The sequence below is a fragment of the Quercus lobata genome, chromosome 9, assembly GCF_001633185.2.
Source record: "Quercus lobata isolate SW786 chromosome 9, ValleyOak3.0 Primary Assembly, whole genome shotgun sequence".
NCBI lineage: Eukaryota > Viridiplantae > Streptophyta > Magnoliopsida > Fagales > Fagaceae > Quercus > Quercus lobata.
Window position 1 is genome coordinate 1,347,593 of NC_044912.1, and position 54,650 is coordinate 1,402,242.

Below are 54,650 nucleotides of genomic sequence, written 5' to 3' on the forward strand. Positions count from 1 at the left end.
TAGGGTTGAAACCCCTATTAAGAAGAAAAAGAAAGGAACATTATGGTGAACTTATTAAGGCGGCCTGGTACAATACCGCCGGCCTTAGAGCACAATACTTAGGGCCGAAATCCCTTATCAAAGAAAAATGCGCTATTATGAACTTACGAGTGCTGCTCGGCACAATAATACAGACTTGAACTAATGACACTTAGGGTCAAAATTCTTGCTAAGGAAAAGATATTATCACGACTTTAATAGAATTGTTTGGCACAACAATGCCGACCTGCGAAAACAACACTTACCCCAAAATAGCCGAGACGACAATGGAATGCTCGGTGCGGTGTAGGAAGTAATCATCCGAAAACATACAACCCCCAAAATGAACAGCCCCTTCAGGTTGCTGAGTAGTAGTAGGGCGTTTCACCATCTTCTTAACAACTTTAATAGCTTTAACCTTTTATGGTATTTGAGCCGAGGATTGAATAACTTAAGATTTTTGTTAAGTAGCCGACCTTACGAAACTCAGTTTTTCTTCCAAAACTCAGTTTTTCATCTAAGTAGTTGGTTTCCCCATAGGTTTGAGTCCGAGGACCATACAATACCTTGGTTCTGCCCAAAACTCAGTTTTCTCATCTAAGTAGTTGGTTTCCCCATAGGTTTGAGTCCGAGGACCATACAATACCTTGGTTCTGTCCAAAACTCAGTTTTCTCATCTAAGTAGTTGGTTTCCCCATAGGTTTGAGTCCGAGGACCATACAATACCTTGGTTCTGTCCAAAACTCAGTTTTCTCATCTAAGTAGTTGGTTTCCCCATAGGTTTGAGTCCGAGGACCATACAATACCTTGGTTCTGTCCAAAACTCAGTTTTCTCATCTAAGTAGTTGGTTTCCCCATAGGTTTGAGTCCGAGGACCATACAATACCTTGGTTCTGTCCAAAACTCAGTTTTCTCATCTAAGTAGTTGGTTTCCCCATAGGTTTGAGTCCCCCAATAGGTTTGAGTCCGAGGACCATATCAATACCTTGGGTCTGTCCAAAACTCAGTTTTCTCATCTAAGTAGTTGGTTTCCCCATAGGTTTGAGTCCGAGGACCATACAATACCTTGGTTCTGTCCAAAACTCAGTTTTCTCATCTAAGTAGTTGGTTTCCCCATAGGTTTGAGTCCGAGGACCATACAATACCTTGGTTCTGTCCAAAACTCAGTTTTCTCATCTAAGTAGTTGGTTTCCCCATAGGTTTGAGTCCGAGGACCATACAATACCTTGGTTCTGTCCAAAACTCAGTTTTCTCATCCAAGTAGTTGGTTTCCCCATAGGTTTGAGTCCGAGGACCATACAATACCTTGGTTCTGTCCAAAACTCAGGTAGTTGGTTTCCCCATAAGTTCACCTTGGTTTTCCAAAACTCCTCAAAGTAGTTGGTTTCCCCATAGGTTTGAGTCCGAGGAGACCATACCCCTGAGTCCGGTTCTGTCCAAAACTCTCTCATCTAAGTAGTTGGTTTCCCCATAAGTTTGAGTCCGAGGACCATACAATACCTTGGTTCTGTCCAAAACTCAGTTTTCTCATCTAAGTAGTTGGTTTCCCCATAGGTTTGAGTCCGAGGACCATACAACACCTTGGGTCTGTCCAAAACTCATTTTTCTCATCCAAGTAGTTGGTTTCCCCATAAGTTTGAGTCCGAGGACCATACAATACCTTGGGTCTGTCCAAAACTCAAATCTCCTTATCTGTCCAAAACTCAGTTTTCTCATCCCCATAGGTTTGAGTCCGAGGACCATACAATACCTTGGGTCTGTCCAAAACTCAGTTTTCTCATCCAAGTAGTTGGTTTCCCCATAGGTTTGAGTCCGAGGACCATACAATACCTTGAGTCTGTCCAAAACTCAGTTTTCTCATCTAAGTAGTTGGTTTCCCCATAGGTTTGAGTCCGAGGACCATACAATACCTTGGGTCTGTCCAAAACTCAGTTTTCTCATCCAAGTAATTGGTTTCCCCATAGGTTTGAGTCCGAGGACCATACAATACCTTGAGTCTGTCCAAAACTCAGTTTTCTCATCTAAGTAGTTGGTTTCCCCATAGATTTGAGTCCGAAGACCATACAATACCTTGGGTCTGTCCAAAACTCAGTTTTTGGCGTGGGACCTTGGCTTTAGGGGAATTAGCTCCTCGGCCAAGCCCCTAGAGCCATCCATGCGATTGACGCTACCAAGCGTAGCCCCTAGTTAATAATCGTAGCCCCTAGCGGAACTTTACACTAGAACTCTATAACCAGCTGTTAGAAATGACAAAGGAACTCTCTCGACCTACTGCCTATGCCAACACACAAGCCTTCCCCACAGATGGCGCCAATTGTAAGGACTCGATTTTGTAACGAACCGTAACAATGTTGGGTTCGCACGTAAAAAGGCCCAAACAATATCACTTGTAGAGCATGGGTTTGAAAGGTTAGGCCTCGGTCACCAGGCGGTGGGTTTTTCGTGATATCCGTACGTGGTCAAGTCGTCTTCGTCCCTGGAGTCTTTCTCCTGGAGGCGGGCTGGGAGGCTCTGGTTTTTGGCCATTTTTCCCAGCCCCTGCTATGAATTACTTACTTTTCCTTTTATACTAGCCTGTGTTTTTTTATCCTTTGTCCACGTGTAAGATCGACATTCCAAGACTGATACTTGTCCCATCAACCCATACCCGGAGTGGTTGGGGGTGGTTGAAAAAGCTAGAGAGTATGGCTCTGTCAGGTGTAGAGTATTGAATGGCAGTAAGGGCACCTTTCCCTGGTCGTTACACTTTCCAACATACCCTTTTCTATTGGCACAGATATTTTAGATTTTTTCCCAAGTTGTTTCTATACCATTTTTTGCCTTTCTTCTTGTGAGATCTCGGACATGCCGAGGACTAAATCGTCCTCGGCTGTGTCCCAAGGCTATTTCGTATTTGTATTGCTGAGCCCGGGCCATCACCTTCCTCGGCTTGGGCCTTTGGACCCCAACGAGTAAATGGGCCTGGCCCACGAATTATTGGGCCCCACAATATAAATTTAAGTTCTTCTAACAATTGTGAAAATTTCAAGCAGTAATTCAAAAGGTAATTCATGTTATTGTTCATTTATTGATTGTGTAGTTGTATGATGGATTTGGCCAATATAGGTTGTAATTTATAAGTTTCTTAGGATATTAAATGTAGTGTAGTGTATGATTTAAGTTAATAAATACGTTACATATACATTTTTATTTCTTTTTTAAAAATACCTTAGTCCAAACTGAAAAATAAAATAAATGAAAAAAAAAAAAGAAAAAGAAGAAGAAAGAGACCACCATAAAAATATTATCAAGCGCAATACATCAGTTCGCGACTGGTTTAAGTAAAATAGTAGAAGTCTTTTAGAAGAAAAGTTAACTTCAAATTTTTACTAACAATTTCTTCTAAGAAATTTCATATACCCTTAGAGAATTAGTAATTCAGGAAAAACTAATTTGCAAATTCACCCAAAAAAGCAAGATTTAGGGAATGTCCAATGGCTCAAAATGTCTGGGCACTTATCCGTGGTAAACTGCAAAAATGCAGGGCAGTGGTTCAGGATTTTTATCACCTAGCTAGCTAGACAAATAATTGGGAAGCTCACCAGTAAAGAGCTGGAGATGTGGGTGATGGTATCGTGGTCCATCTGGAATGCCAAGAATCGGTTCCACTTTGAAGCAACGCAAACTCACCCATGTGATATCCTTAAGGGTGCAACGACTCTTCTGGAGGATTACCAAAGACTGAGTCGTAATATTTCAAGTTTTTGAGCACTTCTGCACTTGAGTGTGCTCCTCTGTGTTTTTTTTTTTTTCATTGTACTCACTTTTGCAGGGTCATAGTTATAGTTGTTTGTTTTTCATACTTGAAACTTTCTTTTTTCCTTTTGTTAACTGGAGCCTGGCTAACAACAGGCTGTTTTTTGTGCCATGGCCCAATTTTTTTGGTTTTGTTTTCCTCTTTTATCATTATACATCATTGGTACGATGGTCACTACATAAATATAAGTGCTTATGGGGTGTGGGAAGTAAGAGTTAGGGTTCAAGTCTCTAGGAGGGAGTTTCATATATGTATACACTTTAGATTATTCTAAAGTCAAGTTTTTTAGGCTCAACTAGATTTATAACCTTGGGCTTCCAAGCATCATGGGCTTTGTGCCTTGACCCGTTTTTGTTTGACATCTAAAATTTAAATCTGTGACTCCTTTTTTCTACTGGGCTTAAGAAGAATTGGGCCCACCTCATGAACCTTAAAAAAGAGGACGCCCCACCTCCCTTCATTCCCATGTTCAATTTTTTTTTTTTTTTTTTTCATTTTTGTGTTCTTAGATATACTAAATAAATAAACTTATAATTATAACAATAAATAGCAATTAATTGTTGTGATTAACCTATAACAAGGATTTAATAATAATGTGAATTCAAGAAAATAATGATTTATAAAAAGTAATGGGCCGAGTGATGTAATTTTTATCAAAGTTACATTAAATGCACCAAGAACTAAACTCATTTAGCAATATTATATTTCAAAAAAATATATTATAAATACTTTTAGCAAGAAGAATCCAATTTTGGCTTGAAAACATACCTAGGGAATTTTCCAAGTTAGCCTTAATTTTAGTTTTATTAAAACTAAGTTCATGTAGAGCTCATCTATAAGTTCTACTCTATCTAGAATTATTATGTCCTTATGCCAAAAAAGAAAAATCTTCTCCAACTCAAAAGAAAGTGAAACAAACAAAGAGCATGAGAAATAAGCACAGGAAAGCATTTATGTTTGCTTGTTTAGATTTATATACCTCTCTTTCTCTTTTCTTTTATCTTTTTTTATTTATTATTATTATTGCTTATATCTAGACTTCATACTAACATTCTCCCCCCCCCCCCACCTTCTTTGTCCCTTTCTTTTCCTAAACATGTCCAAATCAACCCACTGTTTACAAAAGGTAAAAGAAAAACATACATGCATTAAATAGATTTGCAAAAGCAACCATCAATAATTACAATAATAGGAATTCAATTTTGGTTTCTAACACACCTAAGATATATAGGATTATTATGTCATTGTGCCAAAACATAAAAACCTTCTCCAACACAAAAGAAAGTGAATCTAAGAAAAATCATGAGAACAAGCAAGTAGATAATGAAATGAATTTATACTTACTTGCTTAGATTTATATACCTATCTTTCTCTCTCTTTTTTTCTTTTCTTTTTCTTTTTATTTTTTATATATCAGTGTCTAGAATTCATACTAACATTTTCCCTTCTTTTTTTTTTTTTCTTGAAGTCACAGCTACTAGGGTTGTCAAGAGCGAAAGCTAAAGTTCTATTGTGATATATCCTTGATTGCTTATGAAACACTTGTGGCTAAAACGTAAATTTTTATTATTGCCAATGGACAGCCCGTATTTTATTACTTGGATATGGCCCATATGAGTCAACTTTGTAAACCATGCTAATCCATATCTAGGCCCGCTTGTTTTAATAAGTCCGCAGATAATCCAACTTTGTTGGGTTTTAGGCCTAACCAAGTTATAATTAAGCCTATATGACTTGAAAGTGGGGTTTCTTAGAAAAATAATATTATTATGTATAACTTTTAAAATAGAAATGCTATGTACACAATATTTTCACAACAAATACTAAGTAGCAGGTTGTTATTAGTTGTTATTGTTGGGGCAAAAAAGTAATTTCAGTGGTAAGTTCAAATTTGAACTAATAACAACTAACCACCTATGATTTGTTATAAAAATGTTTTGAAAATGTTGTGGATGTAACACTTCTTTTTTTTTAAAAAACGTTGGGAAGAAACTATTCTCAAGTGATAGGCCAAGAATGTATTGACCCCTTGTGATAAATTAACCAATTAATTAGTCAAGTTAATTAATTAATTCAATTAGCATGCAATACGCGTGATAGTACAAACAAATCACCAACTAAGTTAAAGTGCAACGGAAAATAAATTGACACGGTGATTTGTTTACGAATGGGGAAAACCTACACGGGAAAAACCCCATCGGGTGATTTTAAGGTCACCACTCCTGAAAATTCACTATTATCACAACAAGCGGTTACAAGCAAAGGAATCTCAATACCTTATACGAACCTATAGTTGAACCCTTACCCCAATACCCAATTGGACTTGTTCTGTAGTGACAATCTCTCCTTTCAATGCGCAGCTCCCAGTATGTGACTAACCAATTCGATGCGCGGATCCTAGTACGCGGCTTACTCACCAACTTGAGAAAGATGTTGGCTGCAAAGTTCTTCAGTTCATCAACACGATGAAGATCATGAAACTCCTTAGTTACAAAACCCTACGATGTACAAACACAGCAGTTTCTTGAAGAGAAAGATGAACTAAGGCATATGTCTCCGGTTCACAATATGCTTATGAAAAACTTTTGCATTGAGTTGCATCAGCTGTGATGGCCCTTAAAACAATCCTTATATATGTTTAGGGCTATGAGAAAAGAAAGCCCAAACATCTATTCATGAATTGGAGTGAAATCAGATCTGAAAAACTGATTTTCTTAAACCCCAATAGATACCCTATCTGTCGAGCATCGGGCTGAAATAGTTTTTTAAACCTCGATAGATACTAGCTGCCGAGCTAGCTGTCGAGTTTTAAAATCCAGCACTACTTCACTTGATTCTTGGACAGACTTGCATGACTTTAACACTTGAACTTGAAACCTTATTCCTTGAAGCATTAAACACATCCTAGATTTATCAAATTACAAGTAAATTGCGTTTTGTCAAAGGATTAGCCAATTCTATATTGACATATGTTCCTAACATGATTCACATATGTCCTAACAATCTCCCCATTTGGCAATCCGTTACAAAACCATAACAAACAAATGAACATATGAGAGAAGTCATAAATCACTTAACTCATACTCACTTGTTGAATACAATAAAATCGATCCTAACATAAACTCTTGAAAAACTTTGCAAGAAGAGAGTTTATAGCAAGAAAAACTTTGACAACCTGTATTTCTGAAACACTTTAAACAAAACTCATCACGGCATCTTAATGTGAAACAGAAATAAAAAATTGCATACAAGATAAAAGAAGCATGTGCATAAAGAAAGAAAAGAAACAACACATGTAAAGATAGGTGAAAGAACTGTAATAACAACCTCATCATATATATAACATCATAAGTACAAGGTTTGCTATCACAATGTAAGAACAATGTATCTCTAAAAGAAGAAAAGAAAAAAATACATAAGTCCTCACTACATCCCTAAAAGTATAAACACTCTCCCTATCACAAAAATCTCCTATACTAACTCTCCCCCTATGTATATGACTACTCTTATATCAAAACTACTTCCCCTTTTTGTCACGAGTGACAAAGGGTAAGTAAATCAAGTAGACATCTCATCATCACTAGGCGAGCTAGCACCATCATCCTTATCAGCATCATTACTGCCGGAGCCATCATCACTCTCATCCTTTGAAGCCGGTGGAGATGGAGAAGTATAAGTGGTGAAACCACCCATGGCAGCCTGTCGTCGTGCAATACGACCAACACAGGTGTTCACCTGACACAACTCATCACTGAGAGTGTCAAGGCGAGCATCCATGCGCACAAGCTGTGCCATGATGGCCTCGAGAGTCACTCCACCCGTAGAAAACGAAGGAATGGAGGTGGAAGGAGCGGAAGAAGCTAGAGGAGTCGCCGTCTCAGTTTGTGACCACCTCAGTTGAAGCTGGGCCTCGCTCCGTCAAACGGTAGCAGCGTCTATGGTACACATAACAGAAAAGTGTGTAGACTCTAGATAAGAGACAGAAAAATGGCGAAGGATCTGCGTGATAGCCGAAGGAAAAATGAACTTATCACGGGTTGCCGTATCCCTATAGACATCTATAAGGGATAGAATGAAGTGAGAAGGGAAGTCAATAGAAATGTCCTCTAAGAGGGATAACAAAAATCGAGCACGAGGCTCTGTGATAGAGTTATAGTGAGACAAAGGATGGAGAATGAATTTCATCACCATGTTAAGGAATCTCGGACCTTTTGCTAAGCCCGAGTAAGGGATGTTTTGACGGTCACCCCAAGATGAAGGTGTCTCACAAAAAAGATACGAGAGTTCGTCTTTGGACACAGTCCTCAGACGATCACAACCGGGGTAGTCAGGATGCGCTACCATCGATACTTGTAGTACCTCGAATATAAGATCCGAAGTAATTACAATGCGTGTACCTTGAACTCGAGTGACAAAATGAGGTACTGAAGTATCGAATCTGTGCATGTTGGAGTAAAACTCCTGTATGATCACAGAGGGACAAGTGACCGGGATGCCATACAGTGACTCCCAACCCGATTATAGATGACAGTGGGAAGGTCAAAATTGGAAAAGTCCGATAGAACAACTTGGCATTCCGAATGAATGCCTCGTCGTGAGAAGTTCTCCGAAAAGTCCTTACGGGCTTTATCATCACGAAACCGTACATGAGAAGGAGTGGTGTCAGAAGAAGAAGATGCCCCAGAACGAAGAGGGTTCTGGGACGGAGTGGATTTTCATTTAGGTGCCATAGAGCAACTAACCAAAAGAGAGAAAGAGAGAGAGAGAGAGAGAAAGAAACACGTAGAAAAGCACCAACACAAATCAATATCAAAATAAAGATAAATGAAGGTACGTATGCATGGAAAATGCATGAACATGTGACATGCAAACTTAAAAACATCATGGGCTCAGCCTAATCCAAACCTATCAGCACACAACAATTTAACATAGTAATCGCACATCTAAAATGCATGAACATTGTTAAAAATGCAAATGTGATGCAATGCAAGATGATTTAAACTCATTTAAGCAAAACCCAACCCAAAAATTTTGCAAAAACCTCATTGATTTTGAAAAATCCCAAAATCTTTCAAAACCCCCAAAAGTTAGGTCAAAAAGAGATGAATTCATGATAAATGAAAAAGAAAGAATCATACCAAAGAAAGAAAAAGATCTCTAGGCCGAAAAACCTCTGGGATGTGGTTTAGAGAGAGAGAAATGAGTTTGGGAAGGAGAGGAGACAAGATCTACCGAGAGAGATCGGGGAGAAATGAGAGAAAATCGCGTTGAAGCATATATATAGACAATCATAAAGCTCGATGGATCAAGAGGTGTCGAGCCTTAAAAGGCGAGAAATAGCTATCGAAGAGCTATCGAGGATCTATCAAGAGGTGTCCACAGCAAAAGGAGCTCGATGGATCGAGAAGCTATCGAGCATCTATCGAGCATACAAAAACTTCCTCGATGGATCAAGTAGCTGTCGAGAAGCTATCGAGAATGTGATAAAAAGAAGCCAAAAGGGCTCGATAGATAGCCTAGCTGTCGAGAGGTGTCCTACAGCTGTCGAGATGGCTTAAAAATAGTTTTTCAAGAAGAGAAAAACACATATATGAATGCAATCAAGCATGGTACACAACCAAAGCTCCAAACAACATTTTAAGCTCTCAAAATCATCTCTCAACAAGAAAAATGTCAAGCACATAGATCCAAAACACACACACACACTAAACAAATCTAACCAATTTTATATTTCAAAAAAAAGTTAAGACAGTTTAGTGAGCATACATTAACACATGTGTTCCTTGTGATGGTCAAATCACATTGTACCTGCACATGTATCAAGAGTAGCAAAGAATATTGCGTGTTGTGTGTGAAAAACATCGCAAGATTGCATAAGTGTCTTCATGTTATGACGATTTGAGATATGAGAAAATCACTTTAACTCACACACAATCATAACTGTTTGATGGAGACTATTACCTTCGAGGTACATCCTATAACTCCCACATCTCCTAAAAGATACGCTTGCAATCATATATAAAACATTTTATTCTTTTTGCTTTTATTTTTCTTTGCATATTTTTCTTTTAAGAAAACCATGCATGGGCATATAAGAAAGAGAAAAGAAATATCCAATGATGTTAAGCTTTTTGAAATTACACTTTTGCTATGTCGAAGCATACAGATGTCATTTCATGATTGGCGGGCAACAGTGGTGAGATGGTTATTTATGCCTTTCTCTTAGGATTTTCTAATCCTTCCCGTCAAAAAGAGTGATACGAGTGTTAAGTACAAGAGATTACTTAATCTTACTCATCATAAACACGAGCCACAAAGCTCACTTGCTTAGTTATGCATAAAGATGCTCATCTAAGTTACAAAAGATACAAAGTTTAGAAAATTTTGTTTCAATGGCCATCCAAGGTACACAAGTACCAATGTACACAAACACACATTGTTTTTGTATTTTTCTAATTTTTCAATTTTTTTATATTTTTATGAAAACCAAAATAAATCAAAACTGAAAACAAACAAACAAAAACATGTTAAATAAGGCAATGCATAAAACTAAACTGACTCAAAACATGAAAGCAAAACACACAAGTAATGCAAAAACAAAAACAAGAAGGGGAGAGAGAGAAAAAGTGATTAAATCACTTAGAGCCTTTTTTCCTTCCACACCTTGGAAGAACCTTTTCGTTTTGCAAACTCTTGATCCGGCGGTAAGGGGGAAGAATTGAAACCGTTCAAGTTCGAAAAGAACATGAAAGTTTTGAGTAGATCTCCAAGAGGAGCAAAGGAGGATGGAAACTGATTCTGGTTTCCCGATGAGATCATATTGTTGCTCTGTTGAGTGGCTAACCACTTATAGCAATTAGGTTGAGTATGTCCAGCTACTTCACAATGATGACAGAGATGCTGCTTCTTCTATTTAGACTTTTAAGAGTTTCCCTTCTTAGCCCTAGGGTTTTTAGTCTCCTTCTTATCCTGCTTAGGAGGTGCTCCTAAGATAGATTTACCCTTATCTATGTTCTCACTAGCTAACACATTTTTCACATCATTGTTCTCAGATTCAACATTATTAGCAGGAGAAACAAAAATAGTAGTACTAGGAGAAGCAATACTAGGAGAAGAGAAATCATACCCTAAACCGGTTCGATCAGAAGCAGATTTCTGAAGACTGAGCATCTCATCAAGCTTTGCACTTGAAGTCCTTTCCAACTGAGCTCTGACTTGGAACAATTTTGCCTCAAGCTTCTTGGTCTTCTCAACCAAGAAATTATTCTCAAATCTCAGTGCTCCAATGGTCTGATTGGCTTCATCAAGCTTCGTGGAAAGCTCTACTTGATCAAGTTCCACTTCACTGAGCTTCTTGGTGGCCAACCTATTGCTCGACGGCAGGCTCGCCTTGGTGGCTTCATAGAGTCTCCCTCTCCTTCTCCAGAGGCATCTGAGGACGAGGAAGATGATGGTGACTTCGATGACGATGATAATGATGAGGATGAGGATGCTAACTCTTCTAGTGACGACACGATGACTGCTTGAGTTACTTACCCTTTGTCATTCGTGATAAAAAGGGGAGTAGTTTTGGATGAGAGTAGTCATGTATTTAGGGGAAGAGTTAGCATAGGACATTTTTGTGATAGGGGGAGTGTTTATATTTTGAGGGATGTAGTGAGGTTATTATGTATTTTTCTTTTCTTTCTTCTACATTTACCTCATGTATACTGGTCTTGTGACCATTTTACATACATTGTACTTATCTTTTAAGAGAGAGAGAGAGAGAGAGAGAGAGAGAGAGAGAGAGAGAGATATGTTGATGTATGTTATTCACCTATCTTTTCATATGTTGTTTATTTTCTCTCTTTATGCACATGCTTCTTATTATTTGTATGCAATCCTTTATTTTTGTTTCACACTAAGATGTCGTGATGAGTTTTGTTTAAAGTGTTTCGAAAATACAGGTTGTCAAAGTCTTTCTTGCCATGAACTCTCTTCTTGCAAAGTTTTTCAAGAGTTTGTGTTAGGATAGATTTTATTGTATTCAACAAGTAAATAGAGTTAAGTGATTTATGACTTCTCTCATATGTTCATTTGTTTGTTGTGGTTTTGTCACAGAGTGCCAAATGGGAGATTGTTAAGACATATGTGAATCATGTTAGGAACATATGTCAATATATAATTGGCTAATCCTTTGACAAAACACACTTTACTTGTAATTGGGTAGATCTAGGATGTGTTTAATACTTCAAGGAACAAGGTTTCAAGTCCAAGTGTTAAAGCCATACAAATCTGTCCAAGAATCAAGTGAAGAAGTGCTGGATTTTAAAACTCGACAGCTAGCTCCATAGATAGCATCTATCGAGGTTTAAAAGGCAGCTTTTGCCCAATGCTCGACAGTTACTTGATAGATACTCTATCTATCGAGATTTATGAAAATTAGATTTTCAGTTCTGATTTTCATCCAATCTGTGTATACATGTTTGGGCTTTCTTTTCTCACAACCCTAAACATATATAAGGATTATTTTAAGGGCCATCACAGTTGATGCAAGTGAGTGCAACTTGATGCAAAGGTTTTTCACAAGCATATTGTGACCAGAGACAATTTGCCCTAGTTCATCTTTCTCTTCAGGAAGCTACTGCGTTTGTACGCCATAGGGTTTTGTAACCAAGGAGCTTCGTGATCTTCATCATGTTGATGAACTGAAGAATTTTGCAGCCAACATCCTTCTCAAGTTGGTGGTTAGTCACGTACTTGGATCCGTGCATTAATTGGTTAGTCACGTACTGGGAGCTATGCATTGAAATGAGAGATTATCACTACAGAACAAGTCCAATTAGGTATTGAGATAATGGTTCAACTGTAGGTTGGTATAAGGTACTGGGATTCCTTTACTTGTAACTGCTTGTTGTGATAATAGTGGATTCTCGGGAGTGGTGACCTTAAAATCACCCGATGAGGTTTTTGCCTTGGAGGTTTTTCCCATTCGTAAACAAATCACCGTGTCAACTTTATTTTCCGCTGCATATTAACTTAGTTGGTAATTTGTTTGTGCTACCACGCGTATTGCATGTTAATTGAATTAATTAATTAACTTGGCTAATTAATTGATTAATTTATCACAAGGGGTCAATACATTCTAGGCCTATCATGTAAGATGCAATCTCCAGATCAACTCGACACCCAACAAAGCCAATTAATACAACCACCTCAAGCCATTTATGTCGACGTTTAGACTTTTTTACCTCCATTTTCTCTTTCATAGGCTTGCCTAAGTCTTCGAACTGCACAAGGAAAAGGTTAACGGCACATGGTTGTTCAAAGATAAGAAGTCAGAGAGAATATAAACAATAAATGCTAATAAAAAGTATAAAAAGCAATGGTATCATCACCCAAAATATGAACCTAACACTAGGCAATATGCAATCTAGTTGTCCCATGAAAAATAAGTTAAATCGTTGTATCACTTACAGCATGGATTAAATAATCTAACAATCATAATAAATTTGTAAGGATTTCAAATTGAAACTTCCTTAAGGGACTTTAGAAACTAAATGAGCCATTTAAATGAGCTGCAAAGGCCTAATCCCAACATACCACATTCTGTGCAAATGGGATACCAGATTCCCACAATAATCCAAATTCTATGCAAGATGGATTTAAGTAAAGAAATTTACTACTTTAACTAGTAGTTAAACCTAAAAAAAGCTTTCCACTATTCTTTCCTAATGGAAAGCTCTTTAGTTAAAAAAAGAAAAAAAAAAAAAAAAAAGCATGCAGCTTTAGCTAGCAGGTAGAAGCAAAACTCATATTGCCATGAATAAAGAGATCATAGGCCTACTTTCTTCATAGATCATATATCCTGTCATTCTACATAAAAATAAATAACCACCTAATTCAGAGTAAAACCATCAAAGTGGCGAAAATAAGTCTATCCTACGCACTGTAAGACAAAATAAAATCATCAGCACTCAACAGGTTCGGAAGCCCTCAATATCCCCAACATAGTAGCTTGTTTTTGGATTATGCAATGCCAAAAGATAAATTCAAAAAAAAAAAAAACCCCGCTAAGGAGCAAGGTTCCATCTTTTCCGATAAAAAAAGAAACAAGAAATCAATTTATCTTACAAGTTTACAAACAGGGAAACACAACTCTTAGGCAAAATTAAAGTTTTATTGTGCCTAAGCATTAATTACATGCTAGCCTAAATGCTTTTAATTCACAAGTTCATTGTTACATCTACCAGAACAAATGTGGCAATTTAATAGGGGAAACTGGCATCTGAGTCATATCTTGATATGGACAAAAGGTGTTGGCTATGACAACTTCCTAAAATTTAGACATAAGAATATAACAATTTCATTTAGGGGTTGAAACCAAATGTAGATAGAGCATATCCCCATCCCACAACTTTTTTTGGAGAGAGAGAGAGAGAGAGAGAGAGAGAGAGAGAGAGAGAGAGAGAGAGAGAGAATAGTTCATATGGTTTTATACAACTAACATTCAAAAAGACAAGACAGGTCCTGGATGGGTTTCTAAGAACTATGGGTTAGAGAGGGGCTAGCTAATCCAAGGGTTCACAAGTCAGTGTGCAATAATAAAATGAACCAAATCCAAATTATCAATCCAGATGTTATTGCAATAATAAAATGAACCAAATGAACCAAATCCAAATTATCAATCCAGATGTTATTGCAATAATAAAATGACCCAAATCCAAATTATCAATCCAAATGTTATTGCATGTATGCTGTATACATCATAGCACAAGCCTAACGGAAAGTAAATAGGCCTACCTTCCAAGAGTTCACAAGTCAGTGTGTAATAATAAAATGACCCAAATCCAAATTATCAATCCAGATGTTATTGCATGTATGCTGTATACATCATAGCACAAGCCTAACAAAAAGTAAATAGGCCTACCTTTTTCAGCATTCAATAGGGTTTGATATCAGCCCCTTAAGGGAGATCCCCAGGATAATAGATTGCTTGTGGAATATGTGGTGCAAAAAGATAAATGCAAATTGCAAAAAAGAAATAAATCAGAATAGGGTTTCATCTTTTCTATAATAAAAGGGGGAAAAATCAATCTCTCTTAAAAGTCAAAAGAAAAAGTTAGGAACACAATTTTCATGCAAGATTATGGTTTCATTGTGTCCTTGCACTAATTACACGCTAGCCTAAATGAATTCAACTCATAAGTTCATTTTTTTTTTTGGTTAAATTGGGTGATCCAGAAGACAGTGGCAGAGTTATTGAGCATGTTGGAAGTAACAGTTCAGCAAAAAAGATGGCATTGAAGTATGGAAGGCAGTTCCTCTAAGATTGATGAAGTGCATTCGTAGGAAAAGGATGTGCCTTATTTTCAGGGGAGAGAGATATCTATATATATATATATACTGAAACCTTTATTTCTAGGGACACTACATCTGTGGATGAAGCCCATGGTCACTTTTCATATACATATTTCTTGCCGATTTTACTTTTTTTATTTTATTATTATTATAGAAAAAACATATTTCTTGCCGATTTTAGATCTTTTTAACTTTTAGATTTTTTTTTCCAGGGTTCTCCTCTTGCATATGCCTTGTGTACAAGGGTCACGCGCCCGTTATGCACTTCTTTTACTGAAATTAATTATTACTCATTAAGCAAATTAAAACAAGTTCATTGCTAATTTTAAAAGAACAAAACATGTCATTTAAATATAAAAATATATAGCTTCACTAAAGCCTTCACACAACATTCAAGAGTTACCGGCTTTTGTATGTTGTGAGTTGTGTGATATTAAACTCGGTCTTTCCACTCCCCAGTGTGTGCGTGTGTGTGTTTGGTTGTCTTGTGTCTTTCTCAAAAAAAAAAAAATATATATATATATATATATATAGCTTCACTAACTCTTATGCAATGATGGTTGAAACTGGCATGTGAGTCGTGTTTATTTGTTTTTTATTGGTAAGTTATACGCACTCTATGAGTCTTGAACCCACAATCTCACCCTCCATATCATAAAAATGAAAAAATAAAGTACCGGTTGAGATATAGCTCATGGACACAAAGTGATAGACATAGAAACTTCAAAACATTTATGGATAAATCTACAAAAATTCCATTCAGGGGATCAACCAAGTGCAAAAACTATCAATATCCTTTTTTTTTTTTTTATTATAAAAAAATGGAGTTCCTATTTCATAAGTCTAAAAGCCAAAAAAGAAAAGAAAGAAGGTAGACCTAAATAACCCATTGAATGCAGCCCAACAAAACAGGGTGTGGTCAAGATTCTAAGGGGCATCTAAAGCACAGAATAAAAAAGTCCAGCAAGAGCATGGAAATTGTAATTCAACAACTATTCACGATTCAATAGTCAAACTTTAAACCACACACTTCTTGTTTATTATAAGTTACTAGCCGTAGACCCGCGCATTGCGCGTGATAATTTTTTAGATAAAATACTATTTTAGTCCCTAGACTTTATAAAGAGTTTTAAAAAAAAAAATAGTTTTATCATATTTTTCATAATCTTGTCTATAACATTTTTTACTATTATCATATATTTATTGGTTGATGATTTGTATAATATAGACATTTGTAGGGACACAATTTTTAACGACCCAAGGATGACGTTGGGCTCGTATGTAAAGAGCCCGAACAATACGATTTGTAGAGAGTGGGTTTGAAAAGGCTGGACCTTGGTCGTTGGGCAACGGTTTAGTCAGGATTTTCATGGAAGCCCATACGAAGGTGGATTTGGCCTGTATAGCTGAGCCTTACACGGATGTGGTTTGAAAGGTCTGACTCCTCAGAATTAATCCGAGGAGCAGTATCTTCTCACCATTCTTCATCCTTTTTCTCCTTCCTTTTCCGGGGCCTCCACTCTTTTTAGCTCTCTTTTCCCTTTTATACTAGTATTCAATTCCCCTTCTTCACCTACGTGTCAGTTTCTCCTTGTTTGGGGCAATTACTCGTCCTATCAATCCTCACGTCAGAGTGGTTGGGAAAAGCTGGATAGCATGGTATGGGGTATGGGCTTGTCAGGTGCTGGGCTCCACGTTATGGTGTTGGCAGCTTTCTCGCTTGTACTGCTCTTGTACTGAATTTGTCCTTTTCTTCAGGCGTTTTGTGAGGCGTTGAGCGTGAGGTTGTCCTCGGCTACATTCTTGGGCCATTAAGGGCTTCTCATCATACCTCCTCGGCAGTAGGGCTCCTCGGCTTGGGCTTTGGGCCCTTAATGTAAAGTGGGCCGGGATTTCAAATTTCAGGCCCCACAACATTAAATAAGAGGTAGAACTATTCATTAAAATTTTTAAAGTCATAGTGTATGAAGATTATGCTTTTATATATATATATATATATATAATTTCCCTAGTTAGAGTTTGATTAGTTTTAAGTTTAAATTTTGTATTATTATATTTAATTGTTGATTTTATTGCACTATAAAGTTTTCAATGTCCTCTGTATAGCCATCTCTATTTTATTTCTTACTCATCTTGACCACCTTTTTATTTTCCAAATAACGGTTATTAATTGACGTTTGATTTCATTTCTTTTTTTTCTTCCTTCAATTATTCTTTATTACTTTGTATGTTCCGCAATGGGGAAGTACTCCTCCCTTACAACAATGAGGAAGTACTCCTCCCTTAAATCTTAAGCAATTTCCCTGTTGGGTGGCTTTGCTTCCCACATATCCCATATTGCCTCGTCGCCTTGCCATATCCAACTCAATTTCCAACCAGGCATCTCCAGATTCTCCACATGTCGGAATAGTTGGAAGTTGTAGAGTGATATCCTTACCTGCAATTCAATAAGTTGACATCTGATCCGCAAGCCAAAAAAATGATTTTGTTCATGCAATCTATATACTAGGATTAAGTTTTGGTTTATCAGAATAACAGCTTAAATTGTCCTCATAGAAATACATCTAACAAAAGATTGTAGAAACTTGAAACACTTGACTCTGGTACTCTAACCATTCATAATGTGACACCTTAAGGGTGTACAAGCTATATTGCCAAGAATGAGGACCCTTTACCTTTTTAGGGTAAGGGATCCTCCAAGTTATTTAAGAACTCAAGAGGATGCTAACCATCCTATAGAACGCATTACATATTACATTAAGTTTAAATCATTATATAAGTTTAGAATTGTATCATATTTTTTTCTTTTCAAATGTGAATATAATGTCTATATTATTAAAACTTGAATTTTAAGTTAATATTTTGAATATTTATTCCTTGTTGATTTTCTATATAAACCCCAAAATTCCAGTTTGTCCAAGTGTCAACAAGCTATGGACACTCTGCATTTCTGTCCTTACTCCTGAATGTCTCATTAGTGTGATATGATTTTTTTTTAATTTTATAAAAATTCTTTTTATTTAATATGTATTTTTAAAATTTTGGATGGTTATTATTCATTTCGAAGATTAAAATAAAGATAAAATACTCTATAAAAAAATAAGAAGGTAAAGTTTCAAAAAAAAAAAAAAAAAGAAGGTAAAATATGCCTAAAGAGATACATACTAATCTATATAATATATTAATATCTAAAAGATTAAGCCACATTTTGGTCCACTTAGGTCTGTATGGTCTAGTTTAGTCCACTTTGGTCTATTTTGGTTCATTTTTGATTAATTAGGCCTTAAATTGATTTTTTTTGCAGATTATCTTTTTTAGTTTTGGACTAAAAAAAAAAAAAAAAATCTTAATTTTTGGGTTAAAAAATCTGAAATTTTATTCAATTTAGACCAAACTTTTTAGTTTTGGGCTAACAAATACAAACAAAATAGACATTAGAAATTATAAATATGAACCTAAAATAGTAAACTGGATATTTGGATTAGAAAATCAACAGGGAAGAGCACTATATTGAACTTATGCACAGATGATCGTTTGCAAGCAGCCTATTCTCAAGAACCAGTCTCATTCTCCTTCTTTGGGGGAAAAATAAAATCTGAAACTCATGAAAGCCGAGTCGCTAACAGAGTTGACATTAAAAAGAAAATCATAGTATTCAATTTATTTTTATTAATTAGAAGGACAACATTGGTATTGGAGTGGGACAACTTAATTCTTATGAATGGGCTTCCAGCCAAGTAATTGAAAAAACATCTAACCTTTCAGCTGCCTGACCTAATTAAAATAAAACATATGATCAAATCATAAATATATATATATATTTAAAAAAAATGAAGAACTTACATCATACTTTGCTTCATTATCATTATCAACCATGAGATCCCATGTAATTGTCATATTGGCATTAGGATCCAATGAATCATATCCATCTGCATTTCAATCAAATTTGACCCCAAAAAATTTAAAAAAACAAAACTTAATTTATTAGTAAAACAATTAAAATTTGGGGGGCAAAGAAAAAAAAGAGAGAAGCTAGCTGCTTACAAGAAGGTGAGATGGAACAAGCGAGAAAGAAGAAGATCAAAATCAAGACCGTACTCAATTGACCTTTGTTCACCCAAACAAAAACGGGTTTACTTCCAAAACCCAATATATAAATTGTATTTCTCCCTCTTCAAATCTGTGCCAAATCATAAATGGCGGTGTTCCACACATATAAGACAGGTGATATGTGTGGAAAATTGTCACTCTTTTTATCAATGAATGTTGCCAATTTTGGGTGCTTAGAATTAAGTCTATGAATTGACTTTATGAGTGTGTACGCATTCAAAGCTAACACATATCAGTGATCCGAGGGATTTTGACCGTTTTGAATCTCTCCCCAATGAGTATATTATGAATTTATGATCGTAAAGATAAAGGAAAAGAATGAGGAAGACCCAAACCATTTTTTTTAGAAGATACTCAAACCAAATTAATCTGCCTAAATAGTTTTAGTCATTTAGAGAACAAAACCAAAAATATAATAGTTTCCCTCTCTCCTGTATGTTGGAAATTTATTTTGGTATCTCGTATTCCCAATAGTTTATTTGCTAAACATAAGAGAAAAGATAAACATTAATTTATTTAAAAATAAAAACACTGATTCTATTGTCTTTTTGAAAAAATGTTTGACAAAAAACAGACTAATTTTCCAATCATAACTTGTTATGCTAAGCATTTTACACCATATTTTATATGTATGTTAGCATTTTATACCAATGCCCATTCCAAATTCCTTGTTGGATGGGTCCTTAAAACACCAAGGTAAGGTTGATTGGGAGACTTATTAAGGGGCTGCACCAAGCTGAGGTGGACATTATTGACGAAGCAATGTTATAAACAAAACTATTTTACTTTTTTTTTTTTAAGTTACAAACCACCGCACACTCTTGGTGCGATGATCACTTCACAAGTATAAATATTTGTTGGGTGTGGGAGGCAAGAGTCGGGGTTCAAGTTTCTAGGAGGGAACTTCACACATATATACACTTAAATTATGTTATAATAGAATTTTTATTTTGTTAAAAAAAAAAAAAAAAAAAAGTTGCACTAAGCCAGTGGACATTATTGATGAAGCAATGTTAGAAACAAAACTATTTTACGTTCTTTTAAGTTGGCAATTGGTGACTAGTACCTCACTTTCATAAGATGTTAAGTTGTGACCAGTGCAACATCATTATCATAAAAATTTATTATTGACATCTTTATTATTTTGTAAGGGTTAAAGTTTGGCTACAAATTTAGTTGTAATTTAAAACTACAACTTTCTTTAAAAAAATTAATATTGCTACATATTTTGAAAATCTAACTATTGGATTGCATGTTCTTTACACTCGTAACATACGTGTCAAATTTTGTGCAAATTAGATCTTATTTACTATATGATCCATAAGCTTATTTTTTATATATAATTTTAGACTACAAAAACTTACAATTTAAATAATTGATTGATGACATAGTTATTGATTTTTGATCTTCTGGAAATTTTACAAGCATGGAGGATATAGGAAGAAAATGTAATCTAATGGTGGATTTGTCAAAATTCATATCCAATAAAAATATGTTAAGTGAAGTTATAGTTTAAACTACAAACAACTTTGTAACCAAACTTTATCCCTTTGTAAGTAAGCTTTGTAACAACTCTTTTACCATGGATTTCCTCTAATTATGGTATTATTCTTAATATTGGTTTTTGGTTTTGTGTTTTTTTTAAAAGGATATTTTCATTCATTTGAAATCTGGGCTTTTCTTTTATTTGAAGAGATTCATGAGCTTTCCATTTGGTTACCAAAATCTATATCGCTTTTGCAAACATAGAATGGGAGGTTTGAGAAAAAGGAAAAATTTTAGATCCAAATCAGTTTGGAGGAATCTTACTTAGACATTAAACCCACTATGTAATAGTTGAAAAAATCATGAATAGTTTTAGTTCTATTTACTTTTTAATGAGTCACGTAATTTGTTAAAATCTTAAAATAAAGACAAAGTTTAGCTCCAAATATATTTGGAGTTATCTTTCCCAACATTTTACTGGACAAATTATAAAATTATCTATGTTTATTATTTAAACAAGTCATATAACTAATTAAAAAAATCATGTGACTAAAATTACATATAAATGGTCTCTTCAATTACCACATAGTTCCTTCTCAAAAAAAAAAAAAAAAATCCGGCATAGTTAGTTGGAAGTGGGAACAAGATGGCATAACTTTTCCCTTATTTTAATAGATATAGATAGTTTTACAATTCATCATGTAGTGAGTTGGAGAAGAATCTTCCAAACCAGTTTATAATTAAGCTTTTGAATCAAGAATAAACTATAATACAAGAGAAAAGTTTAGTTATCTTCTTTTAACTTATTTTATAGCGATTGAAGAGATCATTCATGTATAGTTTTACTCATGTGATTTTTTTAATGAGTCATGTGACTTGTATTGTGGGTTAAAGGAGATAGCTCCAAACTGATTTAGACTTAAAACTTAGACAAAATTTAGTTACAAACTTGATTGTAGTTGTACGGTATATGACCAGAAGCCCCTATCATTGGGCCCTAATTAAGGAAGGCCCAAGAAGGATATCGTTCTTGGGCTTGTCCCATCATGTTCAGCCCATGAGGCCCAAACACTGTAGCTCATTGATCATGGTCTCGGTGTCCAAATACACCTCGAGGACCCCATGATCGGCTAGTCCTCCAATGACGTTCGGCTACATCCCAGCAGGTTGGAAGTGCCCTGGGAAAGTGTGCTGCCGACCAAGTTTCGGTGGCTAACACCAGTTCCAATGTAGCAACTCCTATTCCCAACAAAATTTATTCATTGTCAGGAATAATTAGTTTAGGCCCCACGTGCACGAGTGGGGTCAGAACATAATCATAATTCCACCGCTTGCCTCAAGCTATAAATAGGGGAAGTAACATTGAATAGGGGTTGGGCAGTTCAAGGGCAAAGAGGGAGAGAGAGAGAAAGTAACTGAGCAAGCAACAGAGTGGAGAAAAGGAAAAAGGGAGTTAGGATTTAAGTGTACCTTGTTCTTAAGCCCACCCCAGAATTACCCATAGTAGGATACACTAAACCCACTGAACAAATAAATCGTGAGCCCAAAACTTAAGGCCTACTAATTGAGGGGTAGCTGGGCTGTATTGTAGCCAATAGCACTTAATGTTCTTTTATTGAATGTGAATTTTGAGAAATCCAACATTGAATTATACTTTATTCTTATATACAGTATGCTTGATTTTCAGAAGATCAAAAATTAATAACTATATCATCAATCAAATATTTAAATTTCAAATTTTTGTAATCTAAAATCATGAATAAAAAATATGTTAATAGATCAAATAGTAAATAACGTCTATTTGGCACGAAATTTGACGTGTGTGTTATAAATATAAAGAACATATAATTTAACGGCTATATTTTCAAAATAAATAGCTATATTAATTTTTTTTTTTTTGTTTGTGAAAGTTATAGACAAAGTTTGTTCTCAAAACTTAATTCAAAATGCAAGGGTGTTAGTTATAAAAATAAAAAATAAAAAATAAAAAAATTGCAAGGGCGTTCGGTTGTAAAAGCGACGACTACATTTTTATTAAGGCGAAAACGTTGCGTCGCTGTGAATTATCGATAGATAAAACTGAAAATGAATCTGCGCCCCTTGGACTTCATTCATTCTTGCTTTCCCTCCAAAATCTGCTCCCTTTTTCTAATTCCCATTTTCAAAACCTACACACTGAAAAACTCGCTCTCGCTCTCTCTCTCTCTCTCTCTCTCTGGAGCTATTACAATTCTCAAGGTTGATTTGATCGATTGTTAGTTCAATGAAATCTTTGCTCATCTCTCTCTCTCTGTCTCTCGGTAAAACCAAATTTGGTTCACATTCAGTTGAACTGAATTTCAATCTGAATCGCATTTCTTTGTGAATTATCTCAGGAGCTACAAAATGGAGGATTACTTGCTGTGCATGAAGACCTTGCGCTCTCAGATGAACGGTACGCTACCTCTCTCTCTCTCTCTCTCTCTCTCTCTCTCATTTTTTATATCTAAAATCGAAGAACTAGTGTGTGTGTGTGTATTTCAAATTACAGCGAATTAAGATCTGTGAGTAACAAATTAAGTGAAATAAAAAAAAATAGATGTGGAGGATCAAACTGCAAAGATCACTGTCGAAGAGCAAATGCAGTTAACCACCATTCAAACCTTGGAAATCGATCTCAATTCTGGTATGTATCATGAATGTAATCTATGTATATGCATGTGTTTTATGGTGTTTTTCTCAACAGTAGTAGTGCATATTATTAATCAGAATGTATGTATGTATGAATTTACGTGTATGTAGTTGTAAGTTTATCATGTTGATTTTTCTGAATAATGGTGGTGCATACCATGTATATAAGTATTGTAAGTGTGTATGTCACAGTGATTTTTCTGAATGCGTGTTAGGCTGAGCATTTCATATTATGTGCTATGGTTAAATGAAATAATTAACTATGAATGAAACCTTGTAAGGAACTGTTATTATAAATTTTGAAAAATTCAAATGAATTTTCGGTTGGCCTATATGGCTTCGTTTGGTTTGTTTAGTCTTAAGGTATTTTACAGTGCACACTATTTCTCAGTTGAAGTTTTCAAGCCATGATTATTCTTAGAATGATTTTGATTTAATACTATTTTTGCATTTTATAATTTTGCAATACTTTTTGTTTCAAGCTTTTCTGTAATCCTTGTTTCAGCATTATGAGTTATATAAATTTATTGAGCTGTGTAATGGAAAGCATATGAAAGGCATCTCTCATTTTTCATCCTTGTTTGTTTGCTAACATTTTAAAGCTGTTTATCGTTATTTTGCAGCAAAATCTGAAACAAAGCAACTCAAAGAAGATACTGAGCAGATGATGAAGGCGAAGGGTCAGATTTGCTCACAGATTTTGGAAAGACAGAGAAAGATTGTATCCTTGGAGTCTGATTCGTCCACTCTTGCACAGGTACAGTTCACCCCTTCTGCTGGTGCGTACATGTGTGTTCAAGCCCTCGGTTGTGAAACCTTATTTTGCACAAAATTGCTAGAAAGATACACAAAGAAGTAGTTGATACTTGAAAGAACAAAATTAATAGAGCTATAGAAAAAGAGGACCCTCATTATCTTGTGAAGATTTGTCTTTCTCTATTTGTGGAAAAAGTGGTGTTTAGAATTCTTGGGACGTTGTACCTGTAGTGTGTCCACTAACTTGTTTATAAAGCAAAGATAGTGTGCCTTGCTTTTGCACAGAGCTCATACGTGTAGCAATGTAGGCACCTGCCCAACTAGCTGTCCTTTCACTTTACGACCAGTACAATAGCATGCTCATAGATTAGTAGTCAGAAAATGACTGAGTAGTATTATAATAATACTTCCTTCTGTATGTGATTCTAATATTCATCTTCATCATGTCACTATTTCAGTATTTGCTTCTTCTGCGGTACATAATTATATTCCTTATAATATAAACTTGTAGACGTTGGGGATCTTTTTGTATCATTTCACAACAAAAGATCATGAATGGTTAATGTGAAGTGGAAGATATTACAGTCATAGGAGTTTTGCATAGTCATTGATTAGCTGTTAACAGTACAATCAGAACAACAAAAAATGGTTTGTCTGAGTTCCGTAGAATTTAACAATTGTACAAAAGAAGATATGAAGCTTCTGATTATGAGATCCTGTAATTTCTTTTATGATGAGGACAACCCCTCAAGGCATTCTAAAGTCTCAAATAACTTCAAAACAAACATGTTTCATAGAAAGTCACTTCGATACTTTTCAGTAGACTACCTAGAGAAGGGTAAACCTGGGCTGTTAAACAGCAGAAGCTGATTTGAGAATCATGATCCTAAAGAACAGCCTATAACTTATACCGGGCCTTAAAAAGTAGTGATGGGTTGCATATAAGGGGATTTACAAACAGTCTAATTTTTCTTTTGAGATAGAAATGCCACATGCTTGATTATTCAATGATAAACAGTTTCGCACCTATGTGCTATTTTCTCTGTTTAAACCCTGATTCTTCAACAAACAGACATTGGAGCTTATTCAACAAGAAAAGGCCAGTTTATCTTCCAAACTTTTAGAGATGAGGTAGTTCAAAGCACACCCTACAACAATTGTGGAAAAAAAATATTGTTTAATGATTAAAACTGCAATTTGTTTTTCAATAACAGGACTTACTTTACCAAGGTTGGAGAGGAAATCAATGCCAAATTACAGGAACAGCAGGTTTGATACAAAATTTTTTCTTCTTGTAAATTTTAAAGTTCTATGTTTAACATTCAACATTTAGTTGATAGTCTCCTTCATTTTTGGCAGGATTGGGTCAATTCTCACAAAATTAGCGGAAAACTAGGAGAGCATGTTTTGGTACTCTCCTCTTGATCAGATTTTACATTTTAGTTCCTTTTCTTTTTCCGTTGTACTTGTGATAGCTTTCAGCTAGCCTTTATGAGCTCAAGTGGACTCAACTGGAGGAATTAAAGAAATGAAATATGTTTGTTGGATTTCCTTCTAGATTTATTTTGTTAGTGTTTTGTACAAACTGTCTCACTTGGGAATGCTTGAAAATTAGGAACAGCTTTGAGTAATTATTTTCCACCATTGAAATATTTTTACCAAACAGACATCCTCTAGATGATGCTCAGCTGTATCTGATGCGTGTCTCTGTATGTGCTTTTGTATCCACAAGCCCACAAAGTCATTCAAGTCTGTATTTGCTGAATGTGCTGCCTTGATTCCTCAGAATCTTGTCTTAAATTGTTCCTTTTACTAAGTCCTCTCCTGGATACGCCTTTTTAGAATGTGGATGTTGATTTTCCTATGTATTTAGATCTTGCATCTCTCTTTCTTTGCTATACCATATTTAGTTTATACTTTAGATTCAAATCATGTAATTGCAGCTACATATGTTTGAACTAAATTACTTTTAGTGCTTTTTAGTAAAAGATAATTTTTTAGGATTTTTGCTCTCTTCATATATATTTTGGACACTACTTATTAAATTTTATACAGGTCAAGGATAGAATCAGTGAGCAAACAGGTGAAACAGAGGGTATGTCTCTTAGAATTCTTAATTTAGTTGAGGTAGTCATTAACTTCTTTCTCTTTGATAAGTAGGTAGTTTTTAACTTCTTATCTAATCCCGACCTCTTTCAGAGCCTGCAGCATAATTCGATTATGTTGTGGCCTCTGAAGTTCTTGTCAATGTATAATGGCCATCAGGCAACATGATCGTAATCTGTTAGCAAATATGAACACTGTCATTGAAATTTTTCTAAAATATTAGTTATTAATATTTTGTATATTGCACTTAGATTCAAGAAATGCAAGCTGTTGATTTCTTTTTCCATGAAACAAGGGAAGAGTAAAGAAGTATCGTGCCCTTTTTGCAATATAGCTGGAGCTCCAAACCTAACCGCCAAAATTAGCAGACCGTATATAGCTGCAGCGTAGCTGCCAAATGCAAGCATGCCTCAATATACCTTTTGATTACTGGATTAGGGGTAAAGGATGCTAGATAATCTATAAATAGATCACAGAAAGCATTTAATTGCAAAGGTATGTGAAAGGGGCTCTGAACCAGCCGAAGCTCACCTTGATATAACTGGGCAGCTTGCCATTTTTTGAGTTATTGTAAAACGATAGTGGCTAGAAAATATGTCCATAAGTTTCAAGCATAGAATTATATATTCTGAAATCAAGTTTCTGAAGTACATATTCTTTTTTTTTACTTAAAATATGGCACCTGCATCTTCCTCTTATATTTTTATTTTCTTGCAGGGAAGTCTAGCATTGATGGGGACCTCATTATGGACAATCTGGTAGAGCTATTACTCTGTTGATCATAAATTTTTGGGGATGCAATGTTTTAATTTATCTTTGGACTAATAGGGGAGTGAAGCAAAGAACAACCTGATAGCAAAATTAGACGCTGCTAAAGCCAAGCTGGATGAAATTTCACGAATGAAATCCAAACTTGTTATGGAGAACAGCAAGGTTACCTGTTCAGATACCTATCAGTCTTCCAAATTTAGATCTATACTGATTTTTCAATTTGTTAAATACATATACTGAATGTATAACTTCACTAACTCTAATTAATTATAACACATGCAAAGATTTCATTAATCCCCACGGGGGTACCTAGGTGGTGGGCTCATTGGTCTTTGGGGTGATATAAATCCAAAGCACCCAAGTTCAATCCACCACATTATTGGATCATGAAGTTTCCGCATTATCTCATGGGTAGGGAGTGGAATAGTCTAGCCAAAGGCTGGGATACCACTTCCTTATATCTCTCCCAAAAAAGATTTCATTTATTTCTGCTACAAGGGAATGAGCTGTCTGTCAGTTTAAATTAGTTGACTCAAGTTTATTGGAATGTGCTCTAATTTATCTTCGTTTCTCACATCTGGTTAATTGCTTAGCAAAAAAGTAAAATCTACTCCCAATAATTTTTTTAAAGGAAAGCTGATTCCCTATTTTGCAGAATTTAGAGACAGTTAATTAGTCCAGGTGTAGCACATGGGAGGTTTGAAGCCCATCAAGTGAATTTGATTTGAATTTTGTAATGAGTATCTTGTGCAGTATGTTCATTAAATTTGAATTGAAATAAGTGGGGATCAAATTTTGTTAGTTGAACTGTCCTTTACTTCTAACATTCAAAGAGAACTTAGATGAGTGTAAGTAATTTCTGCCTTCTAGTGGAATAAAATACGTATAATGTCCATAAATAGATAGAGTTTCCAGTAAAATTTTAGCATTGTGCATTTTCTCTCTTGCCCTTCAACTCTCCCTGAGCCCCCTAAAAAAAACAAAAGAAAAAAAAGAAAAGAATAGCAGGAAGAAAAAAAACATTTCAGAGGCAAGCTAAACACATGCAATTTTTTGTGTTTCAGATGAAGCAGCTTCTTGAGCAAGTGAAGTTCAAGGCAAATGATTTTGAGGTCAGTTGTTTACTTGGGAAAAATGGGTGTGTGTGTGTGTACATGCACGCTTTTGTTCATGGTCTCAGAAATGTTTGTGGAATTTGCCTATTCAATGCCAAAATTTTAGCTCTCTGAGCAGTGGCATTTCACCTGTTGTATGCTCATATTTTCTTATTGTATGGATGGATACAGCCAGAGCTAAGAACAATGGATATAAAGACTTTGGAAGAGGAACACAATGCCCTTTTATTGGACAAAGCTGGAGTAATTGAGTACTTGCAAACTCTGCCAAGCCAAATTGAAACACTGAAGGTGCTTTATTACTCACTGAAAATAGTCAAATATTTGTTATAACTTGATCATTTTTTTTTTTAAATGGCCAATAAATATTGCCAAAGCTAGGTCCAAAGATGGAAGGATTCTATTTTGATTTGATAGGTAAAGATAGGACTCATCTAGCAGATAGTGTGTGCTTATACTTCCTATGGGGGTGCACCTTTTTTGTTTTCTGAATAAATTTAGAGTTTGTGTTTGCTTGGTAATGCCAAGGCTCTGGAAATCAATGAATAATATCAAAAGAAAGGAATGTTGAGATTGACAGTCAGTTTAGTCACCATCACTTGAGGGTTTTTTTTTTTTTTTTTTTTTTTTTTTTTAAATTACGTTTTCCTGATGATGATTCCTTTTCTACACCATTAATAGACTCAAGTTTGCATCTTCAATATGGAATTGTCCCCTTTCTTTCATTGAAGCCTTTGCCTTTCGCAGGGAATTTCTCATGTCATTACATGTGCATGTGGAAAGGAATACAAGGTGGGTGTAGACTGTTGTGTATGACAAAAGTGCTTGAACATTGGAGAACTGTAAAGGCTAAGAAAAGAAATCAGTAGACAACTAGAATACGTGACTTGCTGTATAGGTAATTCTGTAAACAGAAAAGAATTTGATTCTCTACCAATATTGCAACTTGACTGTGATAAACCTGTTATAGTTGCTGAAGAGTGAGTTTAAGTAGTTTGAGTAGTTTCTTTGTGAAATAAACAAGGGAATGCCTTCTTTGAAATGGTACATATTGCTGATTAAAACATCATCAATAATTCAATACATTAAAATGCTTTCATATCAAAAGGTTGCATATTTTTTTAACCTATGGGAAGCGAAATATGATTTCTACTAAGTATACCGATACATGACCAGGAACAGTTTTGATCTCTCTTTTGTGGAATGCAGAACATTGCCAACACTACACATTATTTATCCAATTATTATGATTCTGGATTATAAAAGATGATACATAATACATCTTACATTCAAGCCCAAAATGGGCACAAACCTTTACATGCAAAGGTGCATCCAGAATTCATTTAAATGTCTTAAGGATAATATTTGATTTACAAGTGCCTTTTTTGTTGCGTCTATGAATCAAATAATGATCATGTCAAATGAACAAGATGATGAAATTTCTGAAAAGCTTAGATGCTTATTCTTAATACAAATTTGGAATTTTCACAAGAAGTTGATATTTATATTCTTCTTGCATACTATATCTACATTCTTGCCTTTGGGTTATCTATATAACTGTATGCTTCAAAAGGCCCTAAAGCCGATAGTAGTAACAATAATCCTTTGAGAAGGGAGATACAAAGGGAAAATTTATTCACTTGATCCCCACAGCTTCTAAGGATGCTGAGATGTCATGGGCTTCATAACTCTCCTCTATAAAGGTGATATTAGGGCTATCTTGTGGAACTGCATCTTCTCTTTTAAAACTGTCTTCACTGCGAAGAAGCTTCTCACTGCCATGCTCCACAGAGCCTCTTAGAATAATGGTCTTGTGGAGGCCAGCAAGCAGGTCTTCATAATCTGTATCCCCCTTTTCCCCCACAAACACTGCCACTTTGGAAAGGTCAATTCCCCATATAATTGAAAGGTACCTGAATATCACACAAACATGACAGGAAATTTTTCTCTTTTAATTTTTCTTTGGTACTGCAATTTTTTTGTTATGTGGATTTTTGTATATAATACATAAAAAGCTATCACATTGCATGCATGCATAAATTTATTGTCTACATTATATAGTAAGCAAAGAGGACCTGACCTTAGTGCTTGAATTCTTGATGCAAACAATGGCACCACATTTAACCTTGATGCGGCACGTGTGTAGACAAGGTTGCATCGGAAGCCTCTCATCCGTAGCCTCTGGTGGAGGTCATCTATCTTACGGGTCTGCCATTTATAATTAGAATCATAGTTAGAAATGTTATGGGTTAACAAAATGCATCATTTAGGGGACCACCTTCTATACATTAGTTTTCTGTTTTCTATTATCTCAAGTTTCTCACCTTGGCTCCTGGTTTCACACTATAAGAGTAGCACCTAGAGCTCCCTGCACTCACATACTCCATGATGTCATCCTCAGCCTCACCTTCTATCCTGGCAAGCCTTGTCACCATAGACCTAACATTGTCACCAGGCCATCTGTACTCCACGTGGGATTCATAGTCCACATCAGCAACCATATCTCTCCATGGGTAATACATTTCACTTCCACTTTTACACACCAATGCATCAAAGTCTTCTATATTTACTTGGCAGCATTTCAAGGCTTCTATGGTCTCTTGTAAATTCAAACTGGTTGATAATACAAAGCCTATCCGACCCAAGCCTATACCTGAGCTTGCAGCTTTCATAACATTCTTGATAGTTGCCGACAAGGTTTCAGTGCAATCCCCAGTGCTATTATAACAATCTGTGGCTATTACAAATAGCCACTGCCGTCTACCAGGGTAGTAATTGGCACTGGGATTATTACCCTTAGAGGAAGCCATTCTGGTTATGGCTTCAATGAGTTCCTTTTGCCTGGTTGCAGCATCAAGTTCTCCATTGATCTTTGTGTCTCCTTCTATGGAGAATCTCAAAGAAAGGTCCTCCACTTCCTTCAAAGAGTCACTCATCGGTTCTTCAGGAATTGGCATTATCTCAAGACGAGCAGTGGGGTGGTGATTCCGACAGTGATCAACATGTGAGAGGTAGTTACGGCAATGTTCTGGCCATGAAAAATGGTGGATATTCTTTAGGCCATTCTTCCGGCATTCAAGCCAAAGGTTTTTGTCTGCAACAAGCTTTAGTAGCGCATCTGATAGGGCTTTCTGATCATGTGGGTCAACTAGGAGGCCATTATTTAATACCTGGCAGAACAAAGCCTTCTATTAGTTTCATGAAATGATCATAATTCATAAGTTAAGGACCTAAGCAAATACATTCCATAGTGTCATGGAATTCTAATTATAAATAGGAACTTCAGAGAAATAACTAGATTAGGTTTGACCGCATGCTACCTGATTGAGACAGATGAAGATGCTTGTAATCTGCATCCCACATTTTGTTTTTGATTACCATTTTTGGGCAACCTTGGGGTACTCTTCTTCTCCCACGTTTTGTAAAGGTTTTCGTTAAAAATGAAGTATTCTAGTTTCAAGTTTAGGGTGTAAAATTGTACAGTAATAATGAAGAATTTTATAAGCCAACTTGGAATAAGAAACACAATTGTGTATCTATAGAGTTCCAGTAGGTTGGGAAATAGGCCATATGGTGGTTCATTACCTTCAGAATATCAACAGGCCCTCCGTTTTTGGTGGCGACCACTGGTAAACCATAAGCAGTTGCCTGCAGGATAGTGTATAGCAGAAAACATAAGCAATATATTTATGTAATTAATGTGTTTTAGGATCAAAATCTTGCAGCATATAATTTATGTTTACTGCAGTTTGTGAAAGCTTGCTATAACTCAAGTATATAGACCAAGGCTTACCTCAATGAGTGTGAGACCAAAAGGTTCCACGAGAGCTGGGTTGATGAAAACTCCCTTCAAGAGACAAATCCGCCAAGTCTTACTGTTAGCAAATTTAATGTTGCAACTTGCAAGAAGAAAATGAGAGGTTAAGGTGTGGCAGATTTTAAACAGTAGTTTAGGCTCTATCTATGCCATTTAATGGCCTTTGCCATAAGGTTTGGTAGGCCATCTTTAATGTATAAACTGTAAAAGCCGTATTATAGGCTATTTGAGGTGGAAAACCATTTAAGTGTAAACAAATTCCTTGTTCATGACCATCCCAGGTGTTCATTAGATATTTCTATAACACACAATGTACCTTTGTTTTTGCAGCCAGACGATAAATATCAGGAACTTCTGATTGCTTGTGATGCTTGGGATAGGCAACCTGGCCGTACATATCATACTTGTCAATGAGCTTGAGTACTGTTGTGAGAACAACTGAGCTGCTATTAGGCATTTCTTCAATGTCGTCTCTGTTGCCGAGTATCAGCGTCTGGAAGAGTAATATGCAACCAGAAAGAACTATTAGCTCAAATTATTATGCTGATAGTAATGAAGCCGTGTTTAAATCACTACAAAATTAGCTGAAATGAAAAGGAGAATTTACCAAGTTAGCTAGCTCTCGGAGTTGTTGGCATTCCCCAAAAGCCTTGAGCAATGTGGTGACATTTTTCTTGGGGTCAGGACGTGACAATGCAAGTATCATGGGTTTGTGAGGGTTTGTGAAAAATCTCATGACCTGCATTGTAAAATTCAGTTCAACGAAATGCCCCAACCCATGCATAAAAATGGTTATTTGCATTCTGTACTCTAGTCTAGACTGTAACATCCAGAACTAAAGGAAGGCATTCAAATATTTGAATACTAGTAAGGAAGATTAGGAGAAGAATCACCTCTGACCATATTGGAGGTAGATTCCTTTTGCTTTGATTGGATCTGTCAGGGCCAAGCAATGACTTTAGATCACCATCACCTTCCAATGAATCTTGAGTTGTGACATAGCTGAAGTCCATTCCCGGTGGTATAACCTAATGCCACATTGACATTAGTAGTATGGATGTGAAGACCCATTTTTAAGTATGTTATAACCATATTTCACTATCATTCTTGAAAGAAGCAGGCACATAGACATTTTCCAGTACTTGGTTTATGATATGACTATAAATGAGTTGCAAATGAAGTCAATTCCTTCAATTGTGGGAGAAACACAAGCAATAAGAGAATGTGCATACCACCATCCTTGGCATGTTTCGTCCATGGCAACTCACTCCACGCCGTCTCCTAACCCTAAGCTTCCTCTCGAGCTTGAGATCGAAGCCGTCGTACAATCCCCATTGCTCTTCAATCTCTTGCCTTGTGCTAGTCACCACCATTTCAGCCGCATCCAGACTCAGTTCCTCAGCTTCAATCCTCCTCATAATTTTATAGGTTGAATTTATGTCCTCCCTAGAAAGCCTCCCTTGTTTAAGCAATTGCTCAAACTTGTTCCGACCCAATGAGTGACCTGTTAGCACCATCGGCACGTTCAAGGCCCCGGATAAATGAGTTGCCACCTCTCCAGCATCAGCATAGTGGCCATGAATCACATAAGGCCATGTTGGCTTTCCCCCACCCACTTGTTCACCTAGAGCTCTTGCCATGTTCACTACATGGTTTAGAGCCCCATCGACAAATTCAGGTATATAAGGCCAAAGTGACTCTTTTGGTATGTACCTGCCACATAAAAATGTTCCAACAATTACCATTCTTTTTTCTTTTGTATGTGTTGGAGTAGTATATTCCAAAAATTGAGGACCTGTTTGGTAATTATTTGTATTTTTTAGAAATACGTGTAAGTAAAAAAATGTGTAAAAATACATACGTTATTTAAAAACTGAAAACTGTTGTTTAAAATGTCATATCAAACAGCCCCTAACTCACTAGGAATGATGGCCTTAGCCCAAAAATAATTGTAATTACTTACTTATCACGAGGCCCACAAGGTAGGCGAATAATGTAGGCTCCACAGCTACCACTTCCATCAGATGGGCATGATATCATCTCGATGGGCTCACCATAGCTAAAGTCTACATCTGGTGAGGTGATTTGTCTAGTTAAGAGATCAACACGATGGACCCCTTTTGTGTTGGCCAGTGCTCGAGCAAGTTCAACAACATATTTCACCTAAATTTAACATGTAAAAACATAAACCGATGTTAGACTTAGAGCCCCTCAGGAATAAAATAAAATTGCTAAAGGTTTTTTTTTACCCTTTTTGAGTTTAGAGTTAAGATTACCTGACCACCAGTATCAGAATCTCTTCCAAGTTCCATATTTTCTCCCCGTATCAACCCATGAATACTACAAGAGCAACAAATACAATATGAAAATTTGAAAAAGTTATTCCCTACAACCAAATTATACAATCTTTTCTATATATTATTCTCCTCAAATCAACTTGCTTTTTATTTTTATTTTGAAGATCATTGATGGAAATAACTTATTGGCACCAAATTGACTGCATGTGTGCAACTACAATCTTATTTAGAATTAAACAAGCTTAACTGAGATTGCTAGATACCTGATGAGGACAATGTAAAGTCTCCTAGACTTATCATCCTCTGACCAAAGATGCATAACAGAGTTGATCCTGGAAAAATCCTTGGTCGATTCTGAGACATTGGTATCACTCTTCTCCTTCTCACCTTCTGAGAGCTCAGAAAGGTCATCTGCAGCATCATTACGGCCTTGTTCTCGTTCTATACGCCGTTTTGCTAGCTTTTTTGCATCGTCCCATGCTATCTGCACATGTAAAATACATTACTTCAAATTCATAGAATTCTTAATATTTTATTTTTGGAAGAGGCACTCCTCCCATTTAAAATCTTTCAATTCTATTTACTTTTTAACTAGATATGAGATTCGTGACATTTCTAGTATTTAATGGACTTAAAAAGTCTATGTAAACTACATAAAGTCAAATAAATATTTTTTGTCTTATGTCTGATTAAAAATTGAAGAAATTGAGGAAATGTGTAGTATGGAGAAATTAACATGTTTAACAATTTCATTAAGATATACTATGGATATGATCACCCAAAACCCTTGCTCTTTTGTTGCCAATTCCTTCACAAGTGGATGCAGTTTGTAGTTGGGTAGTAGGGTAATGTTTAAAGTAGTTATTTTGTACAAAAAGGGTAAAATTTTAATATTCAAGTAGAATTAGAGACATAGTACTTTCTTCTCCTATATAGATGGTGATCCCACCATAAATTGACTTAATATAACTTATTGTTTATGTGAAAGGAGTAAATACCATTTTTTGTTAAGTACTAAATAATTACTTAAATTTCTTTTTTTGAGAATAAAATAATTACTTAGATAGCAATTAGCCATCAATCATCGTTATTACTTGCAATTAATAGTAGACCCATTTTATAAATGTGAAATTATTTGGCACATTCAAATATATACTACGTGTCTTCTTCTCATGTAAGTCTTGAACATTTGATCCACCTTATGTAAGAGAGTCGTAATACCAGAGTCATTTTCCCATTAAATACCACCTCTCTTCTTTTAACAAAAGTAACGTGAAGATGAGGCAATACTCAAAAGTGCTCAACTCGACAAGATTAGTGATAAATTGGCGTGATAATCCTTATGAACTTTATAAAACCAGACTTGGAATTTCATTTATTCTCTCTCACCTGTTTCTTTTTGCGAGCGAGATGCCAAATACGCCAGCACATATTCTCAAGCCTATTACTGCGATCACGGGTATTCCTTGTTGCTATTACCTGTAATAGTTCACCGTCAATCACAAGTTGTTTTCCTTCCATTTCTCCTTTTCAATACAAATTAATCAAACATAAATATATATGTAGAAGAAAATAATAAAGATATTAACAAGTTTTTCTTCCATGCATTTAAGATTCTTCCATATTTCCATTTCTCATTCATTTTATGTTTCAAGTATTCACAGACAATTGTGATTCTTGATTCTTGATTCTTGAATCTTGAATCAAGAACTTGTTCTTCAACTTGTTGAGTAAGTGGGTCACTTTAGTCTCATGGAGTTCTATTTAATTTTAACGGATTCCATATATAGTGTGTGTGAAGTATTAGCTGAATGAGGACAAAATCATAGAACAATATATTACATATACATACACATAATGAATTTTGAAGTTTAAATTTCCACAAGTTCAATTTATTATAAAGGAGAAAACTTTTAGTCCCTTTAGAAATCACATGTGTGCCATGTAAACTATAAGGTTCTTGCATGGTGTCCGTGACAATAGTGACCATAAAATTTCAAACATCTTAGATTATTTTGATTTTGCAAGACAACCATAGGTTTATTTTATATCTTAATCCAGGTGAGGCCCAAAAAAAAGAAAAGGGGACAATATAAGTGTGGTCCCCAACTAATGTTCCATTTGCTCTTGTGGGGCCACTTAACAGAACCAATATTGGCTCAAAAATTGCCACATAAAATAGGGAAATATGCTTGGAATATTTTCTTTCTTTTTGGCGCTATGTTCATTATATTGTGTGATAAGCATAATACCTTGGATGAAAATTCAAGAAGACCACCACAAAAAAAAAAACCATTACAAGATTATTAGGATCTCAAATATGAAAAAAGAAAGAAAAGAAATTGATTATTTTTTATAATTTGATAATTAAAATAGAAATGGGAGATTTGAAATGTAAACGTTTTTATTGAAAATACTAGAAAAATACTTATTGAGTTACAAAATTTTTACAATTATTTCTTTAAAGTAACTGTAGGTTTCATTTGAATTAATGGTGAAAATATAAGTGTGTCAATCTTTAAAACCAAACAATTAGAACATAAAGTTATTATAAGGTATTATAAGAAGCTATAAGGTTTTAGCTAGGAATGAATTGAATTAGAAGAATTTTGCACTTAGTTTGCACTCTGCAGCAATATCTATATGGTAGTTAGAATAGAAGAAAAGGCAACGAACCTTAATCCAAGTTCTGTGGAGGTCAGTCTCATCAAAGCTATTAACAACTTCTTCAACGAAGTATTTTGTGGGACTAAATAACTTGTCTTCCTTATGATCTTTTTCTTCAATCTTTGAAACACTCAGTTTCCCATCAAACGTTTTCTTTAGGTTACTTCCCACGTCCAAAATCGCCTCCAAATACCCATTAATCCATTCGTTTCTCGCCATCTCACTGATTATTTCTCTCCCCGTTTCAGCTTCTTTGTAGAAAGAGTTTGGGAAAAGAGAGAGAGAATAAAAAGGTGGCGTAAAAGTTTCTGGGTATGTGAGGCAAGAAAGAGAGAGAGATGAATGGCTTTTATAGCAGTTTAAGAGCTTCTAAAAGCAATGAGAAATGAGTGGAAAGCTTTGAAGTTTGATGGTTTCTTGATTTCTTGGTTTCTCTTGCCCTTTGAAACCAAGTTAATTGGACAAAGAAGCCAAGCTCCTTAAAAGGCCTCAATTTTTACAATATCTTTTTTTTTCTTTTTCTTTTAAATATTAAATCAATCAGTGCGATGGATTCGGTGGTGATTATTCTGTCATGGGTTCTGTAGGTTGGTTACATACAATGGGATGCTTTTAAGTTAGGCGAGTCATGGATTTATTGGACATGAAAAAACAAATTCGATTAAAATACAATTGGGATTTTAAAAGGCCAACATAATCTAAATTAGTTCAAAATAAACTCTAATAAATCAATTTATTTATTATTTAAATAAATAAACCGATAGCAAATTAAATTGGTCAAATGCATTAGTGAATTTAAGCTTACAAAACATATTATCCATATATATTCTTATTTTGTCACTACCTCCTTCTCTTAAAAATAAATAGTTGATATTTACTTTTATACTTATTCACAAATAATTTTCTGAATATTTTACAGTTAAAAAGGTAAGAATAGTATCTTACACTTTTCAAAATAGTCATTTAATTGGTTTTTGCTTTTTACGGTAAAAGTAAAGGGTAATATTAAGAGTTTAAAATTTTGTTTGTAAAGCAATTGAATTATTGATAGCTTTCTCAACAATTTTTAGCGAGAATATTATTAATTTAGGGACAAATAAAGTACTATTTTCCATTCCTATGTACAAACCATTCCTTCTTATCCATCATATATGAGATTTCCCTTGTAACTCTTTTTTCAATTATTATAATATATCAATAATGAAACCTTTAAGGTGTGATTCACAAGTTTTAAAAAGTAAATAATTTGATTTATTTGTTTTATACTAATTACACCTTTTTTAAATATTACCTTTTTTATATATATAATAACAATTTATTGAAGTGCATCTTACATAATCCTCCCTCACTTTAAAAAAAAACCACAAAATTTAATCTGCCAAACTAAATGGACACATTTACCTTGTGTTTGGGAGGAGTGACATAAAAAACAAGAGAGTAAAGGAAAATGGAAGGGAATATAATTCGAATATACATGTAAAAATTAATACATTTTGATTACCTTCTCATATTATCTTCTCTCCTTCCATTTCCTTCAATTCAGAATAAAGTCTATTGTATAATAATTAAATAATATTACTAAAAAAAAAAAAAGGGGGATTTAGCACTTAAAAAGACTGATTTTGTTCTACATGCTTTGCACACAGCACAATCCTGGGGTTGCTTGCATTTCCACTTTTTTAAAAAGAAAAAAGGGAAATTGTTTGCATGACGCGTAGAAAGTAGAAACAACCTCAATAAGTACTTGTTGTCTTTATCCTCAAAAACAGACAGATCTTTCAGTTTTTAGTTGGTTTGATTCCTCTACAATCACTGTCTTTATGTACTTGTTGCAATCATAGCAGTCGCCAATCACATGCGTCAAGCTAAGATTACTTAATTTCAAAGAGCTTCCTTCCTTTTAACTGCACTTTAGTCTTTAACCATTTATCACACGCTACGAACTCATTTTTGTTTAAAAGAGAAAAAAGAAAAAGTAAGTGGAACTAAATCAATTTTTTTTCTAAAAGGAATATCAAGGTGTGAAGCAAATTACTATATTGGCAAAATTAAAGCAGCTGGGGAAAAGGAAAGATCGGTGGGGGTTTATTGTAAATGAGATTTGATCTACCTTTTTTTTTTATGAATTTGATCAACCTTTCATACGTAATAACAAGAAGCTAATTTATTAATTAAGTTAGTGACATTAATAACCAAGAATATGATGAAAGGTCTGGATTTGTGAATTCACCATCTATTAAATACACGTTAAATTATTAATATAGATCTCTGTTGTTTTAATCCTAAGACTACGAAAATTAGTTAATCGTTGGAGGGGAATTCCAAAATATCCACATTTAAAAAAAAGTTATGGTACCTCTACTATTAATAACTCTTCTTCTTCTTTTGAGGGTTTTTTTTTTTTTTTTTGGTGAATAACTTGATAGTTACAACAAGAAGAGAATGAAGATTTAAGCCATGTTTCTCTTAATATAAAAAAAAATAATAATAATAAAAAATTATGCCACTAAGTTAAGTCATTTTGAATAGATAGTGATAAAGCCATCCATGGCTGCAGTTAGCTTGCCACATTAATTCACTAATTAATAACTCATATCACATTGAAGCAGATGTCAAATTCCAAAAACATATTGCAAGCACCGTTAAGGGGGCCATTGTTAGAATGGTCGAAATAATTCTGGAAAGTTGATTATTTAAGAAATTGGAGTTCAAATAGTACCATTGTTGGTCCATCTTAGCTAGGTTTTCAAGAGACATACTTTTCCTTCAAGTGTTACGACTTGAATTTTTTGATATTAAGTGACATTTTATTACAGGCAAATTAATGTATATATCAAAAATGAAGTGCAGACACATATGCTATTGCTATCATAGGTAGCCCAGATATGCCACTAGAAACCATTATAGCTCACTGGCACCCATTCGAAATGATTCTTCAAATTAAGGAGTTACTTTCATACAATTCGCTTTCATCAATTAATGCAATGCCCTAGCCAAAAGAAACCAAAACACCAAAAGTGATTGCATATTTGCATGCTTTCACAGCATTAATTTTAAGGACCTCTTTTCACGCTTCTAGGTTACGATACGTAGTTGAATTAATAAACTTGGCACTTTTTTGGCGGCATCAGATACTTTAAAGACTAGCATATATATATATATATATATATATATATATATAACATGGGAACAATCCACTTGGCTGATTATGATGGGCTGAAACAATGTGAACACTGCCAAAAAGGATAGTATTGTAGAAAAAAGAAGTAAAGAATCAAGGAAAAGGTATAGGAGACATAGAAGACCCAGAAAAAAAAATTGAAAGGCTATGGAAGAAGATGTAGTTTATGGACATGATGGTTGGGAAGGTAACATCAAAAGCACAAAGAAATCAAGTGGGCTGAGAAATTGAGCTATCTAGCTAGGGGTGAAAAGGTGAAAGGAGAAAAACCTTAACCGGCCAAATGGATATTTGAAAGAATATCCCAATTGGTTTGGTTAGGAGTCTATCACAACTGTGGCCATTCGACTCTTTTTCCTCTTTTTATCTCAATTCCCACTTCCAATGAAATATATACCACTTGTAGTTTTTGACACTACGTATAGCCACTTAATATTTGTTTACTATAATTATTTTAATTAGTCTTTTTCTATATGCTCTAGTTGTGCCCCACCTTTGATGCTGTCTAGGTAATTATGCACTTTGTCAATCTCTACGGCACTGCAGGCCAATCAAATGATGCAATCTCTCACAAATTAATGATACTTTGTTACTAAATTAAATTTCATTATCTTCTTATATTTATATTTATGAAAAATCTTAAGAGGATCAAACTTAAATTAAGTCATTCATAAAATTTTATTTTTAACTAAAATATTATACAAAATATGAGTTTATAGATAAAAAGTAACATCTTATTGACAAAAAAATTTAAAGTACATGTGAAGAACATAGAGAATATTTCAAAAATTATATCTAGCAAATGTAATTTTTAAAATATTAATTCAATAAAAAGTTTTTAAATCATTTAACATGAAAGAGTTAAGTTAAATCGCGTGTTACTTGATATAACTTTCTTTGGAATTTCAATTTTTGTGGCATATTCGTGTGGAATGCTCTACGGATTTTTGGAAAAGTTTTCGATATATATTACAAAGTGTATCACGGTCACCAGGACTGAAACTAATATTCAAGCTGATGAGAATATCATTAGGAGTTAAAAAAATAGTTCTTGATCGATCACAAAGATATCAGTAGGAATAAAGTTGCGATTGATAAATCTCGAATTAATACACACATATATATATATATATAGTTTACACCAGAAAAAGGTCTAATTTGATGTATCTCCCATACACACATGTGAATGACACTTGTAGAATAAAATTTAAAAATAATATTAATAAGAGAAGAATAAAGTTAGATGCCATGAAATATATAATATACCACGCACCATATATATATATATATTTGATCCCACACCCATCGTTCAGACACAGTTTAAGGATTCTATTGGATGAAAATATCATTAAGTTTATTAATGATAGTCTCAACTTTCCCCGTCAAGGCAGTGCATGCACTATTGGCGAATCTTGCCTAGCTTGTTCAAATAAGCCAATATTCCTTAGCTACGTAAAAAAACGTTATTTGAAATGCCATATACACATGTAACATGTTTAAGAGTACCCGGCAATTTCCAAGATATGGTAGATCAGAGATGCGCTAAGAGATTATATATTGTTTGAATTGATTCTCTTATTAAAAAAAGTACCTTATGTTACTAAGTTATAAAGTTTTTGACCCAATGCATATTTTTAATTAATACTATAGATAGCAAAAATATTAATTGACCACAAAATGCACAATTCTCATATATCAGTGCTTATGCCACTAACAAGGTATAAGAATCTAAGTTCACGATGACCTTTTATTCCTATCGTTAAATATACATAGGTTGTATTTGTGGACTACACCCTTTATAAATTTTTGCTAAGCCAACACAGGTTCTGCCCCTTTTGCGTAGAACCCTTTACAATACAGAAGTATTCGAATCTTTCAAGCGCCTATAATGAACTATATTATTCCTTGCCTTCAAATCATTTTGCAATACCAAGCATATGTCTTAATAACTTTATTCAGAAAATTTCAGCACTTGATCGATCAAACGGCCACTGATCATCTAGAGGAATGGCATTAGAAATCAAAGAGCATAAGCTAACTTCCTCCTAATTTAAAGAACTAGAAGTAACTGGAATTTATGAAGTGCTGCACAATAAAATAAGTCTAGGGACTGTTTAGTCATAACCTTTTCCATGACTTACATTCTAGGAGTATTGGGAGAAAAAATAAAAAAAAAAAGTATTAGATCCATGTAAAAGTGATTATTGACCACTTAATCATAATGTGAAAACAAAAATTGTAATAATGCACAATATAAACTGATATATTTGTATAATTATTAGACAGCAACTATTAGCGCCTATGGAGTCTAGCAAAACAACTAAAGATAAAGCCTAATGTAACTACATAACTACTGGTTGATTAAGAGTCTTGTAGTTCAATAAACACCTCTTAATGTTTTCAACATAAACATCTAAGATTCAAATCTCCTCTCTCCCATTGAATTTATTTATTTATAAAATAAAATAAAAAGGCTATTGGTTGATTACAGAGTGTGTGGCTCATAGCCAAAGGAAATTACATGCTTAATTGATTACAAATTCGAGATCGTTGCCTAATTGGACACATTATTGGGTTCAGCTTGTGTCCAATTCACAGTTCACACACAAAGCCCGATTCTATTACAGTGGGAGAAGGGCAAGCAAATGAGCAATTAATCCATAGAACAATCATTCCTATTTGGCATCTAACATTCTCAATTGGACCAAGCTAACTCCGCTCTTATGGACCAATTTTTTTGGATTACAATGTTTCATTTGAGTTTGGGCTTCACTAACGTCAATTAAAGATTTTCAGCCTGTTTTTGAATTTGGGCTGACTCGGCCACAGAAGTGATACTCGGCCACAGATATAAAATTAAAAGACCAAGTTAAATTTTACCAATTAAGTACAAGAAGTAAATGATGCAAGTCTGCAACTGAATTCAAATGTTTATTTAAGTTTCTTTTTTTGTCCCCCAGGCCCCAAGGATATATCCAAATCAAAATTAATGAAACAAAATTAACAGTTTGCAATTCATCAAAAAAAAAAAAAAAAAACAGTTTGCAGCTTTTTGCCATATCTAATGATCATATTTTGATTTGAAGTACACAATCTTAAAACAATTAAATTGACATCAAATTGTCACTTATTATATAAAGGATTTCGTTAACAAATGCACTAAAATCAATGGCTACGATGCATTAAATGATTTATTAAATAAAATTTTATATATTTTTCAAAAAATGAAGTCAATATGTTCCATATATCCAAAAAAAAAAAAAAAACACACACACACAACCACAATGAATTTATTTGTGTAATCTAATGAATCAATAACATGTACATGTATCTTATCTTCAAAAGATATTATTGTTAAACATTTATTAATCTTTAACCTATGTGCGAGCACTCATTTATAGAACCTTTTTATAAATAGGATCAAAATCAACTTATATGAGATAAATTTTTTTTAAAGTGATTGTATATGAAAGCTCAGATTTGTGTGAAAACACAAGAGCTTGTTTAGACCCTCAAATTAAAATTACGGCTAAATTGTTTTTACTCTAACTAAGATTAAGTGCGGAATAAGAGTAAATGAGCACAAACAACCGATATCACTACCCTAAGCCATATTCATCCATTATCAACAATATAAAGAAAAGTTTAAAGAGTAGGGAAGAGAGATGCAAATACAAGATAACACCAAGATGTGTTATCGAAGAGGAAACCGAAAAACTTGACGAAAAACTTCTCCGCTGTCCTCCAAACGGTAATTGATCCAGTAAAGAATAAAGTTAGAGTACACGAATAACAAAAGACCCTCCAAGCCTAATCTACCCAATATACTTTAGCCCTCCAAGCTCCTGCTACCAACTGGCTTCTCGGAACCTTGTCTCCTCTAGCTTTCCCAGATCCCGCAATTCAACCGGATTGCATCCGTCAATGAATGGCTCCTTCCAATACTTCCCAGCAGCACCAAAACCTCACTTGACACTTAGATTGAGTGTAGTAAGTATTTGGGCTATTAACCACTCAAGAATTTAGAGATAGAGAGATAAGAGTAGAGGAAAACCACAAGGAAATGTGTAGATGATTGTGGGTATAACAATCTCTAACTCTCAAGTGTATTTTCTAGAATTTTCTTTCTGAAAAACACTCCATACAATATGTGGGTAATGAGGCTATATATAGTATGGGTAAAGACTTGGTAAAACAAACATGACAAATTAGCCAAACAGAATGTTTCGCGAGTATTTCGCGGGAAGGCCTTACCCGCGAGACACTTGCAAAAACTCCAGGCTGGCATGACTCTTCCCATTCCAGTCATGTGCTTTACACATGGCTACTTCGCGCGTTAGCTTCTGGCGAGCTTCTTGCGAAATCCATTTATTCTTAATTTTAAAGTTAAGTCTTCACACTCTCTCACACTCATCTCTTACAATTAAAACCACATAAATACAAAGGAAAATGATTGAATAAAATTACAATCAAATTTGGCACGGAATTAAAGCCAACACAAAATAGTTATAAATCACAACTTAATTAAATTCATTAATATGATTGTATTGATATATAGTTGAATTGAGTTGTATTTAAAGGAAAATAATAGTATTATTTGTGCAGCAAAGGTCAATACTGCTATCTAGTTGATCTGTGTATCTCCTATATGGCCATTAGAGAGTTTGTTAGATTAAGCTTATCTGTTAGAGTTGTTAGCTGAATCTCTGTATATAAATACTGAAAATATATAATATATTCATTGTTATGTATGCAAGATAATCAATACAATCCAATACTTTGGATTCTCTAGATTCTTCTTCAAGATTTGCTTTTCCTTTCAGGATCAAGTGATCAACTAGAGGCCATTATTTAATGCATGGTAGAACAGAGTCTTCCATTAGTTTGGTGAAGTATATAATTAAATTATTTAGATTTCTTTTTGCATGAAATCCCTCACCTCCTTTGTAAATTGCAATAGAAAATTATATAGGGCATAATCAATAGAACCCGGAAACATATGGAAACAAGTACAATAGTTGTCTTTAGAATCTAAATTAATTTGATTCTTTTTGAGCACCTCGATCATAAACATGGTACCATTATCTTAATATTATTCCAACCCCATAACTGGTCGAATCTCCAATGAAAAGAAGCATCAAGCACCTCACGCCAGACATATACAATTCGAATACTTTCATTGAAGGCTGGTCCCTGTCCACCTAAGAAGTCTCCAAATCCAACTTGTGACACTTCAAATCCAACTTGTGACACTTCAAATCTTAATTGTTTACTAATTACTAGTTCTCCTCCTCTTACGTAATACTCCCATACTACCATGTCACTATATCTAACAAACTTCTAATCTCGTGGGTCTGACCAACGTTACTTGTTGTCTTTTCCTACAATAACAGGGGTGAAGCCAAGATTTTTTATTTGGAGAGTCAAATAATGGTACTAATATATTAGACAAGAGATAAAACAAAACCATCACATATATGCCTAAATGGTTAAACACACATATATAAATTTTAATATTTTAATACTAGAGTAGATTATAATTTATAAATATATGAAAGTATCGACATTGACATATATATATATATATATTTTCAAGAGATAATGTTTTAAGAGAATTGATCATCTTTTAAGCTCCAATAAATATATAAAAGTTAATCTAGTATATCGGACACGTACAAAATCTGAAATTGAGAAAACAAAAACTATATTGTCTATGTAACTACTAGACTAATTGACAAATTCTAACATTTTTTAAGAGTAATATTGATTGACTGAAATATTTGGAGGGTTAACTCCTACTTTTTTTTTAACTAAACATTTAAATATCTTAATAATTATACAAAAAAAATAAAAGAAATTTTTAAAATTTTGCTGGGCCAAGCTTGGCTATAGCTCTGCCACAATGCAGAAATTGGAAAAGTAAGTCTTATTTAGAGCAATTGCATCAGTCCAGCCAAATTTTTCTGTCTATTTTACATTAAAAATCTATTTTTTCTATTTTACACTGCCACTTTTCCAAAGTACTCATATTAATTTATCTATTTTACAATCCCCTCTATTTAAATAATAATATTTTTAAATTTTTAAATTTTATTTTGTCCCTATCTTTTTATTTTTCTTTTGTACTTATCTTTTTTTTTCTTTGTCCTTATCTCATCTCTCAAACCAATCTTTTGTCCCTCTTCTACTTCTTCTTCCTTCTACGGTAACTTGTCCTTCTTCCTTTCAAGGTCACACAATTAGATCACCTCCCTCCACAAGCATCTTCTTCTTCTTTTTCCTCTCATGGTCAAATCACTTATCCACCACAAGTACCAATCTCCACCACAGGAACCACAAGAATCAAAACCCACAAGCACAAACTCCATTGACCCACAAGTATCGATCTCCGCCGTCAGCACCGATCCACAAGCATCAAAACCCATTCCCGTCGACCCACAAGCACCAATCTCTGCTGCCAACATTGATCCACAAGCATCTAGACCCATTTCCATCGACTCACAAACTCTAATCTAGCGCCACTAGCACCGATCCACAAGCGACTAACACCAGTACCGATCTGTCTCTCTATTGGTTTGTCCGTGTGAGTGTGTTTGTGTGTGGGTGTGTTTATGTATCTTTGTGTTGATTTGTTTGTGTGGATGTGTTTGTGTGAGAGAAAAAAAGGTGCGAAATATGAAATTAATAAAATAATAATATGTACAAATACAATAACTGTGCATATATACACAATTACTATAGCAAATTAAATGTGTAAATATAAACAATTTTAAAAGGACTGATATGAAAGATTTTTGGAGGCAAAATGTATAAAATTTATTGTATTTGTATTTGTGGATGCTCTTAGCGAGCTTATTACACATTTGTTATTGTGCACTATTAGTCTATTTGGCTGTGTGAGTACGTTGGATATGCAATAAGAGGATAAGATAATCATTACTCTTACTTAGCATATCCTGGATCTTGGAAAAAAACAACCAACATATCAATTCAGATTTCAGACTATGTTTTTAGCCACACATGCACGGTGTGAGAAAAATCTTCTGAGACTAGTGAGAACCGCACTTATATATGCTTTCCATGCCATGTGCTAGCTGTAGCAGCAATTCCTCCAAACAATAATGTCACCTAAACTTCCATGGAAGATCCGTCTCCTCCTTTCCACCCTCAACTTTGTCACCGACTTATGTCGCCGCTCAAACGGCACCATCAACCGCTGTCTTATGAGCCTCATCGACTTCAAATCCCCTCCCTCTGAAAATCCCACCAATGGAGTCCAAACCTCAGATTTCACAGTCGATCCCTCCCGAAACCTTTGGTTTCGCCTCTACATTCCCACCACCAACAACAACAGCAATAGCCTCCCAATCATCTTTTACTTCCATGGTGGTGGGTTTGGCTTCTTTGCCGCAAACTCAAAACCCTTCGACGACTTATGCCAACGACTCGCTCAAGAAATCCCCTCCATCATCATCTCCATCAACTACCGCCTCGCACCAGAGCATAAGTATCCATGTCAATACGAAGACGGCTTTGATGTCTTGAAGTTCATCGATGAAGAAAACTTCAAACATTTTCCTCAAAAAGCTAATTTGAAACAGTGTTTTATCGCTGGAGACAGTGCTGGAGGTAATATAGCTCATCATGTGGCACTCAAAGCGTGTGGATATAAGTTTCTTAAGCTGCAAGTTATTGGACTTATATCTTTGCAGCCATTTTTTGGTGGAGAAGAACGAACTGAATCCGAAACCAACCTTGCTGGAGCTCCGCTAATTACAGTGGAGCGTACTGACTGGATGTGGAAAGCGTTTTTGCCACAAGGGTCCGACCGAGACCATGCAGCTGCTAACGTCTTTGGGCCGAACTCCATCGATATTTATGGGTTGAAGTTCCCGGCGACGATTGTGTTTGTTGGAGGGTTCGACCCTTTGCAGGATTGGCAAAAGAAGTACTACGAGGGGTTGAAGAGAGCTGGGAAAGAAGCATATTTGATTGAGTATCCGAATGCGATTCACTCATTTTATGGATTTCCTGAGTTTCCTGAGTCATCGTTGATGATTAAGGAGATGAGGGATTTCATGGAAAAGCAATCCTACAAATGATATTACTGGAAATAGGAAAGCAATTATGTAAAAAGTAAAATTAAAGGACTGAAATAAAATTTGAAGAAAATTAGAAGGTCAATTTTGTATTTTAACCCATAAAATAAAATAATGTTCTTGAAGTTATTCATGTGCTTATAATTATTCAAATGTTTGGATTGTAGAAAAAGCTTTACAAGACAAATTGCTTAAACCGCATGCTCATAGAGTCAACTGTATGGCTAAAATCCCTTCTATGATTTATTTGCTGAATTTCACATATGAATAGTTTTTTTTTTTAACCAGTCTAAATGTTTACTTTATGTTCTACCAATTGTAAGTTGCCACATGTCCTATATTTTTGAGGTTGAGGGTGGCCAAATTCGTTCTACAACTCATGTGACTTAAGCCTACAAGTGTATCTTAAACCTAACGATGGTTTAAGAAAATAGTGATGATTTTTGGGGGCCAATTAGAAACAATGCCATTAAAAACATGAAGAATCCAAAAGAGGAGATTCAATCTTATCAAGAAAGCATTACATGTGTGATTGAATTTTGCTTACTTTCAGTAGCTTATTTGCATCGTATTTATAAAAAAAATATATAGTTTTTAGTAACTTTGATGTTTTAGTGTATTACGTAGATAAGCTACAAGCTAATTTATTTTTCAAAAGCTAAAGTTAGATTATTTTCAAAACAAAAGAGAGAGAGAGAAAAAATGGGACAAAATACAAAAAACTTTTAAGCAAAATCCAAACATACACTATGGCTGGGTTTGGATCAAGCTTTTTGCGTTTGCGTTTACGTTCTTTCACTTTTTTTTTTTTTCCCAGCTGCTGCGCACTCATTTAGGGAACAACGGCTACTGTTCATGTGAACAGTAGCCGGCAATTGTTGACTTTTCAGTGTTTTTATTAGTTCTGTGGGTCCCGTGAACAGTGTACGGGACCCACAAATTACACTTTTTATCAACTTTTTCATTAAAAATGGGTCCCATGGTACTATTCACACATTTAAAAATTATTTTGCTACGGTGTTTTAAGTTTTCAGTTTTCAGTTTCAGCAAAATAAGTTCTATCCAAACAGACCCTATGTGTGTGTTTGGGTTCCGATGATCAGTTTACTTTTTGCTTAAATTTTTTACTATTTGCGAGTTTTACATGGGTCTCTTAGCAAATAAGCTTATTTATAGCTTATTTCTTCACACTGTCAATGGGCTAGGTATTGTTTTTTGGTCAAAAAAACTACTTTTTGTACGTCTGTCTATGTTTTTTCTTAACTTTTTGCTTATTGTTGGTTTCATTCATTCTTTTTTTTTTTTTGTTACAGTATTTCCATTAAAAGCTAAGAACATCTCAATCTACCAAGTTAAGAACATCTCCAACAAGCTCTCTAAACCCAAAATCTGGAGAGTAAACCCACAAAAGTTGCTCAACAGTCTCTCTAAATCACTATTCATGAGCAAAAAATATTGCTTGCTAATGAACAGTAACTCTCTAGGTCTGATGACCTACTGTTCATTAGCAAAAGAATTAATGGGAATAAAAAATTCAACCCACAAATTAAAATATTCTATTTTTACTCAAAATTCACACCGGCTACAACTCAACCATTTCAAATCTTCTCTCTCAAACATCTCTATCTAAACTCAATCACAATATTTAAAATACAAACTCAAATGACAATCTTAAAACTAATCAAATCATAACAAAAAAAGAATAAGAAAAAGAAGATAGCAAATCTAACCCATCTGAGCCACGATTGAGGGAGGATGAGCGGCAATGGAGCAGACGAGGTGGCATGAATGCTGATTTAAAAGGCTGTCTGTCTATAGCCTTAGTTACTGCTGATCTCAGAGAGAGAGAGAGAGAGAGAGAGAGCTAGACCAGAACATAGGTAGAAAATGAAAGTGAAAAAGAAGTAAATGTGTGTAGAGGAGAGTGAAGAGGAAGTACATGTGCGTGGAGGAGAAAAAAAAGAGGAAAAAAGAAAAGAAATAAAAAGACACGTATGGATGAAAACAAATAAAGAGATAAAGGGAAAATAAAATAAAAAATAAGAAATTAAAATTAAGAAATGCTACAACAATATTTTTTTTGGAACAAGGGTGGGGATGCATGATTCATATAATTAGAGTAACTAGACATATATTATTGGAAGCTTGGAGAAAGCTGAACTGTATCGTTAATAATTAATTGACAAGTTTTGCGGAAGACTCGCTCGAGGAATCCCCTCCATTATCGTCTCTGTCAACTACAGGCTTGCACCGGAGCATAAGTATCCATGCCAATACGAGGATGGCTTCGACGTCTTAAAGTTCATTGATGAAGAAAACTTGGAACACTTTCCTCAAAATGCTAATCTGAATGATTGTTTTCTCGCTGGAGACAGTGCAGGAGGCAATATAGCGCACAATGTGGCACTCAAAGCAAGTGAGTCCAAGTTTCTTAAGCTGCAAGTTATTGGACTTATAGCTTTGCAGCCATTTTTTGGTGGAGAAGAGCGCACAGAATCTGAGAACAAACTTGATAGAGCTCCAGTACTTAAGGTGGAACACACAGACTGGTTTTGGAAGGCTTTTTTACCAGAAGGGTCAAACCAAGACCATGCAACCGCCAATGTTTTCGGGCCAAATTCAGTTGATATTTCCAGGGTGAATTTCCCAGCGACGATTGTGTTTGTTGGAGGGTTTGACCCTTTACAGGATTGGCAAAAGAAGTACTATGAGGGGTTGCACAAAGCTGGGAAAGAAGCGTATTTGATCGAGTATGAGAATGCGTTTCACTCATTTTATGCTTTTCCTGAGTTTCCAGAGCATTCTTTGATGATTAAGGAGGTGAGGGATTTCATGCAAAAGCAATCATGCAAGTGATATTATTGAAGTTCTTATAAAACATTGTTTTCGGGTCTTGGATGCATGTCAGTGGTCACTCAACAAGAAAGAAAAGTAGGAATTGTGTTGTGAAAATAAATCATGCCGATATTCATCAAATAAAAAGATTTATTTTTGAGTTAATTTTTTGCTTGTGATTGTTACTCAAACGCTTAGTTAGATAGCAGAAAAATTAAGCTTTACGAATAAAATTTCTTAAAGCATAGATGCGTACAAAGAAGGCTAAAAGAGGAAATCGTGAAAATCCGTTCAATCTACTGCATTGCACAGATGTGGTTTTGGAAATTCCATATTATTGTTTTTAGGAACAAGACCATGAGATGCAATTTTCTCCCCTTTTCACATGGAATGGACCACTATATTATTGCGTCTTGTGCATGGGAGCAAGGACGGACCCAGATTTAAAGCTAGGGTGGCGGAGATAAGCGAAAATAAAAAATAAAAAAAATTTACAACTGCATCCATATATGTTGAATTTAAATATTTTCTTTTGAAAAAAAAATCAAATATTATAGTTGATTTTCTCATGATCTACAAATAAAATAAAAATTACATTTATTATCTCACAAAAGGACTAATCAAACATTGACAATTTTATTTAGATAAATTTGTGTCACATATAGATTATATTATTTATTTCATTTTGTTTCTTTTATCTTTGTCATTTTATCTCTTTATCTTTGTCACCCAGTGCCTCAAACACACCGGTACCCCCTCTACTAATTTATAATGCATTATATGTCCTTTATCTCCTTCTTTCTCTTTATCTTTGTTGCCTATTCCCAATATTTCCCTACCACCAACAAACAGTCAAAGTGTCAAACAATCAAATACTTTATATATTATCACTTTATAAATCACAACTCACATCTTACTTTCTCCCACTCATCAGTTGCAAAAAAAAAAAAAAAAAACAACAACAACAACAACACAATCAGTCAATCACAGATTCACAACACAAACATTATATCAATGTTATCTTAGGTTTTGAAGTTTAAAGAGAGAAAAACTACTTGAAAGGGCAGATTGGAATTTTGGGATGGAGACTGGAGGCTGCAACTGCCAGAGACAATGGTGGGTTGGGCAAATCAAGCTGCCGGAGGCGCTAAGGGTAGTGGCAGCGACATGGGTCTGTGGCAGCTGAGGTTAGGCAGCGTGATAGTGGCCTGTGGCAACGTCGTGCGAGGCTAACAGTCTGTACGGTGCCGTGGTTGATCGCTGACTCCAATCAGTACTCAGTACCAAGGACGACCCAGGATTTAAAGCTAGAGGGGCTGGAGATAAGCGGAAAAAAAAAATCAAAAAAATTCACAACTGCATCCATATTTGTTGAATTTAAATATTTCTTTAGAAAAAAAATCAAATATCGTAGTTGATTTTCTCATGATTTACAAATAAAATAAAATTTATATTTATTATCTCACAAAAGGACTAATCAAACATTGACAATTTTATTTTGATAAATTTGTGTCACATATATATTATATTATTTATTTCATTTTGTTTCTTTATCTTAGTTTTTTCATCTCTGTCATTTTGTCTCTTTATCTTTGTCACTCATTACCCAAAACACACTTGTACCCCCACTACTAATTTATAATGCATTATATGTCCTTTATCTCCTTCTTTCTCTTTATCTCTATTGCCTATTCCCAATATTATCCCACTACCAACAAACAGTCAAAGTGTCAAACAATCAAATGATTTATATATTATCACTTTATAAATCACAACTTACAGTCAAATACTTTAGCAAAAACTTTATATAAATCACAACTCACACCTCACTTTCTCAACTCAAACTCTCCCACTTATCAGTAGCAAAAAAAAAAAGAAAAAAAAATCTCTGAGACAGACAGAGACTCCCAAGCCCCAAACACAATCACATATTCAAGGGATAATGCTTTCAGAAAAGAAAATGGTCATAAGACAGTCTTCCATAGACTTCTTGGGAGTAAACATTTCAGATGGAAAGTATACTTTGCAGCCTCACATAGTTGTTTCTCTTGGAGAATTCCCAGATAAGCTCACAAGTACTAAATAGATACAACAATTTTTTGGAATTATTAATTAAATGTCGAACTTTATTCCAAAAATCTCCAAATACAGGAATTGTTTATCTCAATTGCTGAAGAAATCACGTCCAGAATGGAATTCTGTTCATACAGAAGAAGTCCAACAATTGAAAAGATTAGCAGAAAAGATTAGCAGAAAAGTTTCCTCCTTTATAGATTCTAGGACCAGGCAAAAAGGATACTACAGACAGATGCAAGTGATGAATATTGGGCAGTAGCTCTCTTTGGAAAAGTTAGTGGCAAAAGAAGTATTTGTGATTATAAAAGTGGTGCATTCAAGCCTTCAGAACTTCAATACCACTCCACTTTTAAAGAAATCCTAGCAGTCAAACATGGGATTGAAAAATTCCAGTTCCATCTCCTTGGGCATAATTTTTTAGTAGAAATGGATATGTCTTCCTTTCCCAAAATACACCAATTCAAAAGGAAAATGCTCCCACATCCTCAGTTACTCAGATGGTCAAATTAGTTTTCACAATGGTCTTTTCAAGTCAAGCACATCAAAGGCAAAGATAACCTTATCACTGATTACCTTTCTAGAAAACCTCCAATCCTTAATACCACTATTATTCTTCCACCCCTGTGTGTATATCCTATCACAAATCCATCCTCATCCTCAGGCCCTTCCTTTGCAAATCCTGATGATATCCTTAATACGGTAGAAACCCTTCCCACAGAAATAAAAGACCAAATCAAGACCTTGACCCTTGAAGCCAGATCCAAAAGAATCATTTGAATCCTCCATGATTACCTTAGAAAGCACCAGTGCCACTTCCTTGCTATTTTCCCTAATATAGACCAACCATGGAAAACCCCTTTTGCCTTTTGGATAACCAATTGGACGGTTGCACATTATCTCTACATGTGGTATTTACTCAATGAGTATTACCTGTGTCTTCATTTTGAACCAAAGTTTTACAGATATATTTTCCCCCATGAAAATAAATATTTTCACAAATTCTGGTTTGAAATTTTGAAAAATGATGCTCATGATGGTGAATGGATGAAGTATCCCAAAACAAAACACCCAAGATTTGGTCACAAAGTCACTTCAACATGTTTAGTTGCCAAGCTTAATTCTAAAAATAATATCCGTGCAAAAGGAATTTTCCACCCTACAGAGATGCATTGGGTTACTAATTTGGATGGCATTCTCCATACACATTTGGATGTTTCTTGGGTATCCTATTACCATGCTCTCTCACAATGGCAGAATCTCTTAATAAAAGAATCTTACTTGAAATAATACCAACTGATCCAGATGTTTATAGACAACATGCCACATGAAGATCATTGGGAAATGCCCAATCCTTTTATCGGACATGATGACCCTTACTATCATAACTATGATCCAGATGCTGATGTTGATGAAGAATGGTTCCAAGGAAGAGATGGATAGGACTAGACATCTTTCACACTTAAAAAAAAAAAAAAGGTCCTAAAGACGTAGCACCCCAATCCTCCACAGTT

General features: G+C 34.9%; 3 protein-coding genes across 9 annotated transcripts; 2 read left to right on the top strand and 1 right to left on the bottom strand.

Moving 5' to 3' along the window:
- The first annotated feature begins 22,804 nt into the window (after positions 1-22,804).
- LOC115960677 lies at positions 22,805-29,140 on the top strand. Of its 7 annotated transcripts, none has more exons than XM_031079638.1 (13): positions 22,807-23,003; positions 23,125-23,183; positions 23,328-23,414; positions 24,043-24,176; positions 25,248-25,306; positions 25,390-25,444; positions 25,535-25,585; positions 26,231-26,270; positions 26,999-27,039; positions 27,110-27,214; positions 28,117-28,164; positions 28,339-28,458; positions 28,915-29,135. In XM_031079638.1, the coding sequence occupies exons 2-13, from the start codon at positions 23,135-23,137 to the stop codon at positions 28,981-28,983; spliced, it is 858 nt and encodes a 285-aa protein (XP_030935498.1). In that variant the 5' UTR covers positions 22,807-23,003; positions 23,125-23,134; the 3' UTR covers positions 28,984-29,135. The 7 variants fall into 7 exon arrangements, with proteins under 7 accessions (XP_030935500.1, XP_030935498.1, XP_030935497.1 ...); XM_031079637.1 differs by having other exon boundaries at positions 22,807-22,987; XM_031079640.1 differs by lacking the exon at positions 23,328-23,414 and having other exon boundaries at positions 22,805-22,987; positions 28,915-29,140.
- Positions 29,141-29,564: 424 nt separating this feature from the next.
- On the bottom strand, positions 29,565-37,444 carry LOC115959955 (probable sucrose-phosphate synthase 4). Its single transcript, XM_031078639.1, has 14 exons — positions 36,958-37,444; positions 35,671-35,760; positions 34,545-34,765; positions 34,261-34,324; positions 33,948-34,147; positions 33,217-33,697; positions 32,878-33,012; positions 32,592-32,723; positions 32,301-32,477; positions 31,961-32,014; positions 31,753-31,815; positions 30,492-31,337; positions 30,248-30,375; positions 29,565-30,080 (listed from the first exon to the last, which is right to left on the bottom strand). Exons 1-14 carry the CDS (start codon positions 37,165-37,167, stop codon positions 29,804-29,806), a joined length of 3,078 nt encoding a protein of 1,025 aa, XP_030934499.1. The 5' UTR covers positions 37,168-37,444; the 3' UTR covers positions 29,565-29,803.
- A 9,589-nt stretch (positions 37,445-47,033) lies between these two features.
- LOC115959203 (probable carboxylesterase 18) lies at positions 47,034-48,474 on the top strand. The gene has a single exon (XM_031077518.1). It carries the CDS (start codon positions 47,251-47,253, stop codon positions 48,229-48,231), a length of 981 nt encoding a protein of 326 aa, XP_030933378.1. The 5' UTR covers positions 47,034-47,250; the 3' UTR covers positions 48,232-48,474.
- The last annotated feature ends 6,176 nt before the right edge of the window (positions 48,475-54,650 follow it).

What these genes read in the sequence shown, in the direction of transcription:
- LOC115960677 (XM_031079638.1), top strand. Translation starts at nt 23,135, where the DNA reads ATGGAGGATTACTTGCTGTGCATGAAGACCTTGCGCTCTCAGATGAAC. An exon ending in ACCTCATTATGGACAATCTG is followed by an intron (nt 27,040 to 27,109) that starts GTAGAGCTATTA and finishes TTGGACTAATAG; the next exon opens with GGGAGTGAAGCAAAGAACAA. An exon ending in GCCAAATTGAAACACTGAAG is followed by an intron (nt 28,459 to 28,914) that starts GTGCTTTATTAC and finishes TGCCTTTCGCAG; the next exon opens with GGAATTTCTCATGTCATTAC.
- LOC115959955 (XM_031078639.1), bottom strand. Translation starts at nt 37,167, where the DNA reads ATGGCGAGAAACGAATGGATTAATGGGTATTTGGAGGCGATTTTGGAC. An exon ending in CCTTGTGGGCCTCGTGATAA is followed by an intron (nt 33,698 to 33,947) that starts GTAAGTAATTAC and finishes TTTATGTGGCAG; the next exon opens with GTACATACCAAAAGAGTCAC. An exon ending in GTGTGAAACCAGGAGCCAAG is followed by an intron (nt 30,376 to 30,491) that starts GTGAGAAACTTG and finishes TATAAATGGCAG; the next exon opens with ACCCGTAAGATAGATGACCT.
- LOC115959203 (XM_031077518.1), top strand. Translation starts at nt 47,251, where the DNA reads ATGTCACCTAAACTTCCATGGAAGATCCGTCTCCTCCTTTCCACCCTC.